Source organism: Vanessa atalanta, chromosome 10 (genome assembly GCF_905147765.1).
Source record: "Vanessa atalanta chromosome 10, ilVanAtal1.2, whole genome shotgun sequence".
In the NCBI taxonomy this organism is placed as follows: Eukaryota; Metazoa; Arthropoda; class Insecta; order Lepidoptera; family Nymphalidae; genus Vanessa; species Vanessa atalanta.
Window position 1 is genome coordinate 3448437 of NC_061880.1, and position 72089 is coordinate 3520525.

Below are 72089 nucleotides of genomic sequence, written 5' to 3' on the forward strand. Positions count from 1 at the left end.
ATAAGGAATAAGTACGTTTTTTATACAATAATATATATACATTAAAAATCTTATTAGTCACTGCCCAATAAATGAATATGAAATCTATAGTAAATTAATGATTTTAAAGGGTCAACAGCGCAATGGTTTACGGGTTGCCAAGCGATGTAAAAAGTCGCAGGTTCGATCCTGACCCCTTTGGGCTATTGTCGTCCCCGCTCCTAACACAAATAATAAGCCTTAAAGAGGGGTAAATAGGAATATTAGTAATTCCTTAATTCATTCGGGACAGTGCTAGTATTCTTTATAAAAAAAAGATTGATTGATATTATAAAACTTCATTAACCTAATTTTAAGGAAATGGCATTTATAAAACCATTATAAGTTGACCCATGCAACATAAGTATATAAATTATATCTCGCATGTTATTGCTTGGCAAGCTTTCAACTCCCATCGTCTCCCTTTCGAACAACCTCAATGTGATTGTTTGATTCCAACTTTATTTTTATGTGAGCCACAAAAGAGAAGTGCGATAATTTGGATCATTTATTTTATCTTTTACAAAACTACCACTTATCAATTTTGTAGAAATACTAGGTGATCGAACCTAATTCTTTATACCCTTGGGATATATATCGTCGGGTAGGATAAGATTCTACCTAATTTAATAAGAATACACTCAGTGACGTATAAGTAATATCAGCATAAACAAAAATCATATACAAACTAAATTTAAATGAGTGAGTGCTTCAACTTAAAAATTTCGTATAAATATGCTGTTTTAAGCTATAAGATTTTTTACTAGCTTCGTTAATTTGAAAAAAGATTGCGGGTTCAAACCCAGTCAAACACCAAAGAGCTTTCGTGAGGAATCCTGCGTATGTCGACTAAAATTCGGCCACTTGTGTATGCTCCGAATCTTAATCCAAAAGAGTATTACTTTACTTAATTCCTACGTTTAAAAAAATAAAGACCAGCTAGGATTAGGAAAGTTTAGTTTCAGAACTAGTTAAAATGGCTAACATAGTAACTATTATAAAGTATAATTTCTTTCTTATAAGTTTAAACAAATGATCCTAAGCTTAGTAGAATATTTTCCAATTGAAAAATTCATTATTCATATTACATAAAGAGGACGCCGACGCCACCGAGAATTTGTAATTTTTATACAACTAAATCTAAAGCAAAAAGCAGGTTGAGGTTTTAAGCGTAATTTCCAGTTAGTACTTGTTTTATCTTGGCACGAATTAATCCCTTGGAAGCGTAAAATGTTTCACCAACTTGCAACTTCAATTCTATTTCAGTTCTGTTACAGCAGTTGCCGTGAAAGGACGTGCGCGGTGTTCTAAATCAAATCCCCTTATCATACTAGTACGCTAAACGCTATAAACATTTTCTTTGATTATCAAGTTTCGTATTTAATTAATACAGTGTTATTGGACTGTGCTGTTTCAGTACTTTTCTCTTTCGTAAAATTTTCATTCTAGGATTAAAACATTTTTTTTGCCGTCAAGATTTTGAGTGAATTGTGCTAAATTGAGATGACTGTTGACAGAATTGACAGATAAGGGTAAGTGAATGATACTTGTTTTGATTGAATTGATTCGTTCAAACAATTTTTATGCTTTTTCAATTATAATGTGTTATTATTGTTCAATCCACAATATTTATTTATGAATTGGAAATACTCACTTAGTTAATTTAATTTTCTACTTTTCATATTTTTATAATGTTACAAATTGATTCAATTACAGTGACCAAACCACCTTTAAGGTAAATTAAATGATGTATGCTGCTCGTTCATTAAAATTAATTAACATGAAATTTTGACTAAGGTTTTAAAAGCTCTACCCTTTGTCAACGCTCTTTACATTTGTTTATCTTAAAATTACACAAATGATGTATAGAAGGCGTGAAAAGGGTTACTGTGTTTTGACGTCATATTTTGTAAGTTTACTCATTAATTTTGAAATTGGGTTAATTTTGTATTAACAAAAAATAATATCATTAGACTAATAATTGGTAAATACTACAACATTTGATGTACTTGAAATTCAATAATATATTTATTATTTATTTATTTTTCAAAAAATATATGTGATAGTCAGGCGGTATCATAGAGTAAAAATAAAAAAAAAAGTCTGAAGACGTTATAATTTTTTAGAGTTTAGGTGATACGTGACTTCGAGGTGTAAATTTTACCACGTACGATATGAACGTACATATATGAGTATATCATGACTATGTACTGTTAGCCGATAGAATTATTTACGATTTGTGTGTCTCCCAGATTTAGTATCTTAATAGATACGAATAAAAAATTGAATCTCTCGTAACTTGCACGTATATAATATGTTAGTTAAGGTAGTGTCTTAGAATTTTCTTTACTATTAGCCAAAATATTTTATTTAAATATTTACCATGACATTTCATTGTGATCAAATGGTTAAACGTAAATTTTGTCTCATTAAAAAATCGTTATTATAAAAGATATAAATAATATCTCAAATGATATTTATTAATTTATTACAAAGAGAAATTCAATTCTTTTAATAAAATAAAATACTCTTAATATCAGTCAATTTTCAGCATCGTTACCTACACAATTCCGTATTATATTTCTCCTGTAGCCGTATAATTGGTTTAACTTTTCTTTAGCTCATAGCACTTTAGTTGAAAGGTTCAGTAAAGTGATTTATTTCCGAAATAATAAAGTAAATAACGCCTTTGAAGAAATAACTAGACATTGATACAATAATAAACAAATTACATTCACACCTTGACTTTTGGAATGATCAGTCAAGCGCTTAATTGTCATCAATATCGATTTCTCAATTAGTCGCTTTGACATTTTTCATAAACGTTTTCACTTTATTTTTAAGTTTTCTAAATAACTACTGTTTATTATGATTTAAAAGAATAATTAATATTACAAATTATCTTTCGTTGCTTTGTATTGTCTTGTTTATCGATTTATTAGTGTCAAAAAATCAATAATTTTGAACTGAGGTGGCTTAGTATGTAGAATACGTGAAGAGATACGTAATTAGAGATCGCGGGTTTAATCATGTAGATCATGTGGTCCTCATAATTGGTGGTATCTTCTTTTACCACCATGCAGTACCACCTGGCTTCTGCTGATGTAATTTTCACAATGGAAGAACGTCGTAGAATATAGTCTAATGGCATCAACTGCATTTACGAATTGTTACATCGCTGTGTTTAATATTATTGCACTTTATAAAATACAAAGTGAAATAAAATACAAAGAAAAATATATTGAAACATATTATTATATATTTAAATGTAAGTACACATTCATTGTATACATTATGTTCATTATGGCTACAATTTCATTAAAATCGAGCATTTACGAAGCTTCGTATTTACATTTTCTAATCACGCCCAAGCCATTTAACGAAAGAATTATTCTCTTATCGTAAACTGATTACCATATTTAGTACTATTTGTTTTTCTTGATTCCATCCGCACCAAACTTATTTTATATTCCCGTAAGTCTAGCAATTTATATCCCTATTTCCTTATTCTTGTCCCAACCAAAGCTCTACGTCAAATATATATATATGATCATTATGAGGTAGGAAGCAGGGTTACTCTCATATTTATACGCGTTTAATTAATCTGCAGTCCGATTATCTATTTAAATTGAATATGCTTAATTTTGCAATAGTTAATTTATTATCTGGTCCCTTTATGTACTTCCTCTTTATGTATGTACTTGAAAATATTGTGAATGTAAGGCAAGGTAAATTGTTCGAAATACTGACGGCATCCACTTCGTAAGCCTGACTTGCATTAGACAATATAACCTGCTGCATTTTAAGCTACCATAATGAAATCAAGGAACGCAGGTTCATAGAGACTCTAACGATATCTAACGATAGCTATCTGCTAGTGTCTCTACAGTCCTGCATACGATGAAAACCAGTTTACCAGGACTTTAAATCATATCGAAAACTTAACTTAACTAGATCAAAACATTTAACTGACAAATGCAATTTTGAATGAAACGTCGGTCAATGATTTTGTATAGGTTTATTTTGATTGAAAATGTTAATCAGAAGATTATTATTATATATACGTAAGAGTTTTTTATGCAGTATGTATAAACCTAATGTTTTTTCATGGCATCTCGAAAAACTTTGTCTGATCCGAGTTGAATGTTAGTAGGTTAAGGCTATTTAAACAATATTTTTTGGGAGCTGACCAAAACTTACTTTAATCCATCCTAGCAAGCGTCGTTCCATCGCAAGCATCCTTGGATCAATCGCTTCATTACATAGACGCAAATGTATATAAGTTATTATTATTGAAAAATTTATAGTAACAAGAATGTAATATGAATAAATTTAATACAAGAAGAAAACTCTAAAAGGACCGAATTAGTGAAAATAATTAATGTTTAAAAAAAAAAAACAATATTATTTGGTTATGACTTTCGACCGATTCTTAAATAAAATGTACTTGATATACGAGTGAATATTGTGAAGTAAATTGTAAAACATTTAAAATAAACTACATATCAAATAATGTTTTCCCAAGTTATATCAAAAGCCTAGCTGAGATATATCTTTTGATCGGAGAATTGAATATGAAAGAAAAATAGACTTTGAATGTTGTTTGAAAAAATCTTATCGAAGCGAAACGATGTTCGATCAACAACACTTTCCATTATTTTCTGATAAAGTGAAATATGATGTGAACGTGAGTTCATTAAAAATCTGTGAATTAGAATATAAATTGCTGTTTAGGGATATTAATATTTATATTGTGGACTATATTCTATAAAAAGCGGTAATTAGATCGCAAACTAATGCTGTACAGCATCCACATTGATTTAAATAAGTTTCAAATGTGAAAAACGTGATTTATTGTAGAAATTTATGTAAAAATAGAACATTTAGTTTAATTAAATAGTATACTAGCACAATTATAGTAGTTGCCGATCTACATGAGAACGTAATTAAATTGGTGTTACGTTAAAACTTATTCTCCAAAGTATGTCTGGGAAGAAAAATGTTATATAAGAAAGAAAAGAGCAAGCAAAGCAAGCCATTTTATATTCTAGGAATATTTTAAAATAAGTATTAGGATAATAAGGAGCGATATGTTCATAGAGCTATATCATATAATAATGTCCTCCACATACGACCTCGTTGCGGTTTTATTATACGTATAAAGTAAAGCTATATTATTAATGTAATTAAACATTACAAATATAGATAGGCTTCAGAAATAGACTGTTAGAACTCATATAAATGTTTTAATCTTTCAAACTGTCGATAATAGGGGATTGCGCAAGCCAGACTTGATATTCAATTATTAGCTTTTTATCTATCAAAGCAATAATATATTGCATTATTGTATAACAGTAGAGGTTAGTGACAACATTAAAATGCATCGTTGCTAATAAGGCTTCCTTTTATTTTTAAGGATAAAGATTTGAAGCTTATAAATAACACTACGCTGTTATTTCTTTCGAAATATGTAATTAGAGAATCATTTCACGACGTTTTAGTTTAATTGCTTTGCGATATAAATAATAAAAATAACAAATACGAATTAAGTACGTATAAGTTTGGATTTGAGAGTTCGTTGCAATGCGCACACTTCATCCTGAACAAACTGTACTGTTGTAACCAGCAAATTTGTATGACTGTTGATTAATTCGACATATTATACAAGATGTTTCGGCACTTACTACTTCGATAATTTAAAGCGTATTTTATAATGTGCATTTTAGAGCAATCTCTCACCGTAATTCGAATTTGCGCCGTTAAAAACAGTATTATTACCACAGTATAGTAATTTTACTAATAAGACTTCCTATGAATTGTGATGTTATTTATTTTTCATAAACTATAGTACCCATTATTTGTGGAGATAAATTATCTTGACAAATAAAATGTTCATCGTAACGCTCTAGATAATCACCAGGGAATTTTATTTGGGATTTGAGCAAGTTTTACGTCCTTAATCTCTCTTGAACAAGAACAATAAAAAAGTAATATTTTGGAAGAATTTCTGCACTCACTGTTTTATTCAACAAAGTGGTTCTCGGGGTTATTTCAGAGAGTAAAATGGAGTTGGATGATTTGATTTTCTTTCCGCTTACGGGTATGGAATGCGATTAAGGTGCGACATGGAATCACAATGTGATGTAGATATAATATATAATATATTTAAAAAAAATATTTGTATGTTTGTCTTCTATACGTCGTCAAACCAATAATCCGATTGTGAGAAAACTTAGATAAGCTGTTCTGTGAATATACAAATCTATTTTTCCGTACAATTTTTTTTTTTTTTATCCCTCGATATAAACGCTTATTTTACATGTACGAAGCCGGGACCGCAGTTAGTTTATTATAAAATAAAATCTAATTTTTATTCTTTATTTAAATTAGTTCTTATATTTATTTTCGAATCATGTTTCAAAATTAAATTAAAAGCAACCACCAACAAGTAAATTTATAAGTAGCTATTTTTCTCAAACGAAATACATGCTCAATTAGCAACTTAGAATTAATTAAAAATAAAGAATAATTCTTAAATAAAAGTCTAAGTTTTATTACTTTAGGAACATAACGATATGAGAAATGGAATATTTCACTGAAAATATATTTTATGCTTGAAAAATGTTCTTCTACATTTCATCTCAGCAGTTCTGATTTTATATTCATACATTCACAAAACAACAAATAAAATAATATCAACGGTTGGCTTGTGGCGATTTCAAATTTGCTAAGAAATTCTCATTTTGCATTAAAACCAAGATTGTTTCGACGCACGGAACAGCGATTAGGAATAAATTCATTAAACATAATTATCTACTTACTAATAACATAAACATAATTTCTATGTAAGTGATTTTAAAGTTACAGAATACTTTGTATCCTTCTTCCAAATGTAAAAATACAGACGTGAGAAAGAAACGTATACTGTTATTCATCCACTTTATTATTGTTCATGGTAACGCAGGTCAATAAAATAAGGCTTAACCAAAAATGTACTGAAATAACTTTTCTTTATACTAAAAATGTTGAATGTCTGTAGTTTTTCTATTTTAATAATTTGGATAGTATTGTGATTTTGTGTATAGGTCTAGTGGTTAGCTTATAATGCTGCAGATCTCGAGGTCCTGGGTTCAAAGTCGGTCGGACCGATAAAAAGATATTGAGAGTCACAGCGTATTTCTCGCAAGGTAGGTAAATGCAATCCTGAGTTTGAACTCTTTCCTTAGCTTTCCTCAACATCAAATTTTGTAAGTGAAGGAAAAGAGGCATAAAATCTCAACATGAGTTTACGAACATATCTATTTCCATTAATATGTTCTGCTTAGTAACTTAGTCTTCCTTAAGAAAGGAAGTCGTTGCTTATATCTTTTCGGGAGGTCATCATCAATAATTTCTTAGTTTGCGGTACACGGATCAATTTTAACATGTACGCTGTTGCTAGGACACAAAGTTTGTACACTGTGCATATTTAATATACTTTTAGTATAAAATGTTTTATTAGCCTCGAGAGTTTGTCTTGTCTATAAGCAAAAAACTTGAGCTCAACGTGTTTGTGGTTTTATCATAGACTAGCAGTTCCGGGCGGTTAAGCGTTACTGCTCCGCCCCCTTGGGTCATAGCGTGTTGTGCAATGGATAAACTTTTTCAATAAATGGGCTATCTTGCAGAAATATTTCTTCAATTTATGCTGATAGATTACGAGACCGGCGCGTTTTAAGAAATAAGGAAAACTGTTTAGCTTTATATAGTTATAAGTATACGTATGATTACTGACGATTTCAAGTGTAAAAAATATCGATATCCGTATAAAATACTTGTAATATTTCTGCATATCCCCCTAAAGTGATGCGATGAACTATGAGAGGCTCGTAACCCTCGGCGCCGTCCGGCTCTGAAGCCTGGATCATTCCATAAAGAAAATTTATAGCATGCGGCAACTAGAACCGTTCATTCATGTGTCCGTCCTCTGGTCTAATACGCGCTATGATTTTTATTCAAATATAAAATATGAGTTTTCGGCGCTTACGTATTTTGTTTTTTCTTTGGCCAATAAAAACAATAAACTATTTATTTAGTATAGTATTATACCAACATAAAATATATTAGATACAATAATTACGAAATAAAGAGGATAATAATTATTAAGAATGTTACTTGTGAGATGACGTCAGACAGAGAAGTGTGGAAGAAGACCACATGCTGTGCCGACCCCAAATAAAATTGGGATAAGGACAGAAGGATGTTGATGATGATGATGAATTCAAAATTTACGTTCCGTTGATTTATACTTATAATAAAAAGTTTGTGAGTTATGTTTAACGCGCTAAGCCCAGCTAACCTGGAATCAGTTTGGTTAGAATTTTTTTTGTCGTTGATAGCTCAATCATCGAGGTAGGTTATAAGCTATTATGACATCACGCTACGATGCTTAGTAGCGGAGCAGTACCCATAAACGGTCATCAAAATAAGTAATGTGAAGGCTTATTTCTCATCGTGTGTTTAAAAGAGTTACGGTTAAATATAGCTAATTTAATTTACTAACAATATTATTATAGCTACTGTACAAATCATGATCGCGTGAATTGGCGGCAAGAATGCTAACAGCATTGTTTTTTGGCTTGTGTTTTTCCCAGCAGTGCGGATCTGTTACTTTTTTTTAAAACATACTATATTAATATAAAATAAATGGAATAAGGGAGAGTGAAGGATGTATGTATGTACTTATAACATTGAAAAAATGTACTTGTTCTTATTACAAAAAAAAATTACGATGTGACTTACAATATCTAAAGCAAACCTTTGAGGTTTTATGAAAAAAATATTTATTTCGTATCTCTAAGCTAAATATTTTTCTAGTGTATGATTTACGGCCTATTATGTTTCCGTTTTGTGTAAGCTTGTATTTGTACAATATTATTCTGGCAAAGAAAAGTCTGTAATCTATATGAAAAATATTTATATTTTGCTTTTAGTAAAAATACTTTGTTCATACTTAATCAATAGTATTCAACATATAATATCAGTCGTTGGTAGAAATCATAATTAATCTCATAGGCGCTTCAAAACAACGACCTCTAATGTTACATATTTATTTAAAGATTCTAAACTAATCTCGATTTGTCAATTTTTTATTTGAGCGTTTTAAAATAAGTTCCAGCCTAAGCAATGAATTTAATTTGTGTTTATAATAGGAAACAGTCGTGAGGAAACCTACACGTGTTGGATGAAAATCTTTTACATGTTTATCCACTAATCAGAATTGAAAGAACATTGTGGAATACGCTCCTAACCTTTTCAGGAGATGCGGTCTTATGCCAACAATAGAACGAATAGGCTGTTGGATTAGGTATTTTTTCTTTTAATGTAATCGAAGCAGTGCAAATTTAAAAGAAACAATAAGGTAGGAAAGCGATAAGTTATAGTAACATGGTTTTCTTTTAAAAAAATAACTGCATATAATATATTAATAATAATAATCATAATTTAGATAATCTAATTAGTACAATTTTCAAGTATAAAATTCAAATGCCAAACAGCAATATCTTGTATTGTTGTGTATCCAAGGATACAGTGTAATCTTATTACTGGCAACGCATTTGGCAATATCAGCAATGTCCTTCTTTAGGAAAAAATTGAGCCGTCGACCTCGTTCTTTTCTTAAAATATTGAAAATCGATTTACGCTGATATGCTATTTTGATTTGAATATGCTTTGTTTATTGCATGTATTGTAATTAAAGTATATAACTTCTTAATGACATGATCATCAGGTATAAATTCGTGTTCTTACAAAATAGCACAACATCATAGTCTCGAGACGTATTTACTTCTCTACCTTTCGACGTTTTAATAAAAGCTTTATATTGCTTTTTAATCTGTTTTTCAAAATAAATGACAAGCAAAATTGAGTTTTAAAACAGGAGTGCCTACGCGTTGGTAGTCTTGCAAATTACAGCGATTTAGCCGACAAGGTAAATGCCGACAATTAGGCCGAGCTGCGGCACGTCGGCGGGGTCGACGCGGCCAACGAGTTTATTTAATATAGCTAGAATATTAAATTTTTATCTTTACGTTTTATAATCTATAACGCATTTGTCGTTTAAGAAAATGGACGGCGAAATATTTTTGTTCGTAATGAAACTTCTTTGCTTAATGTAATAAATATGTAATAAATATTTAAGTCACAAATTATAAGACAAAATTAAATACTGTTATTTAAATGTTTAAATAATCAAAGCGATATTGTTAAATACGAGTCTAAGAATATAAGTAACAATAGCCATTAATAAAATAAATGTTGTGTATAAAGAATATGACAGTTTATCGTAATAAATTGCCATTGCGAATACAATGTGTTTATTCTCAAAATAAAACAGTTATTATCCCGTTTTAGTTCGTATTATATTGTTAAAAGATAAATATTTTCATTATCATCAGTGTTTAAATGTACTATTCGATTATCATTTCAACAAAATAATATCAATAAGCTCATTTTTATTAGTGAAACATATATATTGAGGACGTTAGCGAGTTAGCGAGTTAGTCTGATTTTTGCCGGCATGACGCTTACTTATGCCGTCATCTGATAATAAGAAAAACATACTGTAGCGTATTTAGGTGTATGCGTACGTTGAAACGTCTATGTTTTGTCTATGGAATGATTTTGACGTATGACGTACTTCCTTTCTCTCTTCCCTTCTGGTGTGAGCCGCGGTAACGTGTGTTATGTGAGTGCGCCGCGCTTTTGAAATTAGCTTGTGTAACGGACTTATCCTTCTCCTATAATATCACCCATCCCTTTGGCTGTGTTCTTCGAGTGTATGAAGACCAAGGGAGCGCTCCCAAGAAGAACGTGTCTTCACCGAGCCCAGAGTTTTGAGGTAACACCCTTTTATACCAAAAATACAGTCCACTTTTCTCTCGCGCGTACATTTTGGTCCTTCGAGCCGGATTTGAGATTTAAAATTTAGTGTAAATCGGCGATTTTGTGTGTTTTAAATCGCGTGTCAATACTTCAAAATCATTCCATGGAGAAACGGATAATACTTTCGTTAGGAGCTAATGTGTAATTTAAAATAGTGTTAATTTTTATTTCGCTTTACAACATTACGTAATTTATATTAATTGCGTATTATTTGCATTGTAGAAAAGTGTAATTTTACATAAAAATAATTTAGTCGATTATTTTTCGAAGTACCTTCATATTTTGTGATATTGTCGGTCGATGCGCAACCGCACAATATAGACCGGACGCGTCGTGTTATAACGCAGTCGAGTTAAAAAGTTTAGTATTATATTATTTAGTGTCATAATAATTGTGTTTCTTTACTTAGGACAACTTGTTTTTTAGTTTGAATTGAATATAAATCTTATTCCTTAGCTAGTCTCGTGTTTTGTAAAATAATAATTGTATTGTGTTAAATATGGATTTAAATCAATTATTATTTCATAGAAAATTTCTCGTTAAGCAATTAGACCGTATGTTGCATTACGAAAGTTCGGATTTAGTTGATGAGTTCGACGCGAGTTATGGTGATTTAGACTTACTTCGTTCTCAGTTTGAAGAAACACAGACTAAAATCGAATCAACTTTAATATCTCAAAAATTATTTGTAGAATCCGAACAGGAGGAAATCCGTGATAATTTTATGGACAAAGTGATCGATATTCGTGCGAAATATAATAAATTCTTAAAGCGTAAGTCAATTATTGAGCGTAGTGATAGTGATAATAATTCTGAGCGTAAATCTGATTGTGGAAAGTGTAGTGCTCCGAATACAAGTGTTAGGTTACCTAAGCTGCCGTTGTTAACGTTTTCCGGTGAGTATTCAGAATGGTGTAGTTATTTTGATTTCTTTAATTCAACCATAATCGGTAATAATAGTTTATCGGACATACAAAAGTTTCAATATTTACGTGGAAGTTTAAAAGGTGAAGCATACAATTTAATTAAATGTTTATCATTAACATCCGATAATTTTTCTGTAGCCTGGAATTCCCTTGTAGAAAGATACTCCGATAAACGTCGTATCGCAAATAAATATATGGATGAATTGTTGAATTTAACTTCGTTGCGTAGTGACATAGACGTCGAAGGTATGAAACGTTTAAGAAATAATTTGGTAGAAAATTTAAGTGCATTGAAGGCTTTAGGTTTTCCTACCGGTGAATGGAGTTTTTTATTGCTTCACTTAGTGTTAAAAAAATTAGATAGTGAGTCGAGACGTCGCTTTGAATTGTCCTTAGAAAATGATCGCGAATATCCGACATATGTTCAACTTCTAGATTTTTTAGATAAGCAAATACGTGCTTGTGAAGCGTCGAGTCAAGGTTCGATGCGTAGGGTGTTGAGTGTTAAGAGTGCTAGCGGGAATAAGTATGTTTCTTCTTTTACAACCGGATTTAAAAATAATAATAAGTGTGTAATGTGTTATTCTAATCATGAGTTGTATAAATGTTCTAAGTTTTTGCATCTGTCTCCGTATAATAGATCGAAAGTGGTAAAGCGAAATAAATTGTGTTTTTTGTGTTTATCAGGTAATCATGTTGCCTCTGAGTGTAAATCAAACTTTAAATGTGACAAGTGTGAAATGTCACATAATAAACTCTTGCACTTTAAGCAAGATAGTGTGAATGAGAAAGAGTGTTCTCGTGTTCGTGAAAACGAAAGTGGTGTACGGCGAGTGTCTGGCGAGTGTGTGAATGACAGCGGAGAACAGGCTGTGGTGTCCCTTAAAGGCTCTGTGTGTGCGAGCTCGGGAACAGTTTTGTTGTCCACTGCCGTGGTTCGAGTGAGGCGACGTGACGGCTCCTGCGAGATGGCTCGCGTGTTGTTGGATCCCGGTTCACAGTCGTCGTTCGTAACCTCTAGTTTCATTCGTCGATTAGGCTTACCGATTCGGCAGGTGTGTGTGCCAGTGTGTGGTCTCAGTATGTCTAATGTGTGTAAGGCGAATGGTGTCGTGTCGTGTGAGATACTACCTGAGAATAGTGATGATAATTCTCAGATTGTGTCATGTTTAGTGTTAAATAAAATTACGAACTTTATACCTAATGTTTATGTTCCTATTGAACAGTGGGATCATTTAAAACCATTAAAGCTTGCCGATTCAAAATTTAATATTCCATCTAAGGTTGATATTTTGTTGGGCGCTGAGGTGTTTCCCTCTATCATAAGAGACGGTCGTGTCGTAGGTGCGTGTGGAGGTCCCTATGCTATCAACAGTGTGTTTGGTTGGTTGGTTATGGGAGAGGTGAGAAATAAAAATCTAAAGAACCCGCAGAAGGTATCTATGACTAATTTTATATCTGATGAAAACCTTGATTCAATTTTGAAAAGGTTCTGGGAGATTGAATCCGAACCAGTCGTTGATTCTTTTTTAAGCCTGGAGGAGAGGCGCTGTGAAGATCATTTTGTTTCAACTCATTCTCGTGAAAAGAATGGGAGATATAGAATTAGACTGCCTTTTAAAACTGATCGACCGGACTTAGGTAATTCGCGGGATATCGCTTTGCGGCGTTTATTAGCTTTGGAAGGAAGGTTAAACAAAAATGAATTATTGAAAAAGGCATATAGTGATTTTATGAAGGATTATTTGGATTCGGGTCACATGGAATTGGTTAAAAATAATTTGGATGTTCGTTATAGGCCTAACTACATTCCACATCATTGTGTTATAAAAGAGTCTAGTTCAACGACTAAACTACGTGTTGTCTTCGATGGTTCTGCGAAGTCGGGTAATGGCGTGTCGCTTAATGAATGTTTGTTGGTGGGGCCTAAGCTTCAGAAGGATATTGAAACTATTCTTTTGAGGTTTAGGTTACATGAGATAGTTTTTGTAGCGGACATAAAACAAATGTTTCGAGGAATATTGGTAAGCGAAGATGATAGGGACTATCAGCGAATTTTGTGGCGAGATTCATCATTTGATTCGGTTCGTGAATATAGACTTCGAACGGTCACGTATGGCCTCTCTTCTTCTCCGTATCTCGCAATACGGACCTTGCAACAGCTGGCCTCTGATGAAGGGCACAATTATCCAATTGCTGCTAAGGTTCTTGTTAACGATATCTTTGTCGATGACATCGTGAGCGGAGCAGCAGATTTGAAGTCTGCACTAAAATTAAAGGATGAACTCATAGCTTTATGTTCTCGTGGGTGTTTCGAACTTCGCAAGTGGGCAAGTAACAATCCTTCTGTGTTGATTAATATTCCTGAATGTGATAAGGAACTTAGTGTGAATTTTATTGCAGCAGAAGATGAAAGTGTCATCAAGGTGTTGGGTGTGCAATGGAATCCACAAAGTGATGTGTTCCACTATAATGTTAGACTCGATTCGTGTGAGTGTACCAAACGAGCAGTGTTATCTCAAATTGCTAAGTGTTACGATCCCTTAGGGTGGTTAAGCCCAGTCACATTGTTTGCTAAGTGTGTGATGCAACAATTGTGGGTGCGTGGTTTATCGTGGGATGAACCTTTACCAGTTGATCTTAAAAAAGTGTGGTTACAATATACTAATGAGTTTTCAGTCTTGTCGAGTGTGAGAATAAATCGATTTGTATCGACGACTGCAGCTTCGATTGAGCTTCATGGGTTCTCAGATAGTTCTGAGCGTGGTTACGCTGCTGTTGTCTACTTTCGGGTTACTGCTGCTAATGGACGCAGTGAGACGTATTTACTTATGTCGAAATCTCGTGTTGCACCTCTTAAAAAGATTAGTATACCACGGTTGGAGTTGTGTGCTGCAGTAATTCTATCTCGTTTGATTAAATATGTTATGAACGTGTTCGAAGATAGAATAAAAATCGATAGAGTTTTTGCGTGGACTGATTCTACTATCGCTTTGTCCTGGATAAAGAGTTCATCTCATCAATATAAAACTTTTGTGGCTAATCGAGCCAGTGAGTGTCAGTGTAATGTTAGTCCTGAAAATTGGTTTCATATTGCTTCGGTTCATAACCCCGCGGACGGTGCTTCGCGAGGAATGTTACCCTCAGAGTTACTTTCATACAACCTTTGGTGGCAAGAGCCTCCTTGGTTACGTTTGTCACGGGATCAGTGGCCTGTGTCTATGACTAATGACATAGGGGATAGTGAAGTTAATATTATAAATAGTGAAAGGCGTGTTATTAAAGCTTTTGTTTGTGTGAATGACATTGATTTTGATTTGCTACATAAGTACTCAGATCTTTCTAAGCTAGTGTGTGTTACGGCGTGGTGTTATCGGTTTAAAGTTAATTGTTTAAATGTTGAAAAAACTAAGTGTAATTATATTACAGGGTCGGAGTACAATTTAGCGTTATTGAATTTGATTAAGTTAGTTCAAAGAAATGAGTTTAGCGACGTGTTTAATTGTTTATCAAAAAATAGACCGTGTGCAACTGGTATACAAAGGCTAAAACCCTTTATAGATAGGTCTGGCATACTGCGTGTTGGCGGGCGGTTGTCTAATTCTTCGTTGAATAATGATATAAAAAATCAAATTATCTTACCTAAAAGAAATCATCTTACAAAATTAATTATTGATTATTACCATAAAATCTATTTACATGTTGGTGTACAAACATTACAATATTTATTGCAACAGAAGTATTGGATACTGTCAGCTCGTAGTATTGTTCGACAAAGAGTATTTCAGTGTATTACTTGTTTTAGGAATAAGCCGAAAGCTGTGCAACCGCTTATGGGCGATTTGCCTTCTTTTCGAGTGGATAGGTGTCGTGCTTTTTTACGTGTTGGTATTGATTATTGTGGGCCTTTTATGATAAAACTAGGAACTCATAGAAATGCCAAACTTTATAAGGCCTATGTGTGTTTGTTCGTGTGTATGGTGACTCGTGCAATCCACTTAGAGTTAGTGTCAGAATTAACAGCTGAAGCCTTTATTGCTGCTTTAAAACGATTTTGTAGCCGTCGAGGTGTGTGTACGGATGTGTACTGTGATTGTGGTCGAAACTTTGTGAAAGCAAGTAAAATGTTGTGTGAATATTGTGTCTTGCATAATTCTAGTGATTTTAAAGACAAAGTTTCGAAGGAATGCCTAAAACAAAATATTAATTTTCATTTTAATCCACCATATTCACCACATATGGGTGGTATGTGGGAGATACAAGTACGTAGTTTCAAACATCACCTGAAGCGCGTGATAGGTCAGCAGACGCTTACATATGAGGAATTCTATACTATCGTATGTCAAATAGAGGCCGTGTTGAACTCTCGTCCAATTTGTCCGTTAAGTTCTGACCCTAGTGACCCACAAGCGTTAACACCTGGTCATTTTTTAATAGGTCAACCGCTTGTAGCTATACCTGAACCAAACGTAACAAATGAAAAATTAAATCGTTTGACTCGATGGCAACTTCTAAGTAATATCGTGCAGCATTATTGGCAACGATGGAGTCAAGAGTATCTCCATACGTTACAACAAAGGTCCAAGTGGACAGAGTCACTGAACAATGTTAAGATAGGCTCATTAGTGGTCCTCAAAGAGGACAATTTACCACCCTTGCAATGGCGTCTCGGTGTTATTGAGAATACGCATCCCGGCAAGGATGGTGTGGTTCGAGTGGTTTCTGTGCGCACTGCACAAGGTGTTTGCAAGCGTGCAGTTGTTAAAGTGTGTCCGCTCCCGGACAGTGAATAATATATTCTTGTATCTTAATCAATAATAGTATAGTTTAGTTATAGTGTAGTGTAGAAGCCGTCCGAGTGTTTATATTAGAGTGAGTGACTCTAAGGCGGGCGGTATGTAGCGTATTTAGGTGTATGCGTACGTTGAAACGTCTATGTTTTGTCTATGGAATGATTTTGACGTATGACGTACTTCCTTTCTCTCTTCCCTTCTGGTGTGAGCCGCGGTAACGTGTGTTATGTGAGTGCGCCGCGCTTTTGAAATTAGCTTGTGTAACGGACTTATCCTTCTCCTATAATATCACCCATCCCTTTGGCTGTGTTCTTCGAGTGTATGAAGACCAAGGGAGCGCTCCCAAGAAGAACGTGTCTTCACCGAGCCCAGAGTTTTGAGGTAACACCCTTTTATACCAAAAATACAGTCCACTTTTCTCTCGCGCGTACACATACTAATTTCAGTAACGAAACACTACGATCTTATTTATTTTATTACATATAAATGTATTGGTTGATCATCTTTTACTATAAATTATTAAAATCAACTAATTTCAATCGTAAACTCGTAGCGAATTTTACACTATTTATAAGCTTAACCAGACTTTGCAAGATAACCTTAGCAATAATCTAAATATCAAAATATCATAGATTATGTGATTATATGTACCCTTTACACAATCCGTTTAATAGCTATTGATGTGAACGATTTCAGAAAGGTGTTCTCTAGAGTCTTCTTATTTATATATTGCTAATTATATTGCTACAGAATTTTGCTAGTTTCAAGGGATAATGAACAGAGACAAGAAATTTCCATGTTTGGGTCAAGTTCTTGTAATCAAATTGTTTGATACATGTTAAAGGAGTTAAACTTTGCCCTGACTAAATAAGATCTGTGACTGTGTACTTGTCAATCTTGAAGCTAACTTATAAGGCTATAATTGTCAGTCTGGACTAAAGTCCCGCGAAGAGGATGTAAATTCAAAAATATTGACTCCGTCAAGATTTACTCAGAAGCATGGGGATGGAAGTTGACAGCATTACGAGGGTAAGAGAATAGGGAGTCCATCTGTACTTGAGCACTTGTGGTCTACAACACATCTAATCTTCAAGCTTCGTTGAGAATGGTTTGTATGGTAGTAGTCAGAAGGAATTTAATGAGGTTTTATAATGTATCAATATTATAAATAAAATAGAAATACAGCTCATTGTTTATAGTATTAAAACATTACTCGACGACCCATGAGGGCGGAGTAACGTTTAATCTAGGTGAAACCGGGTGGATTAGTTGGTAAGTTCATATTTATAAGTTTTAAGATTTTGAAACGTGATTGTATATTGTATGTAATTCTGAATGCTTTCAGTTGCTTTAATGACGCTTTGGCCCTGAAAAGGTTGAGAGTTAAGACAAAACTTCACGCCTTCCGCCCTCTTGATCTATTTTTAGCAGCTCTTGTTAAGGGAGATCGTCTCGATTGCTTTGTATCTGCAAAGAAAAAGTTATATCTTAGGATTTTCTTTACTCATCCTCCCAATTTTACTCAGTTTCAATTTCATGAAAAATCGATTTACTACAATGGGGTATTATTACATTTATAAGCCATGGGTAATATTTATTTTTAATTTAAAAAGAAATTTGAAAGAAAACTTTCTGTTGTTTTTGTGAGACTATCAAGTAAGTTTTACTATAAATCTTTTTTCTTTCGAAATAACATCTAAGTTATAAAACGAACATTTTGAGAACACCAGAAAACAGAACAATTGCCGTAAAAACTTCAGCGGTTTGGTTCTACAAGAATTCACTTTGTATCTTACTCGTGAAATGTTGACAGCCGCCTTTCAGTACTATGCCATTTTGATACGTGTATCCTATAATGTCCCATATCACAATATGACATTTCGTGGTCTGCGATGAGTTTCGAATTTCTTCTTACAGAATACCTCTACAGTTCTTAAATCGTGATTTGTCACGTGCTACGTGTCAGGGGAAAACCAGTGTACGACAAATTGAATGACTTGCTTATCCCCTTGTCAAAGCTAGTGGATTGGTTGTTTGTTAAACTTGTATCAACTGAATAAACTTGATTTTATTTGTAGAATCAACAAAAACAAATGTGTAATGTTTGTCTATTAATCATTTAAATTGTTTAATACTGTGTAATTATCTCGATAAAAATAAATTGCCGAAAAATGTTGTATTCAAATGTTACAATAATTTAAATCAGAAGTTTTGCTTAGTTATATAAGACTTAGAGTTGAATTTACAGTTTCGGTTTTTACAATATATGTTTTAATAATTGCAATGGTACCTAATTTTTTTAGTAACATTTAGTTATATTTCATCCATATTAGTACCATAATAGTTGAGAGTTATACAAATGTACTCGTCATTTCCTTGTTTGTTATGTTGCTTATTATGTAATTTATCTGAATTACTTGGTAGTAAGTGTAGTCGAAGTATTGTTATTTGGTGACTTTATCACTGGTTAATGTGTGTATATATTAACCAGCGATAACGGTAAGGTACCACCCAGAAAGATAAACGAGTAGGTAAGCAGTCGTTCATTAATTCAAGTAGTAAGGATATCCATATCCCAGACAGAAAATGATTTAAAGTAAAGTATTTTGACTGTAATAAACAGTCAATCAGCTTACGAAACCTTAGTTTTAAGAACTAGTAACAAGATTACCTAAGCTAATAAGACATCAATACTAATTTAGTACACAATTAGGAATTACCAGAATATAAATAAGGACTAGAAGCATGTGTATTGTAACTTAATTGTAATTCATTGTCGTTCGTGTCGGGTCAATTAGGGTAAATTTTATAGTATTTATCAAGTGACGACCGTATGACGACCTCCGTGGTCGAGTAGTGTGTACACCGGTTTTCATGGGTACGCCAGATCCCGGGTTCGATTCCCGGCCGAGTCGATGGAGAAAAAGTTCATTAGTTTTCTATGTTGTTTTAGGGCTGAGTGTATGTGGTACCGTCGTTACGTCTGATTTTCCATAACACAAGTGCTTTAGCTACTTACATTGGGAAAATAAAATAATAAATAAGTAACATTCACATTCTTCTGATATTTTACCACCGCCAAACTTTTTAAGAATTACTCAGTATAATTGTGTTCCGGTTTGAGGGGTGAGTAAGCCCGTATAACCACAGGCTCAAGGGACTCTTAGTACCCAAGATTGGTTGCGCAATGGTGTTGTAAGGAAAGGTTATTATTTCTTACGGCAGCCAATGTCTATGGCCGATGGTGACCATTTTCCATCAGGTGATCTATTTGACAGTCCAGTAAGTTGGTGGTCCAGTAAATTCGGTAGTTACTCTCTTTCCCCATTTCAAATGCAAAGTTGATTTGCTTAACTGGTTTGGCCGTAAAATAGCAAAAAAAAGACAGTCGATATAAAAAATATTAACAGAAATAGTTCATTTTATAATAATATTTATTGCTCTTTATTTTCAAGAAGATTTAAAAGACCGGCTTGGATTATTTTTAATCTTATTATTGCTACAATTTTCGTTGTCTCTTCATCACAGTTTTTATTTAATTAAAACTATTTGTATAAGTAATTTAATGTAAGTATTGATTCTAAGTTTTTTTCATATATTGTGACCGTTTGTAATTCACGGTTGAAAGAATCCCTACATATAAACGGAGAAATGCTACGGTCCATTAGGTAAGGACGTACTAATGGAAGCCACGAGAAACCACGTTGGGTATTATAAATATTCAACATATTATCATATAAAATTTTACGTTAACGCAATATTTTACGTAAAACGTTAAACGATATTTTTGAATTATAAATTCAGACCGCGCCTCTTATAAGTAACAGATACTCTCATTAATTTGGGATGAAATGAATATAATAAAACACAATTATTTACTATTGGATTTTCCATCCTATTACGGTTAATTAGTAAAGCAAATTTAGTAAGAAATAAAAATTCATAGAATTAATGAAATAGATAATTGTTTCCAATTAAAACCCCTAGGGTCTATCATTATATTTTTTGATATATATAGCAAATAGGCCACGAGTAGCTCATCTGTACCCTGGGCCACACTGTATGGATTATAAATAATTAAAAACACCGTGTATGAACTGCCAATCATAGACGTAAGATGTGTGATGTACAGGCAATTATCTATTCTTCGGACAATCTTAACCTTTTAACTAAAGTTATAATAATCATTACGATAGAAATTCAAGTGAGTTTCTATCCTGCAATGATTTGGCCAATCATGGTCACCCTTATATTAAGTAGATATTATTTTTGATTTTCTAGTGGAGTTCTATAAAGTATATATAATATACACTTAAAATAAAGACTTTAGAATTACCTTGTTTATTATTACAGTGCAGCAGTGTTAACCAAGACATACCACAGTAAATCTATTTATTATTGCCTCGTTTTAAAGTTAATTATTGTTTCTGTTCATATTCTATACATCGTGCATTCGATAGAGGTAAAACTTTACAGTTATAGTTACCTCTAGACATGACACCGTTGGTCAATGATCATTTTAGATAATTATAAAAATATTAATTGTAGAGGAAGCAACGTATGACGAGTAATAGTAATTTTAGAAAAAATAAGACATTCTTAATTTGAATTTACCTGCAATTTAAATGTTGTTTTCTTTAATATGCTTCTAACTGAATATAAGTTTTCTATATCACATTTCGTTAGCAACTTTCATTTCGTTGTTCAAACGTTACGTAAAATAACTGTTGGGCATAAAGTGTGACACAATATCAACATTAAACAAGAACATTTAAAACAATTTGTTGTCTATGAATTAAAAATAACGTCGTATCCTTGATTGGTCAGAATAGGTAATTAAACAAGTAATATATTTTAATATACATAGTTTTGTGTAAACTTCGTCTGACCCCGCCTTAATCCACCGTTCTTTTAACCTCGACACGGCCAAGCTACTCAGGGACAAAAGAAAACACTGTCAGTAGAATCTTTTATAAAGTAATGAGCTTTGTGGTTCAGCGGTCTTTATAATCGACTTCAAAGAGCAAAGAGGCTAATATCTCCTTTATATTTTTGCGTATTTGTAAAATGTATTTATATTAACTTATAGTTTTAAAACAACGTTCAAGGCTTTAAATACAAATGATCGCTATGGGGATTTCTGTTGAGCGATGATGTATATTCTTTTTTTAAATGTCAAATCATAGAAAGAGATAAATTAGAACCAATTTACTAAACAAGGTATATGATTTATAAATAAAATTCTTATATTAATGTATATTTTTTTATGTTTAAGACAGTTGATGTATAATATGTATGAGGCAGTCGATCTATAATGTTTAAATATTGGGTCATTTAATGTACTTTTAATTTAGGTATCTTCAAGCGAAAAGATTAAGATCATTTTTCACATGTCGTATTACCCACGTTTTAGTCCCATTTGAAAAGAAAGGAATACTGTTAACGGCTTCTTTTCATTTCAAGGATAGTAATACGGATTTTCGAGAATGTATTTCAGCGTATTTCCGTTTTCTCTCCGTAATAATTAATACGATGTAATTGTTAATAGACAGCTTATGTTAGTAGTATACAAGCGACTGTAAAAATAAATCAATATGCATGCTTTAAATTAGCCTCCTCTGGTCTGTGCGAAATTTGCAAACCGAATTGGATTCAGTCGATTCTATACGGCAAACAGTTTTACCTTTTACTGTATTGGTAGTTTTTTCTCTCTAATTCCTTCGCTTTGTTAGCATCGTAATCCCACGAAGAGAAAAGAATTTTATCGATAAAGGTAAAACTTTGGTAGATAACGTTTTGAGCCGAGATGGGACAGCGATTAGAAAATTAACTGATAATTGTGGCGTCAAATCTCGGCGTTAAAATGATTCGGAAACCATACAAACTAGAAAGTCTAAGCAAAGATTTACGGTATTTATTCATTTTTCTAATAAGAAAAAACTGTTGTTTGTTTGTTTAAGAAATTGCAAATCATTCGATGATTTAAAATTAGGAAGAATCGCGAAGCTTAAAATACTTTACAACAAAGAAAATTAATTTGATCCAAAAATGTCAACCCAACTAAGTGATTAATGATGAACACGCCATGCCTTTATTAAAGAAACAATAAAGCGATCTCAATTTTCTTATAAAATTTGACTATTTTGAATACAAAGTACAGTTGACTGAAACATGATCGTTGATTGATCGACTATTGTTTTGGAAGCTGATGTTGTCATAACTACATACTATATGCTAGGAAGTAATGAAAGACAGAGAAAGAGGGCCAAACGAAGAATAATAAGACTTTATTATACAACATTCAATAGATAGAAAAATGATTAGACTCTATTAAATATATACCATTAATTAGGTTTTCGTTGTATTTTTAGTCTACTTCAAAATTCATTGGGGACTTACCATTGTGTTTTTTGAAATTTTAGAGATCGTCAGAGTCTAATGATAGGGTTTGTAGAAAAGGACAAATGAAAAATTTGTGCCAACTCCGGAGCAAATGTCTGCAGAACGATCGGAGAAATGCCTTTCGGCCTACGGAAAGTATTGCCTGTTTACTGGAATTTGACTTCTGGCGTTGTTGTATCACATTGCACAATAATCAGCTCGCGCATCATGAGTCGAGTTGGACTGGAAGAGACAGTTTTCATTCGGTAGCATGAACCAACTGACCATCGCCACTGTTAAAAGATGAAAAAGAAGGCTAACGTTAATTAATAGTTATTTACCTAAGAAGTCCTTAAGGTGAGACCAGAACGAAGATATTTCTGAATGTAAATGCACTAATTGGTTAGATTTTCTCCTTTATTTAACGTGGTTCGATTTCGCCTAAGCTAATAACGTCAGAAATTCTGACGGATTTGGACTATCACTATTATACGTAGTCTTAGTTACAAGCCTTATGATTGTAATTACAATACAATGCGTTTGAAAAATTGTAAAATATTCCTTAAGCTTTAAATCTCCGAAAAACATCCCAAAAAACAATTTGCTTCATATAATTTTATAATGTATTTTGCCATCTAGTTAAAATTTTATATTAAATTAAAAAAAATGTTTCGCTCTATGTAGTCAGATTTATCGAATAAAATAACAAATCTGTCATCCTTGTATATAGCAATAACACATTTGAGTCTCGTGAACAAGAAATTCATAGATAATGTCGAAATATCGAGCTCCTCCAAATAAAAATAAAAAACATGGTAAATATCCCGTTTCAAATACTGTTAGTAATAACACATTTTTTGTAAATATTTTATTTCAATAATTGGACTATCTATTACAATATGAATATTTATCAACACAAACTCTGCAAGCTCATAACAATAATATAAGTTAAAGTATAGTAAAAGCCCATAAATGTTCCACAATTGAGCAAAGGCTCCATTCGAGGAGAAGGTTTGGAGCTAAATACACCGTCTCAAATCAAATTTCCTATAGATAAAATATCTATAGAGTTTATAACTCATATCGGACTTAGTTGTAAGAGAAAATCTTACAACTGAGTCCGAAATGAGTTATAAACTAATTAAGCACATGAAAAAGCCTTTGTCATGTTTGCCCGGGCTTGAATCTGCAATCCAAATTTACATGTTCTTGGTACTGAGTCGTTTAAGCTCAGACCAATATGTTGCCTTTAAAGCGTGATTCATACAAGCCCGTGTGAGTGAAATGAGACTTTCACAATGTAAACGGCAATGTTTGCTTTACACTTGGTTCAACGCTACGCTAAAAGGTACATCTAGAATTTTGGAGTAAAAATTATCAAATATAAGCAATTTATTCCAGTACATTACACCCTTGCATGTGCATATTTACGGATTCACAATATATGTCAAAATTTCACCCGAAATATGTAGGCCTCAAGAGACTATAGATCTTGAAGACTTAGTTACTCAGTTGCACTCAGTGCTTATCCACAAAACTGAGAAATTGAGTCCGCAATCTCTCTTTCGCAAGAAAATTGTCTTGATTCAGGATTAATAAATATAAAATATAATAAAACCAAATGGTGTACCAATATTATAGCATAACTGTGTCGTTTGTCTAGTCGCTGACCGATTAGGCTGCGGATCCTAAATTCCAAGCCCTCGGCCTAGTAAAACCTTTTTTGGGTATTATAATCAATAAATTTTTGTAGTTCAGACTTTGGAAATTGTCAGTATTTATAAACCCAGAATTTATTTACCAAGGAAATCACGTACAATTGCTCCCTGAATCTGTTTTTTTTTTTTATATTTTAAAATTAATATTTATTTACATTATTTAAGTCAAGAACAAATATAAATAGTTTTCTTTATAAAGATATGTATATGCAAATACAATGAGCTTAACCTTCAAAAATTAAGGCACAAGGAGAAAAAAGAAAATCCCAAGGGGAATTCAATAAAAATACTCCATTTAAATTGAATTCCGTATAAGCATTCTATTCAACTTCGAAATTCAGCAGCGACAGCTTTAAAATAGGTCAGCCTATTGAATATCTGAAATATCGGTGGGCAAAGGACTGTATCTACGTGTCTTTTTACAGTGGTCAGAATCCTTTGCTATCAACCCGAATTGTCCATTTCGCCCTTTCTTAGAATGCCATAATAAAATAGAAGCTAAAACATGTTTTGCATTTATTGAATACAAACATATATCAAGATTTCTAAATTATTATATATTTTAAAAAATCTACAAATTGTCCCACTTTTGGTCTAAGTCTTCGTCATATAAGCATATTTGTATATTTATATTCAACTCAAGTATCTTACAATATCCGTATATGACCATTTTTCGTATCTCCACCATTTAATTTTGGAATTTAAACTAATTTGGCGTCTAAAAAGCTTGGTGTACCAGAACAAGTATCCTTGCAAGTAAAATTATATCGCATAAGTATGTTTTAAAACACAAGAGCAATCTTTTTCTCTTTTTTGTAATGATCCGATGGGGTGGCCATGCAACAATGCCGGCGCAGGACCTACGGCTTTACATTCTTTCTGAGGCTTGAAAGTATAAACATTGCCAAGTGCTCCACCTTTTGAATAAAAAGAAAAACTTTTTAGTATATACTTTACAATATCTAAAATGATACGGGTTTTTTTTAATATCTTCGAATATCGTTACTAATTCTTACATCCATGACAATAATAATTTCATCGTCTACATAATTATTATCCCGAGATTTATATAAAATTTATAACCTTATTATATTTTGCCATAATTCAACATATATATACGTCTCCCTATTCATGCATACAAATATACAGGACTTATTTACATTTGGGTCGCATATGTACTTCGCCGATTTATTCATAAGCATTAATATTCACTTTGTTGTCCTCTCCGAAGGATAAGTCTGGTATAATATTGTATGAGAAACGCAATATTGACACGTGACTATTTATTATGCATTATCGTTTCTATTATCTTTCTGTAAGGAGGTTACACACGAGCACGTAATTCATGCAATATCAAGATTTTTTACAACTGTAATCTATTTTGAAATTAAGAACATCATATACATAAGAAGATTTTTTTAATAAATTTTAAGAATAAAGCAATAAACAAATAAATTTATTCGAAATTCGAAAATGTAATTTGAATTATTTATCTGAAACAAAAGAATGATAAAAAATTAGAATTTATTACTATGAATAAATCAAATTAAATATTTTTTTGCTGTCAATTAAAACGGTTACCTATTTCATTATTTGAATATTTAATTGGTTTAATTTAATCTTTTTATTGAGAAGACAATTTAAATTGATGATTGAAAGTTTCGTATCGATTACACTATGCAAGCAAATATTTTATGTAATTCGGATGATATTACATTTTGAGTTTTTTTGGCAATTCCAACATTTATCTATAAATAATTATTACGAGTATGTTAAGAATGTGCGCGGTTCGCAGGTTCGGTTGAAGAAGAATTTTAGAAGTGGCATCGTATTCTTTTAAAGTAATACAATTTATGAACAGTTAGTTAGTTAGTTATAAAGTCTTGGTGGTAGGGCTTTGTTCAAGCCCCTCTGGGTAGGTGCCATCCAATCATCATATTATATTCTACAGCGAAACAGCAATACTTTGTACTGTGTTTTTTTCGTTTGAGTGAGCCAGTGTAACTACAAACACAAGACATTAGCATCTCAATTAAGACTTATTCCTAAAGTAATTTACACACACAAAGTAATTATATTATTACTATTATTATTATTATTTGGTTACATAATATAAATATACTACTGTTCATATTATTGCATTGTATATTCAATGTTTGTGTTTGTCCTTATTCAACCTGACCCCTGTTCAGTACACTTAACGGGGCTCTTGAATACATTTATTCAAATTATGCAGAGAAATTATACAACAGAGGTAAGAGCAATTATTTAAATTTCATATTTTTAGGGTTGAAACAAGCGACATTGTAACATTTATATTTTTTTATATTTAATATTTTCCATAATTTTATTAAGTTTCAGGTCAGGTCATAAATTAAAAAATGTAAATAATTAAAAATACGACATATAATATTTGAATTGTATTTAATTTTTGTCTCGATGGAAAATAAAAATGAACGGCATATAATTATAAAAAAATAGTATAATCTGAACAGTTTGTTTGTTTGCTCGCGCTAATCACAGGACTAATTTAACTAGAAAATTAATTTTATACCAGTTTTAGACTCTATAACATCACAAAAGCATAGCGAATGTTTAACGCAAGTAACGCCACGCATAGCCCCTATTTTATATTATAAAGCTAGAGAGTTCCATGCCGTATACGGTTTAATACGCTAATCTCAGAAACTGCCAGTTCGAGTTAAATTATTCTTTTTACGTTGGATAGTCTGTTTATACATGGACGATATAGGCTTAATAACTTGCGACCAAACACAATGACAAGGGATGCAATAACTATAAAAGTCTACCAAAGTGGTAAACTGTACGAATTATGAAAATTCTGTTTATTCTAAATTTAAATAGCTGAAAGTGCATGAATGTTAAAATTTTCAAAAAACCTTAATAATTAGATCGATGTTTACGTTTAACAAGTAATATGAACTTCATAATTTTTTAAATTTAAACAATAAATAACTTTGAATGTATAACTAGGTACTCAAAATACAGCTATTTAATTCGGATCTAATTTCCAAAGTTTACATATGAACGTCAGCGCTTCAGCAGGCGACTATTGTTCCTGTGACCTGAATGACTATCCCGCAATCCGCCTTTAAATTCAATTCTTTCGATCAAATGGCCAGCTTCGTCTGCACTTAAAAACAGTTGAGACTAATTACTAATTCTTTTGATTTTAAAATGCCGCTTATATTCTTCGCTTGTGCGAGTGCTATTTTGTTAAAACTCACTTCGTATTATTATTTTAATCAAGTGACCTAATCAAGATACCTTAAAAATAGTTAAGACTAATTACTTATTCTTTTAATTTGAAAAATGCTTAGTTTATTTTTAGTTCAGACTGTGCTTCACATCACTCGGCTATAGTTCGACTATTATATTCATGAAGCAATTCGTATTGCTACGGATGGTAGAATTTTCTGCGGCGTAATTTAAAACCTACTCATAATATATATATATATATCAGCTAGGATGATGATGAAATTTAATATAAGGATAAAACGTTACTCTATATTAGTCGAACTTAAAATCCCAGATACACTAGGCAATCAATGGAGAAACATGCTGCGGGATATGCCCTCAACAACTACGTGGAATGTCCCAAGACAAATGCCGCTCAACACTTTGTAGGCCACATTAATAAGAAATGTCACCCGAGGAAGTTGTGGCGATTAGTGATATGTACATACATATTTCAGGAGTGATAAAATGTATGCACAGGTCACTTTGAGAGGTCACGTACTCCACTCAGTGTCAAATGACACTTGCGCTAACACTCTGAGCAAAAGCAAGCAACATGTTGCGGGACATGTTGCAGGAAACTGTGGAACGTTGCAGCGTTTATAGACTGATTAATAGACTGAGTGTTGCGCGTAATGTTGCGGGACAAAAGTGTATTTCCCTAGTGTATTCTTTGCTTCAGTTACAATCCATATTTACTTTATACATTTAAAGTATAATATGGTGGGCCGGTTTTTTTGCTCAGAGGATCTGAATTGCGAATCAACTCGGAAACGCTGTTAGCATTCTTGCCACCATACACGCTCATGATTTAAATAGTATACATTTTTAATTAATGTTTGTATGTATTTAAGGAATTATTGGTAATTATTTACATATTCAAGATCAAAGTTTAAAAATGAAGTTAATATATAACTCGAATATACAATTGCTGATTAACTGTTAAAATCAATATTATAACGTTGGATTTATTCATACTTTATTTTCACAAATTCTATCAATATTAATGTGATATTTTTATTCAACTGACATCACGCCATAAATATTATAAAATACCTAAGCCGTATATTGATATTTTAGGCGTTCATAGATGTAAATTTAGCACATTCAACCACATACAATTAGGGACGCTCTTATATAGCCATTCGGGAGGTTTAATAGGACACATTTCATGAGACGTGTGAAGGATCCTTTTATTAATTACTTCACATGTTATCTATTTAAATGAAGGTATTTAACAAATTCTATTACACTCGTGAGCAGTAAGTTTTTCAGATAAACCAATCTCAAATATTATGCTACGTATAAACATAGCTTAGAATATTCTTTGAAAATCATAAGAGCTAAGAAAACATACAGCTGTAAACAAATAATAAAATTAATGGTATCTTAAAATAAGGCGGTTTTATAGCTAAGAGAACGAACTCTTCTTGACTAATAAAGATATGTATGAGACGAAGAAAGCTATAAGTGGGTTAAGCATTTCGAACCACTATAAAACTATTAAAACAAATGGATTGGCTTCGTCAATAAACAAAATGAATTAAAAATAAATAAAATAATAAGTGTTCAGAATTTCATCTTTTTTATATTTCTCTCTGAAACTATAAAATAAAATATTTTTTTTAAATTTAAATTAAATAATTGTTTAAGACTCTTTATGATACTAGTATGATAATATATCGACAAATTGGCACTAATGCTTAGTGTGTGAATCAAAGAGTCCAATGTTAGCATGCACTATAGCTTATTACAAAACATATGGCTTCGTGTACGGATCTATCTAGCAAGCTGCCTTGTCTTTTTGCTATTATTTGCCTCATTTTATAGAATGATATCATTAATCTGATGAATCGAGGGACTTATCTATTATTATGATGAAGAAACATTGCGGACATAAAATGAACAACAAATCATTTATGATAATTATGACGATAATTAAATCTTTTAGATTGATTTAGAACTAATAGATATTGTTAATTGAGGCTAGTCAGCTGTGCAGGAGACATAGTGCAGAAGTGTTTTGGCAAAGATACTCTTTGACCGACAGATGAGGCGTAAGACTACTACTGGCAACGGATCCCAAATATACAGGTGGTTCCATAGAACGTGCATTTTGTATCATATTTTTTTGTGGTGAAGAAAGCGCGAAGGTGGAGTGTGTGAACTTACTACAGTTGGTTACTCATTTAAATACTTCAAGAATTAACAGAATTCTAGGACATGGTGACAACAAGATGTAGCTACCTGTCACACGTCAAATGACTCCATGGTTGTGAGAGAGACGTTCCCGGGTAGACTGATTTCGAAAAGAGGTGATATCCCCAGGCCCTCTCGTCGTCCAGATTTGACTCCTGACTTTTTTGTGGGAGATACTCAAACACAGAGTCTACAGTAATAATCCGAGAAACATCGATCAGCGGACGGAAAATATCCGTGGTTAAGTGACTGTAATTACATCAGCATTACTGAAGAAAGTTTTCAATAATTTCCGTTCATGGTTAGGTTAGAGGAGTACCCTCGTAGATAGAGTCATAATTTAGATAATGTTATTTTTAAAACATAAACTTCAGTATTTCCTTTACTTCCTTCTTTTCTTGTATACCTTTGATATTTATTTTTTAATATATTTTTTAAATATGCACGTTATTTTGCGTTACCATTTATAAAACGGATAGCATACATCGTGAAAGTTTTAAGTGTCAAACGAAATTAATAATGGTCAATAATTAACAGGAACAGCATATTTTCTGTATAAACAATGTTTCTGAAAAATAAATTTCTAAACGAAAAACAAGTCATTGATTATTTAAATCGGAAGCTAATAAAAAAACACTGAAACCGCTAAATTTGCCATTACATCTTTTCGTGCTTAAACTCGTATCCATTTCCGTGACATAATCGCATCGTTTGTCACGATGCTTCACAAAGGAAGCGTAGTTGCAGACTAATGGCATGTTCTGTGCTCAAATCGATGTCACTTGCTTTTAGACGAGTGGAAATATCACCAAATCATATCGCTACGTGGATACTTGAACGTGACGTTTGTAGATGATGGATACGCCTTACCGTAGTCGCTGGTACAATGTTCAACCAAATAAAATGTTCACGAAACAGTTTGGTTGAAGATTCGTTAGAGATGTTTTGAATAGTAACATGACATAACAACACCATCCCAATAATAAAATAAAAGAGGAATCAGAAAGTGAAAATAAAATTACACTTAAGTTTAAAGTAAACGCGACGAGCGTTTCTCACAGCTGGATAAAGCCAATTTTTTCTCTTAAGGAAGTTTTCGAACTTATTTTAACACAGTTGGTGATAAATATGTGACATAGAAACTGTCGTATAACATAACATAACATAACACTGACCACATCATATCCACGGTATGAGGTGAATTTTATACTATAAATGGCGTTGAATAATAATTAATCAAAGTACCTGAAAACTTTGTGGTGCTTTAAACCTTGACTTTCGTTTAAAATCTTTCAGTAAATGGGCTTATTCTCTTATACACTTTTATTTATACCCAGAAAAGTTAAATTTACTGTCAAATATTTAAAAAAAAAGTAAACATATTTGTGTTTTAATGCTGATTGATAAAAAACTAAGAGTCTTTCTTCGAAATTTTATGATTATGCCATAGTTTATTTATACAAACTTTAAAAAATAAAACTATTAGTATTTAACTATTTAACGATTTAGTTCATAAGACAGTGACGTGATTTACTTACGTCAGTAGGTAATACAAATTTTTAAAAAAGTTATGCTTGTATCGTGGCTGACCGTTACAATAGATTTGATACAAGGATAGGTGCAATTTTTAGCAGTCTTACCTCTAAATACCGAAGCTAAGTGCTGCTGACACTACTAGATATTAAAGTGAATAATCTGGATGGAGTGATAATTACATCTGGGTGGTAGCCAACCTTGAGCTGCTAAATAACAATGACTCTAACGGCCTCCTCGAGCTGTATAAGCAGGAGCTACTGCCAAAAGACATTCCAATACACTTGCAACATGGTTGCGACGTGGGTATTAGCCTATTTGAATAGAAATAGGGACATGAAATAAATTAAATGGCATTCTTACAACTGAAACCATGGTCTTTAATTTGTTTATATTCATAATGGCTATTTAACCAACTAGAACTTATATCAAGCGTGTTAATTCCCCATTCGGTATATACCTTAATTAATATAAAGATATTTTTTATATTGATATTTTATTTGGCTATAAATGTTTCTTAATTTACAAAATAGTTTGTAATAGTTTGTACTGAATATCCTTACAATTTAATTACACACACAATTGTTTCAAGATATATATATATAGTTTCAAATATCTTTATATTAATTTAGGTATATACCGAATGGGGAATTAACACGCTTAATATAAGTTCTAGCAAATCTAGCTATATATATATATATATATATATATATATATATATATATATATATATAACTTTGTCCCTAAATTAAAGTTAAAGTAATGTAATACTGTAAAAGTCCCACTGCTGGGTATAAAGGCCTTCTCTTCTTATGAGAAGAAAGTTTGCAGTTTATTCCACCATGTTGCTCTTGGAAGATTTTCATCCGTCACGTGCAGCTTTCATCACTATGTTTTCCTTCATCATCAAGCACGATGAATGCAAGCACGAAGATGAATTATAAACTTAAATTAAGAACACTAAAGTGCAGTGGAGCTGGCCTGGTTCCACATTGATTTTTGAACTCGGTCTCATCAGCTACGAATAACATCTGCTGGATAACTGCCTTCCATAATCTTTGGAAACTGAGCTAGTTCTCAGTAGATCCACATTTGAAATATATATATATTAAATGAAATATTAGTAAAGCGAAGATAATTCAAAATTTCTTAAAGCGCCTCTTTGAATTACGCTTTATTCAATGTTTGATTATTCATAAAAATGTATAAATTTATAAAAAAAATATGAAGAATAGATTTAAGTAGTAAATCAAATTTGTGATTCACACATGAAAAAATACATATATAACGATGGCAGTGCAATACAAATTCAGTCAGATATCTGGTGCCATATATCGTACAACTTGTAACGAACTTGTCAATCTGTCATCACAACTCGTAACAGATAAGTCTCGACTGATAATTCAATTTGAAAATGGAACCGTTTGACAAGAGAATGTTACAATAACTGAATAACAGTTTGGTATATTGCAATTGTAAATAAAATATTTTATATCATAACTTACAATGAGTAATAAAATCGTTATACTCTTTTTGAAATAATGCTTTTGTATTTGGAACGCAATTTTTGTTTTAAACGCAAAAGTTTGCTTTTACGAAATAAGTACTGGCCACGTGCAAGTTGAACTTGCACATTATGATATTTTGTATGATTGTATATAATTATATCTATAATTATTGAATCATTTAATATACCGACCATATATTAAAGACAAAAAGGAAAAGGATTTGTGCAAGCCCAGACGGGTAGGTATAGTAACGTTGTAGGTAAAAATATACCCTAGATAATTTTATTAGAAGGACTTTTTATCTTTGTAATGTTGTCTTTATATTATTGATAGTAATGCTTACATAAATTGGGAACACGTCATAGCAGTGATTGCATAGTAAAAAGGAACACTGAATTTTCTTGTATCACATATATTTTCTTACGATAGCAGAATACAAAATATGCTATCGAAAAAAGTTTTCTTTACAAATAAAATACGCACGTACTCCTGTGTTACGATGAGTTCCGATCAAATTTATTCCACGAATTATCATATTTTTTCAAATTAAAATTCAAAATAAATATCTAGTATGAATATTAAGTAATTCGAAATTTGAACACTTACAGTTACATGATAATTTTTTTCAACAAATTTCCTTATCGTACGTCATTGCGATCTTATCGGATTTGCCGTCCCATCGGATGATGAAAGCAAGGGAATAGAGAGTGCACCTGTGCATACACTTTAAGCACACACTTGTGCACTATAATATGTCCTGCATAGTTGCTGGTCCTCTTGAGATTGACTGCCGTGACAGAAATCAGCCAGGGTGACATCACTACCATACCTTATTAATTTTGTTAGTTTATTTCATTATGCCAGTCAATTTACTAATCGGGTATCCCCTGAAACCTACGTCTTGCTTTTAACTTAGTCAAATCATTGAAACTATAAACAAAATGTTAGCCCTTGGGAATAGAAGAACAGTTGTCTTGATTCAATAGACAGAAAACAAAATCTCACCGCTTTGTCACGTAATGTCCATTTCCTACGACCCACCATAAAATCCTAAGAGAGGCAGTGATTTAGGGTCGTGTTGGGGATATGCTGAAGCAACACTTCAGGTTAGTCCTGTAGAAAATATATATCCTTAGTAAGTTTCGGATACAGATGTGTGTTCCTGTTATTATGACGTTATTATATTTATTAAATTTCTTTTTTATATTTTAATACTTTTATGTTTTAATTATTTTATTATATTTTTTAAGTTAGATTTAAATATTTATAATAATAATAAATTTTACTGGCGTAAAATAAGTGTGCCTACAATTTGAGATTAATAATAATGTGTAAGTAGGTACTCTTTTTAAACGTCTCTTTTACTGCTGGCATCTTATTTGAATGTTACCAAAAATAACTTTTACGTTAAATGATATTTCACTTTTGTAAATGCTAAAGGTTGTATTTAAAAATTCAATTTCATTTTAAAATCGCTATAATTGTCTGTGTTTGTTGTGAATTTATTTTCTTGAATCCACTTTATATATATTTTAGTTGCAATGGTAAACTACTAACAATCGAGTTCAATTCTAGAAAGTACCACTGATGTTTATAATACATCTCGTAAAAATCGATAGTGAAGGAAAACATCGCGAAAAACCAGCAAATCTCGAACATAAATCTATACCACATCTGTATCTATACATGTAGTGGTTGAATAAGCTCCAAGCCTTCTTAAATAGAGTATTTATGAAACCAAAAAGTAAATACCATGCAGACAGATATTTATATTGCAAATTTAATTTACTTAACCTCTAATGCTGCTTGCTATAAAAAACATGCAGGCGCTCTAAAATAAAAAATATAGTTTAAAGAAAATATACCAAAGGCAAGGACAACATGTCTATGAAGCCACAAATATAACTTTTTTTTATCAAAGATGCAGTAAATATTTACAGGCTGATACTTACTTAACTTCATAATACACTAATTAAGACTTTTTGATTTAAAACCTTATAATAAAGTCGATTTATTCATATTTATACAAATACCGATTTTGCTGTTTCTTAAGCAAGTAAAAAGCGTTTTGATTTGAATTTAAACTCGAAGTCTTACAAAAGCTCACCTTGCACTTATCCGGTTTTTACAAGTAAAACATCGCCCAAACTGTAAACTTAAAGAAGACAAAGAAGTACTAGTTCAAAATTTATATTGAAATATCAGGAAATCTTCAACTATTGGAAATAAAAAATAATATCGTATTATTTTACTAATTGTCTAAACGTGAGTTAAGTATTTTATAAGGCATTATATGCAATTCGCTGAAATGTTTAAATTTGTTTTCATATTAAACCTGTTAGCAAGGTATTGCAGATGTCCATGCCACGCTCGTTTGCCACCTACAACATAAAAAAAAACTATTTTTGATATAAGCTATCTGGGCTTATAAACATAGTTTTTGCCACAGTAACAGAATGTTATTTTATTAAATACTTCTGTATTCTATACAGAAGTATTTAATTAATTTACATTACCGCATAGAAAATGCGGTAATTTAGCTACATTTAAAAACCTGCTTTCGATGGTAGCAAACAAAAACAAATTTCTGTACGTATTTACCTTATCACCAGCGAGCGTGATTGATTTACCTTTTGTACAATATTTCAAAATTTAAGCCTAGTGAACATACATCACTTTTTTTTTATCAAACAAAACAAATTTGTCGAGGAAAAACATGCGTGTTGAACATTGGACATTCTTATTTCCTCAAAGTAAAATAAAATTCTTAAAAAAATGCTCCGACCCAACCAAGTCAACCAGACCATGCAAACATTATGTTTTCGTTCGTTGGCGCCAGAATACATACTAAGAATAAATACACGATATCGTCATCTAAATCCCTGAGAATGTTTGAAATACGCTATCAATACATCGCAGTAAGTTTCCAAGATTCTTTTTATTGCATTGCTATATACGTAAATGCGCTCTGGATACGATCTAACAATATTGTAGCGTTAAAAGAAATGGCCACTTAGTGTTGCCAGTTAAATTATTGCCTTGCTTAAATAAAACTTTTTAACGTTCCAAATTCAAATTTAGAATTGAATTTGAATAAACATTCAGCAATAGTTATTTAAACACGATTAGATTTAAGTATTATAATATCTCCTTGCATATTTATTTTCTAAATAATATTGAACTGAATTTTATACTATTTTTATTTGCGAAAACCTAATAATAATTTCAGCTATATTATATAAAAAAAACAATACACATTATATTTTTTAATTATATACAATTAATTAAATTGAATTTATTTGGTATGTATACCTGTATTGTTCTATACTATTATATGACAAGAATATAAGGACCAACCGGAACGTTGAAAGTTACTTAAGAACATTCCGCGATGTAATGTAATTTATATCACTGTCTTGTTATCTCTTTTATACGAGTTCATTTTTATCCTCAAAGTAATGTGTTTAATAAAATGTTAAGTAAATACGATATTATGGCCGGAAGAATATTATACGATGTTTATCTTATTACGTTTACGTATCTATAATTTATATTAAATGAAACAATAATTCCATAATTTATTATTAACTTGTAGCTCTTTACATGAACATGTTGTGTATTCGTATGTTAGGTGATTGTATGTTATTTTTTATTTAAAATAAAGTAACATGTTAATGTCCGACTTCTGGCCAAAGGCGTCCTCTTTCTTTTGAGGAAATGGCTTTCGAGTTTGCTCCACCATGCTGTTATAATGTGCATGAGTATCCACTAATGACAGATTCCAATTCACCAAGTGCAGGTTTCCTCATGATTTTTTACTTCACCCTTGAGCCCGAGATGAATTATTATAAATACAAATTAAGCTCATGAATTCAGTGTTGTTCACCATAGTTTTGACCTCAAAATCATTAATTAAGATTCATGTCTTGTAAACGGTATCACGGTTTTACATATGTATGTTATTCTTATACAAAGTTTATAAACTTATTATACTTATTAAACATAGAACAAAAACTTAAATATAAAATATTCCTATATTCTACCGTCAAACAGCAATTCTGGTATGTTTGATTGAAAAGGTCGAACGACATTTGAAACTACAGGCACAAGGGACGTAACATGTTAGGAATTGTTAATATATCTTAGAGTCCCAATGTCTATGGACGATAGTGATTATTTACCAAGAGGGGCCTATACAGGCAGATGTTATAAACTCTTTGTCTTTTCCCCAGACAAACAAACTAACTCTCGCAGTTATAATGTTAGTTAAGATAAAATTGATTAATTAAATAATTCACCATTGGAATCAGATATGAAGCGAGAGTCTGAGATCTTTTAATCCATTTACGTCTTTGAAGTCTCACACGTAGCAACGAGATGAAAGTTTGTCCTTTACTCTCGTTTCGTCTAAACAGGTCAGATCTTGTCCTTCTATAAAACTACACGCTGGAAATGACGAAAATTTTAATTTTCATATAATCTCATAATTAAATACTGTTATTACCGTTTTTGTGTTTAAATTGTGGGCTTTTTCTAACATTGCTACACATTAACTGAAATACAAGCTCGTGATTAAATAAATTTCGTTTTTAATTTGAATATAATAATTATATGAATTCAGTTTTATATCAACAATACCGTTTAACTTGTTTAAGAGTAATTTCATTATATCATCAATATACGATAGCTAAAAATTTATTAACGCATAAATTAATAATTTTAATATGTTTTTTCAGCCGTACATTATTATTTAATGAAATTATAAAAGAGATAAAAAATACATTAAGTCAAAATATAGGTTCAGTAATGCTTAACCAAAAATCTCTTGACATTTTTTTTTGTGTTTAAGGAAGTTGCCTTAGAATGCAATCGTAGAAAGGTTATTATAGTATTATTACTTGTCAAATAATACGTTTCAAAATGAAAATTTGTTAGCTATGTGGTATAGTTAGTTATAATTTATAAATGGAATTATTGTCAAACTTTTTTGTGTTTTGTTTTTTTGCAAAATGTTGGCTTTAAAGCAACAATTTGTAACACATGAGATATACGTACAGACGAATTAATATGTTTTCTGTTTGACTGTCTCGTTGACTTAATTGTAAGGCTGTTGTTCAATGATTTTTTTTTCGCGGCAAGTGTTTAGTGTTCACCGCCCATAGACAATGGCGCTGTAAGAGATATCATATATCATCACATATTCTAACGTAACAAAGCAATAATTACGTAATTAGTAATGTCGTGTACCGGTTTGAAAGGTGAGTGAGCTAACATAAGGGACATCATATTTTAGTTTTTTTTTATGATTTCGGTAGGTAGACGAGCAAATGGGCCATTTGATAGTAAGTGGTCACCACCGCCCATAGACAATGGCGTTGTAAGAAATATTAACCATTCCTTACATCACCAATGCGCCACCAACCTTGGGAACTAAGATGTTACGTTCCATGTACCTGTAGTTACACTGGCTCACTCATCCTTCAAACCGGAACACAACAATACTGAGTACTGCTGTTTGGCGGTAGAATATCTAATGAGTGGGTGGTACCTACCCAGTCGGGCTTGCACAAAGCCTTACCACCAAGTAGGGCTTTGTGCAAGCCACAAAATTCGCCGATTCCTAAAGTTACCGGCGAATTTTCGATGTAAGGAATGGTTAATACTTTTTACATTGCCAAAGTATTAGTGCATAGAGCTCATACATATTAGTGCATAGAGTAAACGGAATATGGTGATAGTGGCTACTTCTGGTAACCCATTTTTACGTCTACCTTAATAAAGAAAGCCCAATACTAGAGAGACTAGAGACATGAGGGAAAAGAGAGTGCTTAACTTAGGTTTTTTTTTAATGTTTTTTTTTTTTCAACTTAGAACAATATTCACTATAGTTAAGCAATTACTGCCTTAGACTAAAAATAGTGTTCCTAATATATAGAAATATTTAAGTTGTGATAAAAGATTGCCTATCTCCAAGCGTGAACTAAATGCTTATTTTAATTTCGAGCATTAAAAGCGAAGTAAAATAATTGTCTTTGTACCGTATGCAGCTGAAACACCTGGTGCTTTGAGTAATAAGACAAAAAAGAAACCTAAAAGATATAACACCCCGTTTTAATTGCCTCCACTCACACAGGTCTCGCTCATTTCTCATCCAGATAATCGGAATAGCGCTATAACGGAGAAGTGCTGTTTGCATTTTTGTTACCATTCCACGCGTTCATGATTTGTACAATAGATATTTTCAACTTTTATCTTTATATATTTAATTAATCCTCAATGTTAATACTTCTGTCGTGTTAAACAATATATAGATACATAAATGAAGGCGAAATGTTAGTAAAGTTACAAGCTTCTGAATGCATATCGATCTGCGACGATTTCGTTCAAAACGACTATTCAATATTCATAGCTGTCATTGAAGCTGATACAGAGATCGACAAACGACAATTTCCACATAGTTCTATAACATGGAGGATTAATGTGTGTAAATAAATCTTTGTTGTGCGGAATAGTACGGAAAGCAGAAGAAAGCGGTTTTCTTGACAGAATATTCATGGATTTTAGTTATAATTTAGAAATAACATCTATTGATCTTAAACTAAAATTGTTTTCTTAACATCAATATATTATCAAAATACATATTATTTTTTAATAAAATCATGCGATTGCTATTAACAATATGGTGAATTGTTTTTTTTTTTTTTAATGTAATTAACATCACGATAATGATTAATTAATGCAAATGCAAACGAATTGTTATTGAATAAATTAAAATGACAAATTACATGTTATTGTATAAAATTGTTCTCATAGCTCAATTAGGAATTAATTGATTAAACCAATGTGTGACTTTAATTTAATATTTTATTTGATTTTTCATAAATAGTCTGATAAATTTACTGAAGCAACAACGATATTCTGTAAACTCACTTCGTATATCACGTGCCCAATTGAAAACCAACATGCAATGAAGCTCTACTTTGATGAGTTTATATTTTGGACTTTCACGATCATTTCAAGATTGATTGTTCTGAGTTTCGAATTTCTTCTTTCAGAATAGCTCTTGTATTTACCTCGATGGACACAATAAACAACGGAAGCCTTCCCACACGACAATTGTTGAAACTGTTGCAAACAATACCTACGTGTACCACGTCTGAAACGTCAGCTAAGTTTTATCCTTTTAATCCACTGCGATCATTTTATTTTAACGGCCATCCTCTGAACATTTAATATAAAGCTTATTTATAAAGCTATTGTTATTATTATATCATAAAATCATTTAATTGTGTAATGATTCATGTGTATCAAATTAATAGTTATTTAAATATAAGTTAATAGCTTAAGCCTTGTTAAAATTTATTAGAAATGTTTCGCATTCCAATGCCTCTTAAAATAATTTAACACTAAACTTCGACTTATTCATTTAAAGTTCGCTACTTACAAATAAAGCCTGACATTTAAACAGTTAATAAAGTATTATACTTATTATCATTATTATATGACAGTATTTCGATTTTGTTTACAGATAAATATTTATTTAATTAAGTCTACAAATACAGTTTATAGATAATTTCAAATCTTAATTCTATCAGTTCGAATATTATCAGAAGAAAACTACTAATCCTTATTACTTATACATATATCATTTATATGCGTTCAAAAACAGTAAAACCTTTATCCAATGTGTACAATTTTGAATATCGTTTATAGTATAAGTTATATAAAACATTACCTCTATTTTCAAAGTTTAGACAAGTTGGCTGTGCATGTGTGCATTAACGGTGTATTGCATACGGTCGCACGCCTCGGTTCTATGTAGTACAGTTTACGAGGTCTAACGTTATAGCCAAGCTTACGTCGTAGCCAAATAGGACAAAATATATATTTGACCTATATTCCATGTCATATTTCAATATGACTAAACAGTATGTGTAAGGAATATTGATTTGGTATATTTTAAAGCAAAATTTTGTAAAGTTTGAACTTCGAACTTAATCATCTTAGAATGTTGTTATTTAAATAATTCTAAATGCGAAATAAATGACCGTCTATAAATGGAAGGGTCATTGAACTTATAAATTATTTCTTCTTCCAGTAAACTCGTGGATTTTATACCTTTTATAATTATTATATAAATACATGTAGGTGTGATTTTAATATATGAGAAAATTAACTGTAATAAATAATATTACAGGAAATTAACAATTTCAGATAGCATCACTTTATACAAAGAATAATTTTCTTATGCAAGATAAATTCACAACGGCAAAAAAAAGAACGAAAAAATATTGCCTAATGAATTGAAGCGGCCGTACCATAAATTCACAGACGGCTTGCGGAAGGCCAAAAGTCTGAAAATCAAAAACGATCTTCCGGGCGCCTGATAGTCGCTGAGGAAGGTTATAATTATCTTGACCCGCATCATCTGTTACAATGGCGACCGCCCGCGGCGCCTCGAGTACAATACGAGTGTTCTTCTAAAAATGTTATTTCTCTGGCTACTAACCATTTATTTTTTCCCATCATTTTTATTCATGACTGGTGACCCAAAGTGGCTTTTTACTATTATTTTACTTGGTGGTAGGGCTTTATGCAAGCCTGATTGTGTGGGTACCACCCAATCATCATATATTACCGCCAAACAGCAATATTTTGTATTGTTGTATACGGTTTAAAGGGTGAAGGAGCTAGTTTTAATTACAGGCACAAGGGACATAACATCTTAGTTCCCAAAGTTGGAGTCGCATTGGTGATATGTGAAATGATTGATATTTATTACACTACCAATATCTGTGGGCAGTGGTGACCACTTTCCACTAATAAATTATCCCTGTGGTATAATTATTTAAGGTGTATTCCAAAAGTTAGTACCGGAGAGAAGCCAGCAGTGTTAACATGGTAAAACGAGTTTACATATCGATCACGCGGTAGACACAGTCGCATTAGCATCTATTTTAAAAAATCGGACGTGCTTAAGTGCTGAAAGTATTTTTTATATTAAAAAGGCCTTAGAATTTATGATGCGATCCGTAGTTGTCAGATACCAAAAAAACAACACTTCTCCTTATAAAGAGGTTAGTCTTTAGACTATGTAGTACGAGTTGTTGAATTTAAAAACAAAAAAGACAATTATTATTTTAAATGAAGATACAAGTATATATTATGAATAGTTATTAGTATAGATTAAAAAAATATTATAATCAACCCATATCAGAAACTCATACCAAAAAAAATTTACAGTGCGAGGAAGATTTTTATTATGGCATTTATTTTTTTTGTCGATTGTCTTGGACACTAGTCGAGAACAAGTTCAAATTCTAGAATAAAATATAGATGTAGATATAAAAAAAGGTATTAATGGAATGACAACAACATACAAAACGACACAAACATCGTCTGTGGAGATAGAATTATTAATAATAAGAAATTAAATGCACCATACAAAATAAATGTTTTAAATAACTATATATTATGGTAAATACAATAGTTATTGCATAAATTTACGTAAGGAAAAATCTGTGTGAGTTTTGTATATCCAGAAAACATTATTGGATAATATAAAGTAAAATGTCGTGTTTCGATTTCAAAGTAAGATATGTATATGGTTGAATAAAATTTCTTAAAGATTCTTTGAAAGAAGTCTTACAAGTTTCGAAGTTACTTCCTTGTTCATTCAGACTGTCAGGTAAAAGCCAATTTTGTGCCGACGAAAGCGGAATAGAAATGTCCAAATTAAAGTGCAGTGTACATTTTGGGGAATCGATTACTTTGAAAAGCCTTGGAGTAAATGTAATTACAGTACTGATGCTATTATTATGTAAATATGCTTTGAATTATATTGAATTTTTCCTGTAAAAATAAGTTGATATATATGACTGAATAGATTTATTTAAGACAAATAAACATTTCATATTAAACTAGCTCGACTTCTTACGCAACATCAAATAATACAGACACACACACACAACATAATCACTCCAGTCGTCTAGAAGATTAGTGTTCTACATACATACGGAAGAATTATGTACTTATATTCTAGCTGTCCGTCCCGCGGGTAAAATCCACACAAAGGTAGGATTGCTATTTCCTCCGAAATAAGTATACTATACCTATACTAAATTAAAGTCAACGTTACCTTTAATTCGAAGATCTCGTGATGAGTCCGTCTGAGATATAGAAAATATATGTTTAATCGAGATGTGTTAAGAAATCCCAGAAGTACGTGAAATAGCTTTAACGAATTCAACCATCTCGTGAGAAATTACGATAAATAGCGTCAGGAAACTCTAAGAATATATATTTTAGCTCGTTTTATTATTCGATTTACGATTAAATTCTTATTCGATACATATGTATAATGTTTCGTATTAAGGCTGAATAATGTAAACTAACGTTAAGATCATGTAAACATGTGATATGATTGGTGGCTGGTGGTAGAGCTTTGAGCTAGCTCGTATGGGTAGGTACCACCCACTCATCAGATATTCTACCGCCGAACGGTCTTTGTTGGGTTCCGGTTTGAAGGGGAGTGAGTTAGTGGAACTACAGGCACAAGGCAGATAACAGCTTATTTCCCAAGGATGGTGCATCGGCGATGAAAGGAATGGATAATATTTCTTATAGCGCCATTGTCTGTGGTTCTTGCCCCCGGCTGAACTAAGAAACATCGGTCAAGATTTTTTAACCACTGGACTGTTACGGTTCACATGAATAAAATATACTATGTATGCATTGTTATAATTGGTTGGCGCATGTTTGCCGTACATCACGGCTTCAATTCTCGTTTTTGACAAATATTATTGAGAGCCTTTTGCATTTGTCAACAATTATTTTTTTGTATTTAATTTAAATTGACATCTAAAAAAGAGCTTCATTTACATTGTTAACAGAAGTTTTTGGAAGACTAACATAAAATTGTTTTTTTTTTTTAAATGTTGGTGAAAATTAATATTTAATTTAAATGTTTTTATTAAATTTAAATGGAAAATATTATATATTTAAAATAAATATTACCAACCAATGTTTTTTATAATCTGTTTATAGAAGTTTGATTGAATAAAATCATATTTTTATTGATATAGGTAATAAAGTTAGGCAAATGGACCACCTGATGATAACTGGTCACCGCTGGATATAAAGATTGATGTAGACTGTAAGTAATATTAATCTTTTTTCATTTCGCCGACGACTTTGGGTACTACGATATTATGTCCAATGCGCCTATAGTTACTTTGGCTACCTCACCTTGAAACTAACATTCAGTAGTACTGCGTATTGTTGTTTCACAGCAAAATATGATGTGATGCATAAAACCTCCACCCGTCACCTATTACCAAGTAAACAGTATACACCTATTTACCTATATGTACTATGTTAATACAGTATATGAAAATCCAATGTTGAATATGACTTGCATTTGTTAGCGAGTGTACAAGTTCGCTTCAGTCGAAGACTTGTTTCCATTGACGCGTCAATAACTTGTGACGCTTCCGTTCTGATTGTTTTGAAATTCAATTAAACAGAACTGGTATATACTAATTTATATCGTTGGCCTTATTAAATTAGGTTACGGGTTTTATGGATCATTTATTTTCTCGCTGAGAGCAGATGGATGCGTGAAGCGCATTTCTTTCATCATAGAGATCCTTGGGAAAAGTCTTCGACCAGTAGTAGATCTCCTTAGGCTGAGATAATGATTGTTTTTAACAATGTAAGTAAATGATCACAACCGACCTTGACATTGGCAATATCATAATTGGTAATACCTCACTTCGCCAAAACGTCACTGACCTTGGAATCAATGATGAAGTCCCTTGCACCTGTGGTTACACTGGCTGATGACAAGAATGATACTTTGAAACTTGACTGCGAACAGAAAAATTACAGCCTATAAATAGCTTATAAGAAATCATCATACCATTAAGTAGATTCAGTATAGATTGGCTTTTGATTGGTTGATTGGATCACAGGACATTTCAAACTTCTCACGTTGATCTTCTCGGCCTTTGATTTGTCAATCAGCGTGAGATGAATTATATTTTATTAAACACGAATTATGCACATTAAATCTCAGTGGTGCTGCCTCGGTGATGAATCCGCTACCTTTCTCTAAAAACACTTATTCTATCGACTAGCCCATTTAAGGCGTATTTATACTATAAATATATTTTAACGATATATTAATTTATTCAAGGTCTTAATAAGATTTTTGTATACTGTAGATTAAATAAAACAAACGTATCATAGCCCTAAAGATAACGCACATTAACCTTATTACTTCGAATGATTGGTACATACCAGGTCTTAATTTTAACATCGAAAGTTTGTGTTAAATTTACAAAACCTAAATATTTGATACGATATCTATGGCTTATAAACTAATTTGTTATATTAACTTAGCTCTCATCGATTACATTAGAATTAAAAATGCTTAGATACATTCGATTAAGAATCTACTTACTATAATTTTTAAAAGAATTGACTGACATACAACGCAAAGCGTACTCTTAAAGATGGGTATAAACGAAATGAAATTCTGTACAGAAATTTCCACTGGAACGTAGATGAGCACTAAGAAACGATTTTTTTTAATTCATTGCAGGGTAAGAAAATTTTCATGGAATTCGTCATTTCTGATGTTAGAAATATGAAAATCGGTTATTAGGCCATATGTCACAATGTTAAAGATCCATTTTCAGAAGTTACCAGTTTCATTGCATTTTATCAAGAGAGTGAAATTAGAGATGGGTTACACAGATAGCGTGCCGTCGGCGAGGTAAAATGAGGATATGGCATAATGGCAAAAAACTGTAATATAAAAGAATATTTTGAGGGTTCTTTAATAATGGTATATAGCTAGTTATATAATGATGATTATGTCGTCCGGCCCATTGCGGTAACTGCGGCCAATCTTATGGAAGACCAACCAACTCCATAGGACATATTACAGAGCACATGTGATAGCGTAAAGACTCATTCAAGACTAAAGGCGCACTCTCATAATCCAATGACACAAATGAAACGACCGGAAGGAGTTCAGGCATTTCCAACTTCTAGACTTCCGGCTTTTAATGTAATTTTTTCTCAGCCTGACACGGGGGCTTAAACCCAGAACCTCGGGATTTGTAGCCTTATATAGCAAGCCACTAGACTAACGAGGCAATTATTATATAATTGTCTTATACTAAAAACATGCTTTGATAATAATATAAATGAACCGAGATGGCGCTGTGAATAAAACACCTAAATCTTAATCAAATCCGATCGAGCATCTCTGAATTTTCGTAGTTTTATTTTTTTAAATGATTTAATGTGTATTCGTTGGTGAACCAAAATATCACGGTGAACTTTGCATGTGTTGGACGAGAGTCTGCAATATGTGTATCCATCTGTATTGGAACAGCGCAGTAAAATGAGCTCAAAAAGGTGAGCAAGCCTTAGCCCAGCAGTAGGAAATTTACTGGCTTTACGTTATATACATAATTTTTTTATAGAATGTCAGGCTAATAACGTACATAGGAAACATAATTTTTAATTGACCTAATAGTACCTAGTATTGAATAAAAAACACGTACAACATAAAATCTTAATAAACTTTATTATATGAGTAGTTAAATATTAACCGTAAAGGTTAACATAAAGCTTGGCTTTCTCATAGTATTATAAAATGTATAGTAACTTTCGAAACTGATGACTTTGGAAGCGTTATGTAGCTTATAAATTAGCTCATTATCCATTTTTACGATAATGGCCTGCCCACATTGTTACAGGCACCGGTATCAACACTTACTAATAAATGTGTTTATAAATCATATGATTAGAATGTTTACTTTTTTTCTTCCACAAATTAATAATAATTAATCATAATGAATTATAAACTATTTTGAAACTACAGAAATTTCATTACGTTTTCTTTTTTATCGGAATGCATTAAATACATATTATATACTAAATATACGTGTTAAGTAGATTGAAATATCTATATTCTGAATTAATATGCTTAGAGAAAACTTTCGAAATGTTATAAGCTTTATTCGAAATAAAATTAAACCTTTCCATAACCATAATATGATCATGGTAACAAAGAGGTTTATAACTTAAAATTGATTGTTTCAGAATTTGAGCAACACATTTTGCTACGCTCGAATATATTATAATTAATATTAAGGACATATCCAAACTTTGTGCTTGACCTTTGTTTAAATTACGCTCGGGACATTCTTGGAGTCTGTAATTCAAGCCTTTATGAAGTGACTTATACCTTACCTTAGAACATATGTTTTGATAGAAGTGATAAGTTGCTTTAACGTTGTTTTTGTAGGTAATGCATAAAATATTATTATTACTTAAATTATTTAAATTAACAACAGATAACCCGACACTGTTAAATTTCTACTCAAGTCAAAACTGTTATTAAAAAGTTTAAAAAATATTAGGTTTTGTAAATGAAAATGTTACAAGATTTCGTTACATGACATTTTGGTGAATGCTTTTTAATTTTGGAACGCATAGAGAATGTATTAATCTTTAGGCATTCATAAATATAAGATAGCAACCAGACTCTCGTTTTGGGATGATATCATTACAGTGACGGAGAAGTATCAATGATTTCATTACGCTATAGTAAGTACGCTTGCAATATAGATTGTCCCCAATTACTAGAGAAGTTACTATTTCGAGTTCCAGCTACGTCGTGCGCCTATTACTCCTTAACGTTCCCCACTCTGAACAGTACTCGGCGCAAGCTCTATCATCCCCGGCTTTATAAACTTTGGACTAGTTACAATAATCATATTGTTGTGCATTCTGACTCACTTAGCAAGTTCCTCAAAATAGTCTCTAGCTTTGTTTATTTAACTTGAATTCAGTAGTTATTGCTCTTTGAGTTCCTCATTATGCAATTTTCATTGTTTTTAAATATTATATAACAAAGTCCACAAATTACAAGTTCAGATAAATATGTAAGCAACATAAATAAATAAAATTTATTGAATAGATAATACCTATATACTTAGTTAATATTTTCTCGCTAAGCGCACATCTCATTATCTTTGTTAAAAATTGCACCCGAGCGAATCTGGGGTGGGTCACTGTATCAGCATTTAATAATAAAGTGACTTTAAAATAGTTTAATATATTTAATTTTACTATATTTTAACGTATATGGCTAATCGATAACGATGATTAAATTTATATTGTATAAAATATTGTGACACTAAACTCATTAACAATAAATTTTATTAAGCAATTGTGGATTAAATTACGATATATTATTTTAAAATTCATACACCATGCCACAGTATTTGCCATTCATCTGACCATCTTATATAAATAAATATAATATTAGTATATGTTTATTAAATATCAACAGTTTGTGGACAGGCAGTTTTTAAAAGACACGAAATATAAAGTATTGGGATTCATTATCTACATACTATTTTTAAATATTAATATAATTATTCTTTATGTCACTTGTAGTCTCTCAATCAGATCCATTCTCTAAATATGGTTCTAACACCGGGTACTAATTTAAAAACCCTTTGCGATAGAATTCTGTTCGAATTGTTGAAGATCCCAATTTCCTTTAGGAAATTGACAGAGCTTCTTGTGGTGATCTTATGAATCGTTGAAGGAAAATTATATTTATGTGGTATATTAAAATGCTTATTACGTTAAAGCGTGTTTTTGTCACTTATTCGAATATATAGGTATATGATCTGTGGCTTATAATAGATGATTACCGATATCGAGCCATAACTATAATATAATATTATAGACTTTGGAACGTATGTCTGTGATAATCGGTTGTAATTTTGAGAGGGTCACTGGATTACCCCATAAATTTCTAATAAGTCCAATTATTTAAAGATTTTTTTACCATACTAAAACATAATTATATATGCTTAAAACACACATATCTTAGAGATGAGATAAACATATCAATGAAAACGCAATATTTTTTTTTACTATAATTTTTTGTTTTTTTTTTCGATAATTTCTCTAAAACATCTTAAGCTAGGAAACAGTGTTAACATACCCGTGCCGTGCATAGCAAAGTATCTAAATTTTATGGTACTCTTTGTAGACTGACACTGCTATAATCTAGATAAAGGGAGGAACATAGTGGTAGGGCTTTGTGCAATCCCGTCTGTGTAGTTATCACACGCTAATTAGACATTCTTCCGCCAAACTGCACTACTCAGTATTGTTATGTTCTGGTTTGAAGGATGAGTAAATCTGTGTAAGTGCAGCACATGAGACATACCGTCTTAGTTTTCAAGGTTCGTGGCGCATTGGCGATGGTTAATATTCCATACCGCACCAATGACTATCGGCGGTGGTGACCACTAACCATCAGGCGGCCAATTACTCGTATATCATAAAAAATATTACATACCATAAAACAAAAAAGCGAATACTATCTTTGACATATTCCGTTTGCTTTTGTTGAAATTAATTCGACTTTATTAAAAACAATTCTTATCAATTCCAATAAAATTGAGATAAATGACAGGGATAATTGCAGACCATTTATCAAATGTCTAAGGACACGTTTTATGGATCAACCTTAAAATGAAATCATTTTTCACAATAATCCTACCAGCGACAAAAGTAGAATTATCTAGAATTGATTTCATACCAACGGCTTTAGATATAATTTCGTCATATTTTAATTGTATAGTAATCTTATACATTAAAAGCGTGTTCCGAAAAAGTTACTGGCCGGCTAGAGAGCGGCTAGCCTAGGGCTGTATAAAAAAAAAATGAAAAGCGTTAACAAAATTAAAGTAAATCGCTATCGACAAACTCTAATTCTAAGTGAACTTAATCTATAGTATAGTATAGTAAAATTTCGTTTAAATAAGGTTTGGTTTTGTTTTAAGATGAGTATTTCATTTAAACACGCAGTTTATAGTGAAATGAAGTCAAAACAAAACCTGTAAAAATTTTCGAAATTTTCTCTTGAATACGTGAAATTTCGCGGGCGTACCACTAGTAATAATATTAACAATCTTTATAGTTAATATATAATTACGAGTACATGTATGCAAATTTTGAGAATATTAAATTTATTGTTTTTCCTTTTTTAAATAGATAACAATGTCTTTTATATTGTACTGGAGAAAATAGTTAAACTTTTCCTTCAATTTACAAAAATGTTATTTTACCTTGGACAATTTGGTGTTTCAAGCATTTTTATAAAGAACGGAAACTAATCGAGTTCTTTTATTTCCAGGGTGTCACCAACAGGTTCGAATAAGTAATCGCTTTACCTTTTAAACTTTAATATCAGAAGATTTAGAAAATATCTAGACTGAATGATATATCGAAATAGTCTATGCTGGTGCCACATATATTGCAAACTTGCACATACATATATCACGGTGGAAGATTTGTTATTATTGCGACTTATTTTTATATTATTCAGATGTCTCTCATAACATAACTGTTACGTTTATAATAAATAATATTCCTACTTATTTTATACATTTAGTAATTTTAATTACTGAATTATTAGGTAATCGTTAATTACTTTAATACTGCGCCAAAGATTATGTTATTAAAAGATATCAAAATAATAATCGTTTGTTCGGTTTTAGTTAATTCTTTGAACACAGGAATTATCTTCTTTATTAGTTTATTTTCCTGAAAAATTTGAGCGTAAAATTTTCACAAGAATTTTTCTAGTTTTGCGTAGATTAAAAAAATAAACTCGTGTCTATTTATATATTCAACAATGTTTTGTGTCAGTCTGTATATGAAATAAGTGAACCTTGTCAAAATCTCATGATATTTAAGTACATTATTTACCTTCAATCGGTAACAATGTTATACTTTCATGTGCTATCAGTTTTTTTCTTTTTAATATTCTGCGTATGTAAGAAACCATGTGTATTAAAATCGTATCTACTTTTTTTAATACACGTAAACCTTTAACCTGACTGACGTCTGAATAGTCAGTAGTAGTTTTAAATTTTTTGTTTAGTATATGATAATTTTAGTAACAAATATTATTTATTGTTTCAGATGACTGGAGTTAATCATTCTGATTATATAATTGATTTCTTAAAAATGACGACAACGCCTTGCATCATAAAACATATTACGGAAAAAGTATAAAATGAGAAATAGCTTCACGCAACCAAAGATAGTGCACATAATATGATCTAAATGCCTTATTCAAAAAAACAGTGCGCTGCTGGTCGCAGGCGCCGACTATGTTCGACTCGACTAAAGGCGCATTGCTAGTAGCGCCATCTCTGTCTAACAGCTCGTGTTGGCCCAATGGAAAAGGTTGGCCGTCGACATTTCCAGCGACGGAAGATATACTGAAAGCCTTTTTCATTTTTGCCTTGTCTATGGCAATTGTTTTTTGCAATTTGGTACTTATTTGCGTGTTAAATAATCGCAGGTATATAAAGTATATTGACAATCAGGTGAGGGTATTAAATGTTATTTTGATTTTATGATTATAAATGTACTTTCTCGCGCAAGTGACACTTTTTATTGCATACTTCATGGCTAAATTGATAGATATATGTTTTTTTTTTTATATTGGACAACATCACATATATTACTCTGATCCCAATGTAAGTAGCTAAAGCACTTGTGTTATGGAAAATCAGAAGTAACGACTGTACCGCATACACCCAGACACAAGACAAAATATAAAACTTATGAAATTTTTCTACATCGACTCGGCCGGGAATCGAACCCGGGGTGTACACACTACTCGACCACGGAGGTCGTCTTTATTAGAATATTCTTAATAGCAACACCAATACGGGAGATTAAGTTGACAGCTATGACAAACTCGGCGTACTGGACAGCGAGTTAAGATTTACCAGCCACATTGATAATATTATTACCACAGCAACAAAGACATTAGGTTTTGTATTGAGGAATTCAAAAGAGTTCAGGCAGCCCACTACTACCATCAAACTTTACAGTAGTCTAGTGAGAAGTAAACTGGAATATTGCAGCCAAATTTGGAATCCTCACTACAAAATTCATAGTGATAGAATCGAAAGGATACAAAAACAACTATTGCGTCATCTTGCTCTATCGCTCGAACTGCAATCTAACCGATAATTCTTATGAAGGAAGGCTTGAACGATTCAACATCACTTCATTACAGTCGCGCAGAATAATGTCAGATCTATTATTCCTACACAAAATATTGAACAACAATATTGATTGTTCAGCTATATTGCAATTATTTAATTTCAATGTTCCCTCAAGATTACCTAGAAAACCGAGCGCCTTATTTCGTGTACCGCTATACAAATCTAACTTAGGAAAATATTCCCCATCAGCTAGACTAGCACGCACATATAATGATCTCTCCTCGAAGATCTCTAACCTAGATATTACTTGTAATAATTTGCCTATTTACAAATCAAATTTGTTAAGTCTCTTAAAAAATAATATAAATTATTGAAACTAAAATTATTAATTATTGTTATTAACTCAAAATTAATTTAAAAAAATGTTTACTTTTTATTTAATTTATTTTGCATTTAATATGATCATTTAAATGCAAATCAATTGATATTGTTATAAAAATGTTAAATAATTCAATTTCTTTTTAATTATATATTTGATCCAAAGAAAACAATTTTGTGATAATTACTAATGTTTAATTTATATTTAGTGCAAGCTGTGATTACCTATAAAAAGAAATACAATTATCAAGTGTGTTCAATTGTTAATTATATAATATTTGTAATACTATTGTCATTTCTGTTGGTGATCCTATAATAAATAAATAAACTCGAAATGAACCACAATAACCGATTATGATCTTAGCAGGAGAGTCAAAGATTTGTTCACACGAAATGTTCACATAATTACAGACTATCAATAATAATACTAATACTTTATATTAGATATAAGGCAATATTTTACATAACTATCACAGTTCTTAGAATCTGCAATGATATGATTACCTATATCTCTATTTTTTGTAAATATACGACACACAAAGCACCTTGTGTATTTGTAAATAAACAAATATCGTATAATTTATGCTTTTCCAAGATACTTTGGATAAACTTATGTTTGATTGCCATAGCTACCGAATAGCTTAAATTAATTATAATATACGAACCGATAACTAATTCACTTCATATTCCTCGATCGCGGTTGGAAACGCATGTACCAGTAAATATTTGTTATTCATTATCGACGTCAGAATGTTTATTTAATGTTCAAATACGAAATATCCGATGAAAGTTCGTAAACGTATTGCTGTATTCACACGTCTCATTAACTATTTTTATTTAGTACACATTTCTAATTAATTGTATTTTTTTTTATTTGTATTGAGTCTATTAAACAAACAGTTAATTATTTACAGCCAAGGTATTTACTGACTTCTCTGGCGCTGAACGACTTATTTACTGGAATTCTTATCGCCCCCGTGGCTCTCTTGCCTGCGCTGTATAAGTGCTGGCCTTACGGCGAAATATTTTGTCAAATACAGGTAAAATAAATTATATAACTATATATTTTTTAAAAAAGTTTTTACTCGAAAATATAAATAACGTTTATTTCGAAACATTGATGTTTATAAAATAGAACCATTAAATCCAGTCGAAATTAAAAGATACAACAATGTATTTCTTAAAAGTTACCTAAACGAGAGACGAGGAGAAAATGAGTAAAGTTAATTCTTGTAAAAAGTTCGTAATTGAGGAAGCGAGTTTAAAGGTAATCGGATACTCATTTTTGGTACAATTCAGTTTTGATATTTCGAATATGAACAAAATACTCAAATCTACAATTTCGGATATCATTTTTGATAATATTTTTTGACTAAACAATACTAGAGTATTATTTAGGTGAACTTCCTGTAACTTTATTAGCCCCAATTTTTTATCGTCGGCAGATTTTTTAGTGACCGAGCAGAAATGTAAGATGAGACCTTAAAATAATTTACTCTTTGAAAGTAAGGCTTTATTTACCTCGTTAACCCGTTTTATAAGGCCACTCAACATCCAATATCATTGTTGTTTTTGACATAACGCTGTGTAGTAAAAGGCTGTTTAAGAATTTTTTTTATTTCAGGCGCTTTTAAGGGGAGCTGTGAGTCAACAAAGTGCTGTTATTCTAGTTTGTATGGCGATAGATAGGTACTTGTATCTGCTACATCCAAATACTTATCATAAACACTCCAGTAAAAAGGTAAATACAAAGTAAATACTTTTTGGAAATGAAAATCGCTATAAATTCCCCCTGGATTTTCGGTATTTCTAAAAGCCGAAAATCCAAGGTTGTATTCAAAGACGGCTTTGCTTAATAATACCTTTCAACGTTGAAATCTTTTCTCTAAGTAGCTTAAGAAGTTCTGGGTGTTAGAATTTAAATATGATTTAGATACAAAGGCAGATCTGATCTTGCAGATTAAGTTATATATATTTTAACCTAATAACCCAGTTCAATACCAAGATGTCATTGGTTTAATTTAAAATTGTTCTATTGAATGTTATTTGAGGGTTTAAGCAGATAATTTAATCAATTTAATTGAAATAGTTTTAATTTAATAAAAACTCATTAGGTATAATTCAATACGATTGGATATATATCTGTTCTACACATTTTATTTATTAATAAAAAATGCTGATAAAATTGTCATTGATAGATTATTTTTCTTGCAGGGTTGCGTTTTAATAATAAGTATAACTTGGATTCTGTCAGTATCTCTTTTTGCCATTATGGTTCTACCTCGAACAGGATATTATTTCAATTCAACGGGTTTGATGGCATGTGACGTATTTCACAGTAGAATTGCATTCAGGTAAACTTAATATTTTTAATGTTTTTTCTTTAGTGGCAATTACATTATTTAGTACTTATCAACAATCATCTAATAATACCTTAAGAAAAAAAAAATCCTTTCTAAAGATATTTTTAACAATTTTAATCATAAATTGATATCTAAAAAATCCTTTTTCGATGTTTAATTACATAACAATTAATTTAATTTATATTATTTATTTCCTTTAGAATTCTAGCTTGTTGTGCGTATTATTTTCCAACAACAATGGCGCTGATGTATTGCTATGGATCAGGTTTTCATGTTAGCAAAACAAGAAGTAAATGTAATCAAGATCCCAGACCTAATGGTGTTCCAGTACCTTGCAATAAAAATCACAGTGATCTAGAAACTATTGTAAGTTTTTATGTTGTAATAAATGTACGAAAAGGTTTTAACTCGGCGACTTTTAAATTTACTTTCTGTGTTAAAGCAAATTCAGACTCCAGTCAGGCCGCATAGCGTGAGTACATCTCGTACAATGGCGGCAATGTCTCTAGGATTTATAGTAATGGTAACTCCGGCCACTATACAAGAAGTAGTAGCGGCATGCACGGGTTGTAAGGTATGTATTTTCTTTAAAATGCTTGTTATACTATTTTTTATAACAATTGTAATATTTTATTTTAATTTTAGGTACCACCATCGTTAGACTTTATTGTCACATGGTTAGCTCTTAGTGACAGTTTTTGGAATCCGTTCTTATATTGGCTATTAAATAGTCACTTTAGGAGAATAAGCAATGAGCTAATTCAATATTATGTAAGTGTTAACTACTAATTTAATTTTATTTATAATTAATAATACTAATAGTTCATATTTTGCAGTATCATTATCGATTATTTCAATAACCGATATTTACCTGAATAACATTAATAATTTCATTTTTCTCTAATAGCTATGTTGCCGAAGAACTAAATCATTTCAAAGTTTTGAAAAACCGACTGGCTGTTGTGGGTCCCCAATTACCTCAGATGGACTACATTCGAAAGGAGAGTTTGAGGGGCTTGGTGAAAAATATTGGGGAGAAATTTTGGAACGGACAGTATCCTCCAACTCTCTTCACGCAATTCAGAAAGCTTGTCACAGAGACCCCATGCGCTGTACTGGATCATTTAAAGGTTACCCGAGCGGAACTTGTAAGCATGGATCAAGATTTTTTGACGGCTATGGACCCACTGATTATAGACAATTAGATAGATCTGCATTTCAAATCGAACCTTGCTCAAGACAATGTAGGTTAAAAACATCAGATTTCTGTTTATTTAGATCTGGTCCTGGCCTTGAGTGTGGACGTTCCCGTTCCAATCTTAGTTTGGACGAGGGAAACTTCAGCAAAATTTGTAATGGCAGGCATCCAGAGTTGTGAGAGTTCCGAAATTGTCCGGTTTTCGGGCATAGAAGTAATAGCATAGGTATGTATCCTGGAATAGAACATTTTAATTCAAACATAAAGTGGAAATTCGATGAATCACCTTGTACGGAAGATGATGATATGCCAAATTTAGAGCATAATTTGGATAGAATACGTAGTTTGAGTGAAGAGAAGAGTTTCAATGCTTATGGTATTAAAGAACATGATAACTTATTGGAAGTGGAAGTGAATGATGTGATTCAAGACGATTCAGATGATTTCAAAGACTTTAACGGTAGTGGTCGTGAATGTTTCGATGAAAAAAGTGATTATGGAATTACTCATAAATTTTCCAGAAATTCTTCACTCTCCAATAGAGAACTTGATGTAATTAAGGAGAGTTCCAGAAGTTCTAGTGATACTGAAGTAACATTGACACGATGATTACCGAAAGTGACTTTTCATAAAGCAGTGAATATTGTGCACTTAGAGACTGTTCCGAAGAGGAAAACTAAAACAAATGTGTATTTTGTAAAGTAGTATGTTCTGTAAGTAGAAGTGTCATAGATTTTTTTAATGATGTAAGTATTTTTTAAGTATGTGGACCAGTAGAATCAGGTCTATATTTTGTAAAATATTCCAGTAATGTTAACAAATAATATTGTATTTACGTTAGTTGTATAAATTTCACATTCTGAGATGTGTTTTATGAATATAATTATTGTTGATTAATTACTACAAATTGTATTTTGTGTGTTAAAATATTGAACATAAACTAAAAGATTGTAGAAGCAGCAATGTGGAAGTCATTGATAGTAAATTTTGTATTTTTTGTAATAGATAAGTATAAATATTAGCCAATGAGTAGTTGTACTTAATAATATAATTATTTCTCCTTTTAGTTAATTATAATGGTTCCTGTGAAATATGTAGTAATAATAAAAACAATATTATTTTAAGATTTATAAATTTTAAGAGATAAAGGATACTGGATCATTTTTTGCTGCTATTTTCAATAAATTCGAATATTTTTTCTCGATCAATATTAACGTGTTTTTTTATTTATATAAGACTATTTCAACAAAGACTGTTTTGTCGTAAATGACGATATCTCAGTCGCACATGTTTATCTTAATGTGACGAAAACAAATTATTAATATGTAATTAAATGTTAATTTTACAAAGAAAACGGAATAAAATTCAATAAGCAACTTTTGTAGTTTTATTTTGGTAGAAAGTAGAAAATAAATTTAAAAAAACTTAATGGGCTTAAAAAGAGGAAGGACACATTTACATAGATATTTTTTGTATAAAAAATCAATTATAAATAAATAATAATATTGATTATATGTAGTAGGTAGATATACAGAATCGAAATAAAATAAAATGCTTAATCAGTAATGATACACTAATGTAAAGTAATTATAATATCAAAATTAGCTGGTAACTAAGAACTGGAATAGTGACTTGCATTATTTTTAAATATAATTTAATAATTTTAATTAACAAACAAATAATTTCACAAAAAAATACATATTTTATAAATATCAAATCAGCAAAGTTGATGACAATAAAAAAAAAGTTTATACGATTACATTTAATTGAATTCAATTCAGCTTTACCTATGCGATACGTAATAGCTTCAAAATAAATTAGTCTTACCTATTATTGAAGTATTAAAATAATTTAGGTTTTCTCATTGTTCAAACAAACCCTAGAAAATGAAACCACATAATATGTTGGGGCCCTAGCCTATTCAGTTTTTTCCGCAATGCAGTGCACTGGCAACTTATAATTTCTTTTTATAGTGCTTTTATAATGGAACGTTCAGTTAAGATCTTTGACGTTTAGCTGTGTAAAAATTTTGCTAATAAGTTTTTGTGTAATAAGTTATGTTTAATATACTATAGTATATTTAACTCATTTCTTTATAAAAAGGATTACTGGGGTAGTAGTAAAGTGCCGCAGGCGCTACAGGCCTCCACTTCTAAAAAGAAGAAGTTTAGGGCGAAAGGATTTAATTTGTTACAGGTATAAGTTTATTCACGATTTTATTCGTATCCAAGTATGACGTTAATTATAAGCACAAATTAAGCAAATACCAGTACGTTTGGTATCAACCAGTTATCGATATTTAATAAGTCCAGTTTGTAGCAAACATGAACGAATAGATGTCATTCAAAGTAAAAAAAAATATATTTATGTCATAGATCCTATTGAAGTTTAAAGAGTAATATGGAGCATAAATCATATACTTGTTGGCAGGGCTTTTTGCAAGTCCGTATGGATAGGTACCACTCATCACAAATTTTGTTGACAAACAACAATTCTCAGTATTATTGTGGCCCGATATGAAGTGTGAGTAAACCAGCCAACTACATGCACAAGGGAAATAACATCTTAGTTCTCGAGGTTTATGGCACATTGTTAAATTGATAATATTTCTTACGGTGCCGATGTCTATGGGCGATGGTGATCACTTAATATCAGGTGGCCTCCCTGTACATATATTTTTTAACTAACTTGAATGCAAATCCTTGATATCTTAATCTTAACGAGCAATTGAAAACACTTGAGCACCTACACAATATTTGCAAAAGGTTTATATTTGATGTTCGCAAATATAACGTCTTTGAATTTCGCAAAAAGCTTAAGTGGTTCCGATTCCGACTCCATAAGAATTCTTCTTATTTAGCCGAGCTCTTCTTAGTCAACCGAAGATTGCAGGTTCAAAACTAGGCGAGTACGATTGAATTATCATGGGGTTAATTTGTTATTCATGTTACTAATTTTGCGGTCTTAATTGAGGAAATTTGATCTTGATGAAATCCTGACACTTGATTCAAAATACAATCAAACAAACTGCAATCTAGCAAGCCTTCTTTTCAAACGAATAGGAGTCTTCGCTCAGCACTCAGCAGTAAGATATTTACAGGCTTTTCGTACTAGACTATACTCTAGACTATTGCAAAAATATAACAAATATCTAGAAACAACGATTATTATCATCATTCACTTGGACTTTTCCATTTATAAGTGGTAACTATGGTGTGTTTTTCTCTTCTGTTTATCTCTATTTAAAGTCATATCATCAATTATTATCTTTTTGTGAATAATAGGAGAATAATTTTTGATTTGAGCTATATTCAATTATTTTGCTATTTCGTAAGTACACAATCTTAGTATTTCGTTCGAAAAAATTTGAATATCGATTCCCGACACCATAATTTGATGTGTCTTTTAAAAGTTATTACTCTTACGGTGTTACGTTATTACGGTATGTTATTGTAACATTGAATATTTGTAGTTTACCTAAAAAACTGTTATCGTGGTAGTTAGAGTTAATACTTCCACTCTATAGGAATTAAAAGAATGAAAAATAAGAACGTTTGTTTTATGCCATCTTTTTATGAACAGGGCGAAAATTTTATTGGTCTTTAAGCCTAAAGCGATACTGAACATAATGTTTGGGCCTCTTATATAAAATTTTATCTTTCTACTGTATATCACTTAAATTTTGTACTAGCTGTATGGTTTCCGATATTAACGCGTCATCAAACAAGCTCTTCCAACGTAATACTATAGAAATATAATAGAATCAAACTTAAATTTTACGTCAACAGTATAAGCAGATACTGTTATTTCAATACTTGTTAAAAACAATTTATTTGGTTCACTATTTTTGTTTATATTTGTAGTCTCAATAGCACTACAGATTAAGAGGCGCGTAGCGCTATGTAAGTCGCCGGTTTGATAGTTCACGATGGACAGATATTGTCGAACCACATTTCTTGAAACAGCCTTTAACATAAATCGAAGGGCAGCACAGGAACTTAATATTCCTCAAAAAAAATTATAGACATCAAAATTTGTTACTCTGTAAAAAATGACACTACCGTTCATATTATGAGAGATGAATAAACTAGATATATCATAACAAATTGAATGTTGTCGAAATAAATTGAAAAAAGCACTTACTAAAATTATTAACAATGATTTATTGCAAGAATATTAGGTTAAAATAATATTGTAGTTACTTTAATATTGGTTATTCTTAGAATTATGATGTATAGTTCTACAAAATCCTTTTACATTTAAAAAGGGGCAGAATTTCAACGTAAAATATGATAAAAGCTGATTTTAGTACATTAAGGAAAATCAAAACGAAGCGTTATGTGGCGGAATATAATATTTTTTGTCACGGGTACATTTTCTGTGTTCGTAAGTTATGAGTATTTACAGGTGAACAATACTTCATCCAGCCATTGTGAGATCCTAAAATTTCTTTTATGTCATATTTACTGATGTTCATACTTACGACTCATCGTTACCTTTAATCATAACATAAATAAATATTTACGAGGATTTCGTCGGAATTAATTCTGACAAAATTATTTTGGATATTAATTTAAAATAATATTGTAATAAATAAACAAATTTAATTATTAAAATTGCTTATTATACTTGAAATCATATTCTTTGTAATAATTATTAATTGTACTGTATACATTGAAGCTATAGAAATATCAAAACAGTGAGCGTTTAATTAATTATCTTCAAAATAATACTATGTAATATATTGCCTCCACTGGTGACAGGAGGGCTGGTTCACTTTTTGCTTAGAGGATCAGAATTGCTAGCATTCTTGCCACCATTCCAAGCGATCATGATTTGTATAGTAACTCTATTTTTAATTCCTTTTGTATATAGTTTAAACTTTAATTCTTATTTAAATAAGGATAAAAGCTAAATATACAATTATTAGAATTACAAATTAAAGAATCTATCAAAGTAACACTACAAAAAGTTGATAGTTATCGTTCGAATAAAAAAAAATTGAAAGTTCATAAGAATATCGATGATAATATTGGGTCGAGTATCGGTCATTCTAGAAAAACCCTGGGTCTGGTCGTTTGGATTCAGTTGGGGTCGCTAGGTACGTGATAAGTTCCTTTGTATTGTCGTAGGCTCGAGATTTTATGAAAGGTATCTTAAGTTTCGCTTAGTATCAAAGTCATTTGGTTCCGAGTGAAAAGTGCTTTTGGTTTTTCTTTGTGAAATTTCGTGCCATCTCTTAGAGTCGGGTAGAGAGTCAATGCAGTGCAAAGAAATGAATTTCTAGAAAAGTACGTATTATGTAAAGACTTTATTTGGTTCCATTTTTAAAAAGTACTTTTAAATACTTTTTAGTTGAGTAGTTAAAATATATCTGAAAAAAATATATAAATACTGCTTACGAATAAATTAATCATATAACAAAATAAGACCATTAAAAAATCGCTTCTAGACAGATTTTGTGACATTAATTAATATAATTTAATAATAAAACGGTACGGTGTTTAAAAATAAATTTTGTATTTTTATCATATAAGCTCAAATAACATTACAGAAAACGAAACCGCTTATTTATATCAAATACACATAACGCTGCGTAAATTGTTAAGGAATAAAGTTTATCGCTGTTTTTTCAAGTCATAATAATTTATATAAATTTTTCTGTTTTACGTCACTGAATAATCAGGAAATGAGAAATAATGGTGTTGCGTGACATCTGCTTATGAATTATTTTTGGTTCCTTTGTGAAAATGATTTCCTTAGTTGACATGTCTATTATATGGTGTGAATATGCGTTCTTCTTAACATAAAATTATTCTCGAACATCGAACAATTTTAATAGATGGGAGCTAAAAAAGAAATCTAATCTTTAGTCAGTTGGTTTGTTTTCTTATAGTATGATATTTCTTGTTCTTATAATTTGATCCTTATTAATGACACTAAATAAACACTAAGTATATATTTTCTTAAACTAACGTCTTTGATTCTCGGCTGTGTAATAGAAATACGTTTTAAAATTAATTATGCCAGATTTGTTTTATATAGGCGCTGAGTTCCTCCGAGCAACGTCACTGTTATCCGTGTACTTGAAAAAGAATACAGCATAAAATAAAAATAAGAAAACACTTTGTAACAATTCTTTCATTTAAATACTTGAACATTCACTTTGGTAGGTAAATGAAATCAATGCAACATTATCCTTTCAACGTATCCACCTGCATGGCTCTCTTAAGCTGATACACTGTGGTTGTGTAGTCTAAAGCTTGGTTGACATATTATTTTGTCACTTTTTTTTTGGCATTGGTTGGTGGACGAACATCTGGGCCACCTGATGATAAGTGGTCACCACCGCCCATAGACAAAGGCGCTGTAAGAAATATTAATCATTCCTTACATCACCTATGCGCCACCAACCTTGCTCAAAGTTTTAAATGTTGTCTTTCTCAATACTACTAACCTGCTTGGTTAGTTAGGTTTTTATAAAAGTCATTCAACTAATTTGATAATTGAAGCCAGATAAATGAAAATAAAATTTGTCATATAAAGATCTACATATAAATATTGGGGAATTGAAATTTATATACGGATCCGGATATTTGTTTGACTTGAATCGACAAAATTTGAAATTTTAATTTAAAACTTACTAATGGAAACAAATTCACAAACTAAATTAAAACTATAATTTATCTTGATAGATAGGGAAAATTTATCAAGATAAATATAAATATATTAATTTGTAGTAAAACATTTTGCATGAAAAAATAAAAATATTAGTATAAACTAAAATTAATTAGGAAAATATACGTATTTAATTATATGTGTGAGTTAAGAATAATGAACGGAGTCGTACGTCGTATACTAAAAAGCTCGCTATTTTCAGGAGATCTTAGGCATAATAATATTATGTTATTATAGGAGAGATGAAGCGCTTGGTCACAGTGAATGTATCAGACGTGCTCAGAGTCTTTATGATGCGTAATCCGGTAAGCCTGGAGCAACGTCCAGTACACATTTCAGTCATAAACTTGTAATAAAAACTAAACGACTTTTGTTGTTATATAATAAATATACAGATTCGTTTTTAGAGCTATACGATATATTTAAATTTCGAACAGTTTCAATATAGTGATATAAATTTGTCTACAACATCAATGAATCGAATGCAAATGAAATATATTGTATGGTTCGCTTTTGTATTTCCGCTGTTTGAATTGTTGCCAAACTTATTCTTAGTAAATTGTACATGTTTTCGCAAACAGTTTCCCTCACATACATTATTATAACAAAACTTCAAACAAATCTTTCACAAGTAGGTAGGTATCTGATAGTAAACTACATTCAGAAAGTTTTCCATTATATATAAGTTTTGTTTTGTTCGCATTGTGAAATGTGAATAGTGTTTAGCATTCGGACTCGCATTGAAAAATACTTACGTATTAAATTGTACCTGTTATTAACGTTAAATTTAAATGCATTTTAATAATAAGCAAATATGTATTAAAGCATTTCAATCTTCTCCATTTATTGTTTCATCATCGAAATAATTGAAGAGCATAAACAACTATATATATATATATATATATATATATTGTTGATATATATAAAGTAAATATAAAGTTACATAATAAAATTAACTAAGATCATATCATATTTATTGAAAAAAGAACATTATCATTTAGTTAGTTAGGCACTAGAAGGTATAAAGTCGAAGATTTCTTATGCCGTAGGTACGTAACAAAAAATCCCTCCAATTCCGATATATACTTTATCTGAAATAATGAAATTATATTATTAAAACATCATGGAATCGCTTTATATTAAAACCTTTGCTTTTATCTCAAAAATGTGCTAATTTAATCACGACAGCAATGAAGCGAAGCTTTCAATCAATTATCAATACCTTAGTGACATTTCTCAGAATAATAATTGCTTTTCATTCGTAATTTTTGAAAATTTAATTAATTATTTAATGAAGAGAAATATAAGATAAAAGATTTCAAGCAACGAAATTCTCTAAAACTTACTTTCATATGTTACCGAAGCGGAAAAACTAATAAATATATACACTGCCTATAAAAGTATTTCAGATATTTCGCATTAATCAATTTTAAAACTTATATATATAAGATTTATTTACAATAACAATGAATTCAAATAAAATAATAATTAAGGCTATTTATGAGAATTTAGTTATTCTGAAAAATTTCTTTTCATAATCCATGTTCACGTATCATTCGACAGATTGATATTTAGTTATATTTATCGTGTTTTCTGTTATTTATGAAACAATTTTAATCAAAGAAATATATTTAAAGAAGAATCTTTGATTTTGTTGAATTTTAACTAATAACCACTTATAAAGTCTATTAGAAATATCAATGGTGTCTTAAATCAGTTAATTTCCAGTGTTCTGAAAAGCGGTTAATAACCCGGACTAAAATTTATACATAGATATCGAATTCACTTAAATGAAATAAAGATAAAAAAACATCGTAATTTAATTTCTAGACGTTTTCCAGTAATCGGTGACTATATAGTAAACGAAACTCTAAAATATTATAACCACCTCCCCTTTTTAAATTCGGTTAAAAGCTCGAGCGAGCGTCAACATTTTTTAATAAAAGCCAACTTTAAGCGTATGTGCTTCAGGTGGTGATCGTTTCAATAAAATAGTTATTCAATAAAACTTTCTACGAAGATCGTTAAACCCCCGGTATTAAAAACTAGATAACTTACGAAATTTATTATATGCTAATATTTGAAGATACAAGGTAAAGGAAGGAAGCTAGAAATCAGGTCTTATGCCTGATTTCTGTCGCAGGATACCGAAAAAAAAATGTCATACGATTTGATGTTTTCTTTATACATCCTGAAATTAGACTTTAGGCAAACTTATACTTAGTAGGTCATTGTGGAAGTCTGTCTGGTATCGCCCACTCAGATGTTTCTGCCAATCAGTAATAGTTAATATTGTTGTGTTCCGGTTTAAAGGGGTGAGTGTTACTACAGGTACAAGGGACATAACATAGTTGGCAAGGTTACCGGCACATTCGGTATATAAAGAAACGCTTAATATTTCTTACAGCGCCAAGTCTATCTGTGGTTTTTCACTTCATAGAATACTTTGATTATAACCGAAGATCACGTATTCAAATTTTCTTTCGATTAGTTTTGTTTCAACAATCAAAATATATTTTAGTAGGCTTCGATAAGCATTTTTAATTTGTCATTTCATAGCATTCAAAAATGTATATATAAAAACCACCCTTTCGGAAAGTTATATTCGAGACTGAGAACAACTAACAAGAAACTCAGTAGTTACTTATCCTCACATGAAATGCACAGTCACCGAAATAAATAATATTTACAATTAAATTTATGTACCCTGAATATTAACTTTATTTTGTATCACGTAAATCTTCTTAACATAAGATCCAAATTAATTTAATAGGCAAAGAAGGCGATAGGAATAGCGGAATTGTAATTTACAAATTGAAACGATTAAGAAATAATTATTTGACTTTGAAGAGTTAACCATTACCTATTGCTTTTTTTATATTGGACAACATCACATACATCACTCTGATCCCAATGTAAGTAGCTTAGCACTTGTGTTATGGAAAATCAGAAGTAACAAAATTACCACAAACACCCAGACCCAAGACAATATACAATATATGTACATAGAAACCTAATGAACTTTTTCTACGTCGACTCGGCCGGGAATCGAACCCGGGACCTTGGAGTGGCATAAATATGAAAACTGGTGTACACACTACTCGACCACGAAGGTCGTTAAGTGTTTATAAAATGATTGTGTTTATAAAATGATTATTGCTGGTTTTATCAGAATCAGAATTATCTATATCATTGTGTTCATAATTCATCTATCGTCGACCAATGTGGTTGAATTAATATCCCAACGTTTTCCTTAAGACAGAGATTGTCCCAGCAGGAGACATTCATTGTTTATAACGTAACTTTTTTAGCACCTTTGCAAATGTACTGATTCGATGTTGAGCGAGAGATATTAAGAGTCTGCTATTCATATCATGTGAATATAGTTATTATGTATTTATAAAACATGTAAATATAATAACATATTTAGATTTAATTTCCCTTTATATTTCAAATAAATTATATAAACATGCTTCTGGAAATTTTATTATTATAATTTCGTAATTTCTAGTTACGGAGGAACGAGATCTTGTGTATGTTTTCAAACACATTAAACGTATATGGTGTGTGATTTTTTCGTGAGAATTTTAAGAAGTAATCTTTGTTTATCGTTGTCACGTAGATTAAAAATTACGTGATCAATTTTCCATACTCTATAATATAAAAGTTAAATTAACCTAACTTAAAATTTCACTTTATAATATCGGCTCTATGTGTACTACTGAATGCCTTACGTTATCACAGTTAGGAAAAAATTGCTCTTTATTTTTTACTATTTAATGAATATGTCGTATATTTATACGACATATTCGACATATCTAGATGAACCGTGAAGATTTTTTACTATTTTCATTATTTATTTAATGTTAATTTGTAGAATTTTTACGAGGCATAAGTAATTGGCTCTCATTTCGGCACGCTTTGACGCACGGTTCGTAGCATCTAGCCTTATTCTTTTCGCTTCAATAGCTCTAATCTGACAAATTAAATCTTCTACAATTGTTTCTATAAATTAAATTTCAGCAACAGATAAACATCCCATGATGTTTTTTGAATATTTATAAATATTTTCTTACTAAAGCAGTACCGGATTGGACCTTAAAGCCGCTCCTGGAACCTGTAAAAAATGTCGCTTAGTATAATTTTTTTTGGTTAAATAAAATGAATCAGTTATACCAGAAACATATTATATATGTTTTACTTATACATTTTTGGAAGATGAGACAAGTATTTTCGGGAACGCGAACTTAACTTTTTTTTATCCATCCGAATTTTGCCACCCCTGTAGATTTGCGCCCCTGGGGACTAGCCCCGAGTGACTTTAGCTTAAATCCAGCGCTGTACTAAAGAGCTACTAACCTTGTGTATTGTGTAATCGGTTGAAAGAGGTTACAAGTTTATGTCAAAGCAAGTAATAAAAGTATCGGATGCAATGCTGAACTGCTTATCGCATTTCACGGTGAATTCTATGTAAGTATGTAACTTTACCTGTAACTATCCATTATTGCACTGCGATGCAGGATACGATTTGACCTTGTCGCAATTTTTAATGGAATAAAATAGACCAGGAGATAGCGACAGAAAATTTCAGGTCACTTGTTACAAGTATAGTGACCCTTTAGGGATTGAATTACGTTATTAATGTAATGGAAATAGTGGTCGTAGCGCTGTTCGTCCGAGCGTAATCACCGGACGATTAATCGAACTTGTCGGATAAATTACGGGATCTATACGACTTGTTACAAAAATAATTTCCTGGTAGTTGATAAAGACATGTTCGGCTAACGAAATATCATATTTATCTGTTGGGGTTCATGCCTATATCTCAAATTCAAACTCTAATTCCTTTATTCAACGTAAAAGCATTACACTTACTTATTGATAGTCAAATTAAACACCACCGGTTCGGAAAAGAAAATACCCTGATCTGAGAAAAACCTGCTAAAGAAACTCAGCGTGGTTTTTTTTTGTAAATTTTATTATTCAGATACATTGAATATGAATAGAAATAGCCAGGAGCCGATCGTTTCATTCCCAAGGTGTGCTATCAATCATAAACTCACTAATTGTATAATAACCTTTCGCACACAAGCATTCCTTAACATTTTTATAAATTTGGCAGCAGAGGCATTTTGAGCGCTTTCTGGGATCCTGTTTTAGAACCGTATATATTCACATTCACTTCACAAAAGAGTCACTGACTCTATGCAGTCCAGCAACAGGCGTAACAAGTTTGTGTTTGTTCCTTGTACAAAATATGCTATGAGTAAAGCATTTTCTCATAAAATCAATAATATTTTTCCGTGCATGTACGGAAAAATATTAATTACAAAATATATATATTGAAAAGCAACAATTAATATCTTAATCTCTTTAAATGTATACCTTAATGTAAATAATAACCCTTTCTGTAGCAAAAATATAATTATAGTAAGTAACTATTATAATACTTTTGTTTTTTTTTTTTTTTTTTAATTATTTAAAACATTTATTACCTAAGAAATCAACAATAATACTGTTAAAATAAATAAAACATGTTTTTAATATTTCCCTATAAACGTGTTAAGTATTTTTTTCGGGATAAAATTAAAAGTTAAGCAATGCCCTGTCAATAGCCTCTTCTAATGTCTCCTACTTTTTGACTAGATTTGGTGCTTATACCGCATTGCTCCAATGTGGGTTGGTGGATACACGCATGGCAGATTTCTATTCGACAAAACAAACATGTAGTTTTGGTCGCGATGTTTTCCTTCACAAATTAAGCAAATAATAACAAGTTTTACACGTATCTAAATATTTACAAAGCACATACTAATTAAGATGAATATGAAGTAAAAACTTTGATCGTTAGTAGTATAGTAGTACATAAATATAAATATTTATGTTGTTGAGATAGTTTGATAATAAAATAGTATCGTCCAATATTAGTTGTTTATTAAAAAAAAACTTATCTTTTTAATTATTTATATTAACTGTAGAAGATATTTTGATTATTTTCATAAGCCGATGGGTAATAAAGGACGAGACTTAAAACGTAGGCAAAACGTCTTACCGAGGTACAAAACTGTCAACTTCGGGTTGATACTGAGAAATTCGAAACATAAATAAACAATACATTTTAATTGGCACAATACGGGTTTTGACTTCAGATTCTCGGTATTTAGAGTCTTATATCACGTAGCCAACGAAACATATACAAGAATTGCTGGTTTTATAATATTTGGCTTGTTGTTTTTGTATTTAGTATACTTTTGTTTTGGTTTTTCTGAACCGATACGACTTGGGAACCTTAAAGAAAAGAGGTACGCTCCTTCCTTAAAGGCCGGCAACACACCTGCAAGCCCCCCGTGTTGCAGATGTACATGGGCGGCGGTAGTCACTTTCCATCAGGTGAGCCTCCTGCTCGTTTGCCAACCATGACATAAAAAAATCAGACGGATAAATGGGTCACTTGCTAGTAAATGGTCATCTCCGCCCATAGATATTGGCTCTATAAGAATATTAACTATTACTTACATCGCGACTGTGCTACTAAACTTGAGAAATAAGGTGCTATGTCCTTTGTGCCTGTAGTTACACTAGTTAATTATAATTTAACCCCGGACATGTTTTAGTGATATTAAATAAAATTTTAATTTTGTCATTAAATAATATTATAATTGCCAAATTTTCCTCGACTCCCAGAAGAATATAAATCATATTCGTTATATCATTATAATTGGTAGCATTATCACAAACATTTGGAGCACAAAACAAGCTACACATGGAAATTAGCCGCGTAATGTTTTTGTGAGTGAGTTAAATCAAAATTTAGTAATTAATACTAATTTTAGTTAAAAATATTATAACAATTTTAGAAAAGAAGTAACCTGTAAATTTTCCAATACTGGGCAAGAGAGGAAGGTTTGAGGAAGAAGGAGCTTGTTGGGTTGGTGGTTACATATGGCAGAATTTCATACGACACATAAATAAAAATAATATAACAATTTTAGAAAAAAAGTAATTGCATGTGTCAATATTGGGCAAAAGATGAAGGTTTGTAGCTTGTTGGGTTGGCTGATACGTATTTCCAGAATTCCTTACGACACATATAGGTTTTCTATTTCATGTGCCATATACATGACGTAATAAAACATATATGAAGCATTCCGGACAGAGGCTTCGTCTATTTTTAAGGACAAGGCTTGGAGCTTGTTGCGTGACGTTACTTCTCTGGGGACGGAAACACGTTTGTGAAAATTTCATGTGACAGGTTTTCGCTCGATTTTTTCTTTCACCTCCAAAATGAATTCAAATAAAGTTCATGAATAAAACAATGGTGCTTGCATGGGTTTGAATCCGCTATATTCGGTTAACATTATAACATGTTCTGAAAATTGAGGAATTCTGTCTAATGAAACGAGATATGATTTTTTTTATAAAAAAGGTAAGTTTTCACCATCGTCTTAGTAATAAAAGGAAGTATTGATATTTTACGGTTGTGAATAATATGAGACGAGTAGGTGGCACTTTCCCAGATCGACTGAACGAGGCCATACCACCAAGTAAACTATAAAAGTGTATTAATGATAATAAACCGATGTCTCTTTAACAATCGACATCGGGTTAATGGCTTGTTCATCAATAATATATTTAAATGTATATTCTATATAATTATGTAGGAATATTCTAGGTGTTTTAATGAAATAGCCTATCATTTATTGGCTCAGTTAATATGGCTGATTGCCAAAACATTAATACCCAATTTCGTACACGTACATTTCACAATATTGTCAATGTTAACACAATCAAACAAAGAAATTACTACGAACGTAAATAATTATAATAATGTTATTTACTTAATAATACTAACCTTACAATTATGTTTTATATGTTATTATGTTATACCAATACAAGTTTTCTTTTTCGTTTACATATATGCTATCTATTGATTCGGTAATATTTCTTTAAAGACTCTTCTCCTGTTATGGATTAAGTTCTAAGGAAGTAATCGTGTGGATACGAGGAAGTTCTTTTGTACAATTTTACTAGCGACTTATTGAGCTGAGATGCTCCGTGGCTACATACGTGAAACAAGTGAATTCTAACCGATTATTGCAAGTTCAAGCATGGGTAACCACGAGTTACTTTTCATGTGCTTGTTTATAATTTATCTCGTGCTCGAAGATGAATGAATATATCGTGGTGAAAATTACATCAGGCCCGCATATGTATCCCGCAATCCATGCCAATGCCGAAAAACTTAAAAAGAAGATAACGTTTTCGGCTAGGAAAAAGATATTTTACTTTTAATTAAAACTACAATATTTTCAAACTATATTTTCATAAATATTTATTAATGAAACATTATACAAACAATTATATCAATTTGAACTGAACATAAACTGTCACTATACATAAACTATTTCACTACATCAAAGGAGGTTAAATGTGAATCGAAACTGAAATATTTCTGAAAAAATAACTTTATATGAAAAAATAAAAATATGTTCGTGTGGAAATGAATCTGTAGAGCTCGGCGCTTAAGTGTCTGAACAATAAATGTTTTTAAAAGTGTGGATTATGAAGATTATACTTCTGATGTGAAAGAATTAAAACGAGGTTGCATTGGATGTTTTCTCTGCACACTTTACTTGATAAAGTGTTACATTTCATAGCTTTTGGCATAGAGGCATAATTTAAAAATTATACATTTAGTTTATGTAGGCCGTATTTTTATTTAAAATTTAACCTCATTTCATGAAATTATTTATAATTCTGAGGAGTATTTAATAATAATACATAGTATCTTTAACTTCTATACTCTATAAATAGTACAAAACCAAATCACTTTCTGCTTCTGTTTTTCTCTCTTGCTTACTGCTTCAGATTTTGATACAGTTTTATTAGATGAGCAATAAACGATAAGCTTTGTATAAGATGACTGAACTCTGACGATTTTTATTCAAAAACTGTAGTATTTTAGTACGCTTAATAATAAATCTTTTATTGCTAATTTATCTTTTTAATTTTGACTTTTATTTTAAATGATTTTACATATTAATCTGTGCATATATTATGATTATATATGTATGTAAGAATTTAAAGACAAATTTAAAAGTGTAAAAAAATATATTAAGCGATACATAAAAACAATGTACTAGTA

The 72089-nt window shown here is 31.2% G+C and overlaps 2 protein-coding genes across 2 annotated transcripts; both read left to right on the forward strand.

Annotated features, from left to right (window-relative positions):
* Window positions 1–1303: 1303 nt before the first annotated feature.
* On the forward strand, window positions 1304–56446 carry LOC125066900 (trace amine-associated receptor 8c). The gene is made up of 9 exons (XM_047675216.1): window positions 1304–1550; window positions 51288–51697; window positions 53620–53745; window positions 54330–54446; window positions 54920–55059; window positions 55269–55434; window positions 55511–55642; window positions 55714–55839; window positions 55976–56446. The coding sequence occupies exons 2-9, from the start codon at window positions 51479–51481 to the stop codon at window positions 56444–56446; spliced, it is 1497 nt and encodes a 498-aa protein (XP_047531172.1). The 5' UTR covers window positions 1304–1550; window positions 51288–51478.
* Window positions 56447–56494: 48 nt separating this feature from the next.
* LOC125066901 lies at window positions 56495–57068 on the forward strand. The gene has a single exon (XM_047675217.1). It carries the CDS (start codon window positions 56495–56497, stop codon window positions 56873–56875), a length of 381 nt encoding a protein of 126 aa, XP_047531173.1. The 3' UTR covers window positions 56876–57068.
* Window positions 57069–72089: the final 15021 nt, after the last annotated feature.

Coding starts and splice junctions, on each gene's coding strand:
- LOC125066900 (XM_047675216.1), top strand. CDS start 51,479: ATGTTCGACTCGACTAAAGGCGCATTGCTAGTAGCGCCATCTCTGTCT. Junction 55,643..55,713: donor CGGCATGCACGGGTTGTAAG/GTATGTATTTTC, acceptor TTTTAATTTTAG/GTACCACCATCGTTAGACTT. Junction 55,840..55,975: donor ATGAGCTAATTCAATATTAT/GTAAGTGTTAAC, acceptor TTTCTCTAATAG/CTATGTTGCCGAAGAACTAA.
- LOC125066901 (XM_047675217.1), top strand. CDS start 56,495: ATGTATCCTGGAATAGAACATTTTAATTCAAACATAAAGTGGAAATTC.